Source organism: Periplaneta americana, chromosome 7 (genome assembly GCF_040183065.1).
Source record: "Periplaneta americana isolate PAMFEO1 chromosome 7, P.americana_PAMFEO1_priV1, whole genome shotgun sequence".
NCBI lineage: Eukaryota > Metazoa > Arthropoda > Insecta > Blattodea > Blattidae > Periplaneta > Periplaneta americana.
In genome coordinates this window covers 116218371-116290459 of record NC_091123.1, presented here as the reverse complement: position 1 = coordinate 116290459, position 72089 = coordinate 116218371, and positions in this window count along the sequence as shown.

The window sequence follows — 72089 nt, the reverse complement described above, 5'->3', positions numbered from 1 at the left end:
TACGTTCTTTCAGTGAAGTCATGGCGTGAAACATAGGCCTACTGTCTACACAATGTTAAAATTGAAATATTCCGTCTATACTTATCTAGTTTTTATATAATTGATTATAACATAAACGTTTTCGGCACTAATGTGCCATTTTCAAATGTATGAAAATTTGCCTATTTACATGTTCAAATAGATGCACATGAACTGTGTGAATGAAACATATAATGTGTACCCTTGATGATCTCATATCACATATAAAACAATCTATATGTAGATAATTAAATAATTAAAAATTAAAAACACACACTTATTACTAACATTTAAAATCTGTTTTGATTTTCTGCTGCAATTATCCATCATTTGGTGGAACACTGGGTTATCTTGACGTATTATGTAGTCAAATGCAGTTATTCAATTACTTAAAATGTTATAAACTTACACTGAGATACTAACTGTTAAAATATTAAAAATCCTTTATGTTAATTCATTGTTATTGCACCAAGGTTCCTTGTTTTTTGTTCACTTTCACATATTGGAGCACTTTACCATGATCGAATGTGGTGCGTAATATAAGTTACATTGATACCTGGCTATTATTTTCCTTCGGTTTGCCGTGGTTGGATTATTACATATTCATGGTTGTCACCGTCCGATTATCAGTCAAGCCTTTACACTGCGAACATAAAATATTGTTGTTACGTATTTGAATATGCTGATGGTTAAATGCATTGAATTGAGGTAGTGACTTACGTACAATGGCTGGACATGTTGCGTGCTCGACGTTGGCCAGGCTACGACTGAGAGTCGTTCGATGCTCACAATGGTTCTCTTAATGAACATCTGGCGGAATCGGAAGTAATGTGGGGATGGGGGGATGTGATGTAATAAGCTGAGATGATGTAGTCTGATTTTTCGAAACTAATTTAAATAAATTGAATAGTGGGTTCTTGGGATTAACTATTTGCTCGTTTAAAAGTTGGTTCCCTTTATTAAAACTCTTAGCGATGTAATATTGTTCTGCCGTGTCTATTATGGGGCTGTTAGTGACTTTAATAATTTTATAATTTAATAATTTTAATAGTTTTAATTCACAATGGAAGTCTGTATCCTTCACTTCCTGTTGGTTACTCCATTCAGTTGAAGAAAGGACTGTGAGAATGTGAGGCTAATGTTAGAGAAAATAAACTGTGCTGGTTAATAATGCGATATTTGTGGGGACTTTAAGATTCTGGTTTCTCTTAGCACTACAAGGTGCTTTCACAAAGTATTCATGTTTTTTTTGCATTTCCAGGTGGTGTTAGTGGAATACATCTCGTCTTCAACTTAGACTCCAACCAGCCTCCTGTCAAATTTGTACCGGATTTCACCCTGGAGTAAAAGGCAGTCGGAGCGCGGTACAGACTAGTGTCTTGTAATGTTCGAACATGAGAGAGGGAACCAAGACATTAAAAATTTCACCTTATGTTATATGAAAAACTAATCGCAAGATATGCACTAAAATCTTGATTTATGCCGAAGTTTTTATCTTTAGTATTTTGGCAATAATTTCCTTTTTTTTAATTAACCCTTTTTTCTTGTCTTTGTGTCAGGATACTAGAATAGCTCATTGTCCCTTGGTTAATAAAAATTATGCTGAGTGACACTGTTATGTTATTTTTTTACTTTAGTAGGTTATTTTACGACGCTTTATCAACATCTTAGGTTATTTAGCGTCTGAATGATATGAAAGTAATAATGCCTGTGAAATGAGTCCGGGGTCCAGCACCGAAAGTTACCCAGTATTTGCTCATATTGGGTTGAGGGAAAACCCTGAAAAAAACCTCAACCACACTGTTATTTTGTATCTGTATTTATTGCATATGTTTTCACTTTTTGTATGTTCCTTTTTTGTTGCATCATTTAATATGTTACACTAATTTTTATTATTTTCAATTTGTATTTGTATGTTCAGTTGTATTCTTTGTCATATCCATTCTGTAACTCGTTATTATTGTAGATTAATTGCATTGATGTATAATTTTTCTTGTAGGCCTATTTGTATTGTATTTCTGGTGGTGTGGAAGAGAAGGCCTGATGGCCTTAACTCCACCAGAGTAAATAAATAAATAATAAATAAATAAATAAATAAACAAATAAATAAAATCCTTCAGTGGTTAAACATGAGTGGAGAACAGCGAATATTTTTATAACAAGGTGAAACAAACACGACAAACTACTTCTGCAGAGCGAACATCGGCAAATATCAAACTTCGCCGTACTCGACAAACTTGAACCGAACATAGCGCCTGTAATCCACGACGCTAATACAGACTATACCATCTCATTCTAGTGCCGAGTTAAGACAGCATGGGGCTCTATCTCCATGCCCCCATACTCTTTCACGACATCTAATGAAGAAACATTTACATTTTTACTATTAGTAGACTCCAGAAGAAAAAGAATCCTGTGTTTGATAAAGAGGAAGAAATATAGGAGTATAAACAGAGGCTATGTAATACTGAAGAAGCTATTTATATCTAGTATAAGTTATATGGCTTTCAAAATTAATCACTAGGGAAAATCTGCATAAAATAAAATAATTTTAAGCATTCATTGATATATAACAAATACTTTTTTCCATTTTCTAATACGACTTTGTACGCTTCGTATGCGGTATACAGACATCGTAGTTAAATAAACATGTCGTCACTCTAAGTTATGTATCTTAAAAGTCTGGAACTATTGTAGCCAAATATCTTAACGAAGGTTCGTAATAACAGTCACATTCAAAGGTTATGTACTACAAATTAAAATAACGACCACACAATTTTATGAGAGCAGCAGGAAACCGAGGCAGTACGGGTAGGAACTACATGATCAACTGAAATGATTCCTGAGCCCCCAGGTGGTAATCAGATCTGAAAAATATTTTAGACCTTTCGAAATCATTAAGAACTCTATATATTGCCTAAATCCTTCCTACATAACATATGCACACATTTTTGGCCTTAAGTATCATTACGTCTACTTTCTACTAAAACTTGCTAGATACTATTAAAAGTTTCTTGTTAAAATCTTACGAATAAAGAAATATTAGTTTCTTTATTAATCCCTGTTTAGAATATGACAACTTTATTAACACTTTATTTGGATGTGGCACAGTGCCGCGCCGCGAGTTTGAGAGAATAAATGATAAACTAGCTGCAGTAATTGAAAAAAAAAAAAAAAAAAAGGAAGAAAGAAAGAAAGAAAAGAAACATCGTATAATGGTTTAACATTTTAACTCATGTGGCAGTAGTAAAACTTCAAGGCACTACATTTATCGCGTGTTAGCTTTTGCGAAATTGTAGGCTAATGGAATCATACTGTGTGTTTAATGTTCGTAATTTAAAGAATTGAGGTTCGGAAAAGGAATAGCTGGTAGTGGAGTAATGGTAGTAGTGGTGGTAGTATTAGCAGTAATGGTAGTGGTAGTAGTTGTAATCATAGTAGTGGCTTTTTTGGTAGGTTATTTTACGATGCTTTATCAACATCTTAGGTTATTTAGCGTCTGGATGAGATGAAGGTGATAATGCCGGTGAAATGAGTCCAGGGTCCACCACCGATAGTTAACCAACATTTGCTCATATTAGGTTGAGGGAAAATCCCGGAAAAACCTCAACCAGGTAACTTGCCCCGACCGGGAATCGAACCCGGACCACCTGGTTTCGCGACCAGACGCGCTAACCGTTATTCCACAGGTGTGGACCGTAGTAATAGTAGTAGTTATACTGGAACTTGTAGCAGTGATAATTGTGGTAGTAGTAGTGCTAGCAATAGTGATAGTGACAGTGGTAGTAGTTGCAATGGTAATAGTGGTCGCAGTAGTATTAATAGCAACCAGAGTGCTGCACTGGAGTTAAATCGCTCGCTTGAACTCGGTCGAGTGTCGCACCCTCCAGAGAGATACGATCGGTCGTGATACGCTCGTAATACAGTACAAGGTCATCTCACCGACATGTCTTATCTTGTATGGAAGGCGACAGATAAGATACACATATGTTTTGGTCACACGGTAAAAATAAGGCTTTATTTTCTGCGTTTATGTCAAACATTTAATGGAACAGTCAATGGAACGTACCAAAACAGTAACATGAAGTTATAAATAAATAGTATGAAAAACTTCGATATACAGTTATTATTGCTAATTAATAATTATTCAATATTTGATTTACTACATATATACACTAATTATTATAGATTATTATTATTATTATTATTATTATTATTATTATTATTATTATTATTATTACTAGAAAACTTGATACAGTTGTTGCATTATCGTGATTGTGTTCTCCGTTTATAATAATTACATTTACATCCATTAACATCTATCAGATGTGGCAAAAACAAAATCATTCCTGTGTGTGGGGGAAAAAAAAAACATTTACCTACAACATTTATATTACATTTTAAAGCACGTTTTGTAGTTGTACTATGGAGAGGTTTGTTAAACACTGCAAATTTTTTAAATGATAAACATCTATGATGTTACTACACAGTTCATCGCTGTAACAAGAACGAATGTCTAACGCTCGGCTTATACCGTTCGAGGATTTATAGCTCGTGACAATTTTACCCATCATGCATGTGCGCTACCTATCAGATTATGCTATGAACTACTTGGCGCTCGAGCGAAAACGTCCGATGCATACTTCTGACTAGCAGTGGTGGTAGTAGCAGTAGAATGTTATATTTAAAATAAAATACAGCTAATACAAACTTAATTACTATGTTAAGCTACATTTAGTGTTTCGTTTTAAAGTGTTATTTAAATGAGTACAAAGCATTTCGTTCTTCTCTTGATTGAAAGAAAAGAGACAGTGTTTTTATCCGTATTTTCGCATTTTCAGACAACATCAATCTCCTCTGCAATTCTCACTCCATTACTTCGCTATCTCTACATCAGCAACTCAATATGGAATATTCTCTGCTTTACAAATGGATCGTAAAATAAATAACCGTGTTGTTTAAATGCCAACTCTCGAGAGTTGTAAAATTACTATAACTCTTATGGCGAATAGATTTGGAGATTCGAAACGCTCATTATAAATAATGACAATATTTCTCACTGGTAATTTCTTATATACTTGTGACACACCGAAACAAATTGTATTATATGCGTCAATAAAAAGAAAGCATTCCGAATATAAACAACTATGGGAAGATGATTTCAATTAGGCCTAACAGTAAATATCACAAGCAGCATTGTTAACTTTTGATTGCGCTAACATGGTCATCTAAATGAAGCGACGCTTTGACATTACAAAGAAAAAAATGGAATGTGTCTAAAATAGCTCCCGAGTCCTGAGAGTATAGTATACTATACCATACTTCATACATGATTATGATATAAGATGTATGTACAGAGACCCGAAGTATAGTATAATATACCTGCATTTGTGCCCTAACTGTAACCTGAAGAATTTTTTCAGAATTTTTCTCATGTCAGTGACATTTTTTTTAAGTGTAGAATTATTTTGAAATTTAAAAATAAAACAACAAAATATGTCTCAGGACTTAGAAGGTTAAGAATACCTTCACGAATAAAATTGCTTTCATAATAAAGGGGCTAACAAAACGTAACAACAATAAAATAATTGCGACCACAGTAACCATAACCATAGTGATTCTGCAAAAAACAAATGCAATATTATATTTAAAAAATATGCTCTTTAAGATGCTATTAAAAAACTATAGGATGTCATTTAAAAACATTCCCGATAACGTCATAACTCACACAAGAGTAGTCCAAAAATACTTAGCTTCCTTCCTAAATAGAGGTTCACCATTTCTAAGCTTCCTATCCAAAATCCACTCTTTTAATTTTTAACTTCAGTTATGCGTTACTTAAAAAAAAAACCTGTATATAAATGTGTGTGTGATACCTACTCACTTCTCTTGCGTGATTCGGGTTCCATATATTGCGGATAGATGGCAGGACTGTGACTTATTTTTCAAGTTGCACACCACTTCGGCGAGCTACGTTATGCATGATGTGTATTTGTGAAGAGTTATGTCGTGTACTAGGATGAGTGTATGTGTAAGTGTTCGTGTAAGTGTAGTGTAGGGAATGGTGAGGATGATGAAGGTAAGAAAGGGAGAATGAGAAACCCGGTGCCAGCACGTAGTCTACTCCTGTCGAATAGCACTAAGGGCCGCCAGGATTTACGTCCCCATCCGACGGACGAATCACTATCAACAGTGACATAACCCTTCTCTTCATATGCAATGTAGAGATATTTGGGATTTAACCCAGGCATATTGGTACTCAATTTAGTGATTAGAAGTTATGCACCGTCATCTCTCCTAGCCTCGAGGTAGAAATTTTAAATGAAAATTTCTGACCCGCTGGGAATCGAATCCGGGCTGGGTAGTCTCGAGGCAGACACACTACAACAGAGCTAACTCGGCGGACGCCTGTACATAACTAATTTGGTAAATGTCTGGTTTGTTTGCTATGCTTTCGTCTACGGCTGTGGCACAGTAAACGGTGTACACGCTTCGGTCTCTGGTTTGTTTTCCGGCATGAATATTGGAAATTTATTATCTGTCCACGGGACTGGATGTTTGTTCCTTTGTCGTGTGTTGTCCTGGGCGGCCATATGCTATGCTTACCACATTGTCAGCGAGGCACGCATTGCGGATATACCCTGCCCTACACTACCATGACAGACAGATAGACAGACAGACAGACAGACAGACAGACAGACAGACAGACAGACAGATAGATAGATAGATAGATAGATAGATAGATAGATAGATAGATAGATAGATAGATAGATAGATAGATAGATAGATAGATAGATAGATTTATTGAGCAATGTTATACATACAGATGTACTATATTATCATAATTTTCTCTTAAATCCAGTGCATGGTTCTTCTGAAGTGCAATGTAATACAATTTATACTCTGTAGGTTCATCCCCCTCACCTATGATTAGATCCAACCACTCTCCAAAAGAACACACAGATTAAAATGAAAATGGCACAAATAAAACGCACTCTATAATATACTCTAACCTAAAGCAGACATAAAAGTGTATAATTGAGTAGTTACCATTATCCCTTCGTCATTTCGTATCACAAACTTCAACAGCTGAAGTTATAATCTGTCTCGCCTTCAAGAGGAACAATTCAATCTTTTGTTCGCATTATCTATTCCTCATGAGGTCAAGACATGCAAGCGAACTCCTATTCTGACTTAGCATCGAGGGTGGTAGATAATTTTTCCGGATATGTTCCATCTCGACACATTGCAATAAAATATGTCTACAAGAGTCCTTTTCCCGTAAGAAGGAAGTAAAACACGATAAAGAAAGAAAGATAGGAAGAATGAAAGATAGAAAGACAAAGAAGAAAAGGAGCAAACAACAAACAAACAAATGAAGAAAGAGTTCCTTTTACTCAAGTGGTCTTTCAGAGATTATGAAATAATGATTCGGTGATAAAGGAGTTATGCTGGAATGATGGTGGTTGAAGAAACCGAAGTTCCCGAATAAAACTGCCAACGCTTGTTCTCCGCGAATCTTAGAGAATCTCTTTATGTTCTCTATCTGAGAGAAACCATGTCGGTCCCTTTCAAATAATGGAGATCACACACTCTTTCATATGTGTTAGGATCTTATACATATTTATACAGGCGTAAGAAGAGTGACTTCGGTATTTCTTTTATAAAAGACTCTTCAAAGTTATGGCAGCGCCTCAAGTGCTCCTCTTCGACGTCTTGAGCACACATTATATGCAGTAAAAGCGTCAACAAGATCAATGCGTTGGGTATAGCACAGCCAAGACCCTGCAGCTAGTCGTGTCACGATGAGACGCGAGTCCAGAATTTTAACACATAACTTCCGTAGACAGATGCTAACAACTGAATAGTGTTTGGCACTTGAGAAGAGGCACATGCTACTACACGTAAACATTACTACTGCCTGGTGCCTTCCATAATTATTAGCATTCCAGACATACAGGATGGAAACGATATAAACTGCCTAAAATACTGGTGATAGAGCATAAATTAATAATAATAATAATAATAATAATAATAATAATAATAATAATAATAATAATAATTATTATTATTATTATAATCCCTGGCGCTACAGCCCACGAAGGGCAAAGACCGACCACATGCCGGAGACGTGGACGATCATCCAACCAGAATGGAGGTATCGTGTGGTTAGAACGATGATCTCCCAGCTATTATAGCTGGTTTGCGTAACCGGATTTCGCTACCTATCGTCCCATACACTGGCTGAAATTTCATGAGAAAATTTCTTCTCCCACGAGGACTAGAACCAGCGCGCATTCCGTAACACGAGTTCTAGGCAGGATGCCTTAGACCACCACGCCACGTCGTGGGACTAGAGCATAAATTACTGTACAAAAAATCTAATAAAATTTGTCTGTAACTTTTGTGGTTTTACTAAAAAAAAAAAACGTTATCTGTAGGTCTAATGTTTTTGGAAATGATAGTAGACAGTCATTATTTACTTCTGTTCGCGACCAAGGCGGGAACCGTTTTGTTTGGTGGCGCTGCGATTCGCTTCACAACACAGGCAGTGCTGTAAAGTCCGCATCAGATGCAAAATGAAGCACATGCTGAACTCTTCTCTTGTTTCGTTATTATTAATACTCTTTATATGTTATATGTTCGTACAAGATTACTGTATATTGTTTAGTTTTATTTTATCGTAAAAAAATAACATGAATCGTGAGACGGTTCCTCGTATAGGATAAGGAGGTTGTCATTAGATTAGTATTTCGTGTTAATATTCTTATATGGATAGCAAGTGTGGGACGTGTAAGAAGTTTCAGAGTGTGAGACGGAAGTAACAGGTGGGCAGGAAGACCGAAGCCAAGCTAGGCGGACAGGAAACATGTGTCCAGGCGTGGAGTTGACTGATGAGGGAATGTATGCACTTTGCCTGCGGGTGGTCAGTAAGATGACGCCAAGCCAGGTTCCTAAAGAGATGATCTGGTATAGTCAGAGAATTGTCAGGACGCCGGAAGTAAGGAGATGTTCTAGTTAACGAACAATTTTTGAAGAACGCGTCTTAAGTGACGTAAGTGTAATCGTGGCCAATCAGGATTCTTAATAGAGACACGTGATTAATAGATAGGAGGGCGAAATTGTAAGTTTGGTGGTTGAAAGTAGAGGATAGTTTTGGCAGAGACACAGAAGGCATATAGTACGCGTACGGAGAGGTTGCACTCCACATATTCTCGGCAAACCTAACTCGGAAGTATAACAATTTACGGACTTAGAATTTTTTAGTGGGTGTAGTAAGAAGTCGTGTGTTGCATTATTATTATTATAAGTCTGAATTCTTTCCTCTCATCACGTTATCAACTGTCCGTTATATTACTGGTGTTTTATAGTACAAAATATATAATTAGGTGAAGTCAGAAATTAGTATACCAACTTGCGGGAAGTGAGAGCGAGATATTATACACTTGGACGCGCATTTCTGCTAATATGAAACGAACACTTAATAATAATAATAATAATAATAATAATAATAATAATAATAATAATAATAATAATAATAATAATAATAATAAACGTTCTCATAGTTCTTACCAACAACTTCGGGTGTGCGCCTACATCATTTCAACCTACGAGCACGTCTCCCAAACCCCATGTCCCGACCGTTTTTGCAGCTGACCTGGGAACCTCATCCTCTACCGGAGTAATCTCGAGGAGGCTGGCGCCCAAATTAATCAGTGTACACAGTTAATTATTGACATCGACGTGCCATCCTTGAGATACTTTCCATATACGACTGAGCTGGCAGCCGAGGGCAAGGAAAGGCGTCGTGGGCAACGACGACGACAGACGACCGTCGCAGATATGGCGACCACAACGACGAAGACCACCGCTGCATATTTCGGCGCCCCAACGAAGCCAACCGCTTCATATTTGGCGCCCCAACGTCGGGCTCGAGATGAACAACGTCGGGCTCGAGATGAACAACGTCGGGCTCGTGATGAACAACGTCGGGCTCGAGAGGGCAACAGTGAACACGGCGGGGATCGACGCGAGAGCCGACAGCCGATGCAGGGTTAATGCGGCTGATGGCAACACTGATCGCAGTGGGGATCGACGCGAGGGCCGACAGCTGACGCAGTGTTAGTAGAGCAGCTTGCAGCATCATGCAGTGTCAACGACCGACGGCCACAACACCATGCAGACCCCAAACAGCTGAGAACAACGTTGGACGGTGGGGGAGACGATCAACCAGGCGTAACCTAGAAGACGTCGATACGTAAGCATAAAGGGTTTCATTTCAATTGTTGTGTCCATATATATGTACATGTGTGTAATTCATTTTGGTAGGGTTTATTCTGTTTTTGATTTTAAGGGGAATTGTTGAAGATATATTGTATATTACATATTACTAAGGAGCCAGACTAGAAGTGGGGACGAGTACTAGCCAAGATAAAGAAAGTTCGCGAGGTTTGGACAATGTCATGTCGAATAGTGTGTTAGAGCGGATATTGGAACAGATGAATCAGATGAGGAACGAAATGATAGTAACTAATAATAAATTGAAGAGTGAGATGGCTGAGAATAGTAGCAGGCTAGAGAGCCAGTTCGTTAATTTGAGAAATGAAGTAGCCGAGAATTATAGGAAATTGGAATCTATGCTGGTCTGGAATTGTAGTGAATTGGATAATAAGGTAGCCGAGAATAGTAATGAAGTGGAAAGTAAATTAATTGTGGATATTATTGAAGTAGATAATAAGATAGCCGAGAATAGTAATGAAGTGAAAAGTAAATTAATTGGGGATATTGGTGAATTGGATAATAAGATAGCCCAGAATAATAAAGAAGTGGAAAGTAAATTAATTGAGGATATTAGTGAATTGAATAATAAGATAGCCGAGAATCTAATGAAGTGAAAAGTAAATTAATTGTGGATATTAGTGCATTGGATAATAAGATAGCCGAGAATAGTAATGAAGTGGAAAGTAAATTAATTGAGGATACTAGTGAATTGGATAATAAGATAGCCGAGAATAGTAATGAAATGGAAAGTAAATTAATTGATAATATTAATGGATTGAATAATAAGATAGCCGAGAATAGTAATGAAGTGGAAAGTAAATTAATTGAGGATATTAGTGAATTGGATAATAAGGTAGCCGAGAATAGTAATGAAGTGGAAAGTAAATTAATTGAGGATACTAGTGAATTGGATAATATGATAGCCGAGAATAGTAATGAAATTGAAAGTAAATTAATTGAGAATATTAATGGATTGAACAATAAGATAGCCGAGAATAGTAATGAAGTGGAAATTAAATTAGCTGTGAATTGTAATGAGTTGAATGAGAAACTAGATGAAAATAGTACTGAACTGAAAGATAAGTTAGCCGAGAATGTCAATGAATTGAGTAATGAACTAGTTGAGAATTGTAATGAAGTGGAAATTAAATTAGCTGTGAATATTAATGAGTTGAAAGAGAAACTAGATGAAAATAGTACTGAACTGAAAGATAAGGTAGCTGAGAATTGTAATGAAGTGGAAATTAAATTAGCTGTGAATATTAATGAGTTGAAAGAGAAACTAGATGAAAATAGTACTGAACTGAAAGATAAGTTAGCTGAGAATATTAATGGATTGAATAATACGATAGCAGGAAATAGTAATGAAGTGGAGAGTAAATTAGCTAAGGATATTAATGAGAATACTGAGGAATTGAATATTAAGGTAGCCGAAAATAATAATGAGCTGGAAAGTAAAATAACTACGGATATTAATGAATTGGGAGATAAATTAGATGGTTATAGTCATGAATTGGAGAATAAAGTAGATAAGGATATTAATCAATTGAATAGTAAGGTATCTGGAAATAATAATGAGGTGGAAAGTAAAATAACCATGGATATTAATGGATTGGACGATAGTCTCGATGAGAATAATAATGAATTGGAGTATAGACTAGCCGAGGACAGTATCAGGTTAGAGAGCCAGGTGTTAGAAAGTTATGGAGCATTCAAGGAGCAAGTAAATAGAGTAATCGAGAAGTTTGATGAGTTTGGGAGCGATAGTGGACTTGGGAAAGAGAATGCTAAAACCATCACAAACATGGGGCGGAGGGCAGAAGAAGCCTTCCCACCCCGCAGAGGGTACAATAGCAATAACCATAATGACGGTTGGAGCAGGGATCGGCCACACAGTGCTGGCGGTCATGGTTTACAACCCTACAATAATGACCGATTTTCTAACAATGGTACAAAGCGGTACTGCGACGATCAAAGGAGTGAATATAGGAAGGGCTATTGGAGGCCTCATTTTTCTGCACGAGGAGAAAAAGTTATGTGGAAGCATGCTGGTAGATTTAATGTGAGGAGAAGTGTGTCTCCACGTGTAAATTGTCAATTTAAGAATGGCACAATGACCTATGAGGAAGGCCGCAGACGATCCCATTCGGAGAATGACGATCCGATTCATGATAGACATCCAGGCGACGTACCAGGTTAATAGACGAGAATTTGTGTAAAGTTGAAAATAATATGATTTTAATTATATAAAAAAAATAAGAAGAAGAATGTGTTTGTTTTGTGCATGTAGTATTTGAGCGGTATAAGCAACTAGAACCAAGAACTAATTTCAGTGCTGCAAATGTTTCCTTGTGAAAATTTTTGTTACTTTTGTTTTCTTTTTGCCACCTTCAGAATTAGTTGTTTTTGTGTGTTTTCTTATAAGATCATGCGATAAGTAGTATTCCCTGTGGAAAAATTTAAAGATGATATTAATAAGAATTAATAATGATTAATAATAATGATAGAATATTTTTTTAACTTCATTTATGTTCATTTATTCGTAGAGGTTGAATGATTCGATTTAAATATGTATCCATTTTTTTAGAATCAATATTAAGTGCCAGACCATCATTTTTAGTTCGAGACATAAAGTTGTCCTCTATATTGAGGGGACGTTATTCGAGATGTGTATTCAAGGTTGCAGCTCATGTATGAGATATGATAAATAGAGTCAGTTAGTATTTCAGAAGTATTGTGTCGGTTTTATGGACGTAAATGTGTTGTCAAGGTTTCAGCTAATGTATGAAGTATGATATAAAGGGTTAATTGGTATTTTAAAATGTATTGTGTATTGTTTAGTGTATTTTTTTTTGTGGTTCATAATTCTTATTTCTATGTTATAAGTATAAGTATGTATCAAGGAACCGATCATGAATGTGAGTGAGAGAGCGCCATTGTATTCGGATGTGCCCTGAATGTTACGATTGGATGCTGTATATAGTCAGGTTGAGGTCAGTTAAACTGGCGTGTGAGGTGTAAGCAGGCGTGAGGTGTGTATATAGATTCATACATGTGAATAGTTGTAAATATGTAATATTTGTAAGTGTAAATTTGTACATTGTTTATAAGCTTAGCAAAAGGTGTATCCAAGTGTGACTAATTAGGGGACACCGGAGACTAGTAGCGAAGGTATTTTATGGGGCGTCTCGTAACAACAAATATTCCCTTGGGAATATTCTTTGTTATGAGAGGGCATTTGAGACGGTTCCTCGTATAGGATAAGGAGGTTGTCATTAGATTAGTATTTCGTGTTAATATTCTTATATGGATAGTAAGTGTGGGACGTGTAAGAAGTTCCAGAATCTGAGACGGAAGTAACAGGTGGGCAGGAAGACCGAAGCCAAGCTAGGCGGACAGGAAACATGTGTCCAGGCGTGGAGTTGAATGATGAGGGAATGTATGGACTTTGCCTGCGGGTGGTCAGTAAGATGACGCCAAGCCAGGTTCCTAAAGAGATGATCTGGTATATGTCAGAGAATTGTCAGGACGCCGGAAGTAAGGAGATGTTCTAGTTAACGAACAATTTTTGAAGAACGCGTCTTAAGTGACGTAAGTGTAATCGTGGCCAATCAGGATTCTTAATAGAGACACGTGATTAATAGATAGGAGGGCGAAATTGTAAGTTTGGTGGTTGAAAGTAGAGGATAGTTTTGGCAGAGACACAGAAGGCATATAGTACGCGTACGGAGAGGTTGCACTCCACATATTCTCGGCAAACCTAACTCGGAAGTATAACAATTTACGGACTTAGAATTTTTTAGTGGGTGTAGTAAGAAGTCGTGTGTTGCATTATTATTATTATAAGTCTGAATTCTTTCCTCTCATCACGTTATCAACTGTCCGTTATATTACTGGTGTTTTATAGTACAAAATATATAATTAGGTGAAGTCAGAAATTAGTATACCAACTTGCGGGAAGTGAGAGCGTGATATTATACACTTGGACGCGCATTTCTGCTAATCTGAAACGAACACTTAATAATAATAATAATAAACGTTCTCATAGTTCTTACCAACAACTTCGGGTGTGCGCCTACATCATTTCAACCTACGAGCACGTCTCCCAAACCCCATGTCCCGACCGTTTTTGCAGCTGTCCTGGGAACCTCATCCTCTACCGGAGTAATCTCGAGGAGGCTGGCGCCCAAATTAATCAGTGTACACAGTTAATTATTGACATCGACGTGCCATCCTTGAGATACTTTCCATATACGACTGAGCTGGCAGCCGAGGGCAAGGAAAGGCGTCGTGGGCAACGACGACGACAGACGACCGTCGCAGATATGGCGACCACAACGACGAAGACCACCGCTGCATATTTCGGCGCCCCAACGAAGCCAACCGCTTCAATCGAAAGTAACGTAAAGTAAAGTAGTTACCGTATTGTACACAATATTGCATTTGATATACATTTCTTATCTTAGCATTTCTCATTATTTACCTTCTTTTCTAATCCTAACTGTTTTTAGTATGTTATTTTACGACGCTTTATCAACATCTTAGGTTATTTAGCGTCTGAATGAGATGAAGGTGATAATGCAGGTGAAATCAGTCAGGGGTCCAGCACCGAAAGTTACCCAGCATTTGCTTATATTGGGTTGAGGGAAAACCCCCACCGGGAATCGAACCCGGGCCACTTGGATTCGCGGCCAGACGCGCTAACCGTTACTCCACAGGTGTGGACTACTAATTGTTTCCTTATTTGCCTTCACAATAGCTGCAGCACGCTGCAGCACACCAGAATAAATAAATAAATAAATAAATAAATAAATAAAAAATTAGACTACTATGAATCCTAAAAATATGATTTTAGGAATTAAAAACAAAAATAGAAGAAAAAATAAAATTTCACTACACGTCACGTTTAGTAGACCGAGACGTACAGTCTATATAATTCTGGAAGTTTTTATCGTTTACATCCTGTATTTTAGGCGCGTCTCTGAAAAGTTCCCATAATGTAATAATCAGGGAAAGGATTTATATGTAAATACATATTTACTTATAAAGCTAATATAATTTATATTTTGCATTATCTTTATGTTTCACAATGTGTAGGGTTGAAAAATCCTACTTTTATTTTCCATATTTTTCCATATTTTAGAGTTTAGTACATATTTTCGTTAATTTCCATATATTTTCCATATTTCATATAAAACAGTCCATATTATATTAGGTTTAACAATAAAACAAAACAAAATTCCATTAACTTTTAAAAATACATTTCAACAATAGAGATTTAAACACATGTTCAGTAATCCCTTTAACATCAGAGTTATTTGAAAATTAGCAGTCCTATCAACAATGGGAAAGTAAGTTACAAAACTGTATTAATTTAATTTAAAATTTTTAACAGACTTCAGTTGTGCAGCTCAACAGTTAAATGCCAGTCAGAGTACACATAGGTTCAGTTTTGTAAATCATACTATAAAGACGGTAAATATGCCAAAAGTACGTCATTCAGTCAATTTAAAATCAAAACTAACAAGTTACATTTCAGAATTTAAAGAAGATGGTTTATCAACTGACAATAAAATATTATTTTGTAATTTGTGTCAGTGTGCAGTATCATCTACACAAAAGTTCCTGGTGCAACAACACATTACAACTAGTAAACATCAGGCCAACAAACAACTAAATTCCAAGCAGAGACAATTGTTTTTAACACAACCAACAACATCGAATGTAAGATCTGAGTTTAACATCGACCTGTGCCGTTCTCTCATCTCTGCTGATATTCCTCTCTACAAACTAAAGAATAAGGTCTTCAGGGAATTCCTTGAAAAATATACTCAACATACAATCCCGGATGAGTCAACACTTAGGAAAACGTATGCTCCATCCATCTACGATGAGACAATACAGAAGATAAGAGATGAAATTAAAGATAGTTCAATTTGGGTTTCCATTGATGAGACTCCCGACAAAGAAGGTAGACTTGTTGGTAATGTAGTTATCGGTTTGTTAAGTGAACAATATTCTGAACGAATTCTTTTACATTGTGATGTTCTAGAAAAGTGCAATAACAAAACTATAGTTAAACTGTTCAACGAAGCTATGGGTATCCTGTGGCCAAAGGGTATTATGTACGATAATGTGTTATTCTTTATTAGCGATGCTGCCCCTTATATGGTCAAAGCTGGACAAGCATTATCTGTTGTATATCCTAAATTGACTCATTTTACTTGTGTGGCGCATGCATTTCATCGTGTGGCAGAAGTGGTCAGAGACAATTTCCCTAAAGTAGATTTGTTGATTTCATCAGTGAAAAAAGTATTTCTCAAAGCTCCCAGTAGAGTTAACGTGTTGAAAGAAATGTACCCTGAAATTCCATTGCCACCAAAGCCAATTTTAACTAGATGGGGTACATGGCTAGAAGCAGTTGAATATTATGCCGAACATATAGACTCTATTAACAATGTTCTCCTTGCATTGGACTCTGAAGATGCAGTCTCAATTGATACTGCGAAAACAGTTACCTGTGACATAAGTGTGAAGAATGACTTAGCTCACATTCAGCATACATTTTCATGCATCATAAAAACGCTCAAAAGTCTCCAAAATAGGCACCTTTCACTATCTGAAAGTTTTGAAATTATAAATAGTACTGTGGAACAACTGAATCGTGGTAGAGGTAAAGTTGCAGATGCAGTAAGAGCTAAGGTGGACACTGTACTTTCAAAAAACCCTGGATATGAAGAACTACAAAAGGTTGTTGCTGTGATGAGTGGTGAATCAACAGTGAAAATTAACTTGGACTTATCCCCAGCAGACATTGTGAAATTGAATTATGTACCAGTTACTTCTTGTGACGTCGAACGCTCTTTCAGTCAGTATAAATCTATCCTCAGAGACAATAGAAGAAGATTCACTTTTCAGCACTTGAAAGAAATGTTTGTAACCTATTGTTATGGTAACAGACAATAAAAATTGTGTTTTGTTGAAACTACATTGGAAGATAAGGTACGTCCATTATATTTTTTGTTTAGTTTGATTAAAATGTACCAATATTTAACGTACATAGTCATTTTTTTATAATTTTAAGTCCATATTTAATTCCATATTTTGGTAAAAATCCATATTTAATTCCATATTTTGGTAAAAATAACTACATATATATTTACATATTTCATATATTTTTAGTCCATATAAATCCGTTCCCTGGTAATAATGATCCTTACAACGTACTGTAAAGATCGAGAGCATTGTAAAAAGAAATGAAAAAAAAAATATTAAAATTATCATTTAAGCTATTAAGCTTGATCCGTTTCGAGCGAAGACTCGCAAGAGATCTGCAGATATATTGAGCTATTAAATCCTTCAGTGTAGTCTCAGACGTCAATTAATTTAGTCACGCCCATTATGAAGCACTAAAACGGGCTCAGACTTATCACTCATCGCTTTTAAAACACCTACCGCTGCATCACAGTCTTTGATGTGGCCCTGCAACACTCAAGAGAAAATAATGGTTTAATGCTTTATCCGTGTACACGTGATGGCCATCGAGTAACAGAGACAAATGCCCTGCATCTATCATGGGAGCGGCTAGCAACTGTTTCCGGCACGTAGGTAGAGATACAGTAAAACCTCTCAGCACGCTCCCGGTTATAACGTTATCCTGTTCATTACACTCTTTTTATACGGTCCCTGGACATTTCAGACATAATCTTGCATAATACTATTCCCATATAAAGCTTCGAAATCCCCTTGCAACTTTTTTTAGAATCGGAAAGGAGTAAAAAATCCGTATAAACTGCGAACCTTGTAATGTTTTAAAAGCATGCTAAAAATGTATTGCTGTGACTGTACTGAGGGTCAATGCGCCACGAATTCAAGAAAGAGATTTCACCCTTTACCTAAAAAAGCCCTCGGTGCGCACTGTCGGAAATTGCACTTACCTGTACTTTCCTTTGTATTAAACGATTTAACACTCAAAAGTCTTTCTGTCATTTCTGTAAAATTTAGTTATCCTTTAAGGGAAGAGCATACTGAAATTTTACTTTTTTTTTTCGCATTTTCTGAAAAAAAAAATTCCCTTAAAATAATGTTTTGTCTGTAGGTAATAGCCTACAAATAAAATGTAAGCCCTAACTCAATGCTATGATACTGTATTTAATTATGCCATTTTTAAAACTCAGTTAGCCCACTTCATTTTCAAATCTCATTTGTTTCAAATTTACAGCATTCTCAATCTGATTTCGATTGTTTATTTTATATAATTTCATTTTTCATTAGTGTGGCAGTCCTATCTCCAATAATTTTTCGTTTTGTTCATTAGTAGAGGGCGGAAAAATGTGCGTTACCACTCGATACAGGTTAGTTTGATCTGAAGTATGGATGACGACACAGGTACAAACACAATAATATAAGTGCACTACGAGAGGGCGGCAGTACAAGTAGGAACCAATAAATGACCTTCAGGTCAACTTCAAGTCGTATGGGGAAGGAAGCCAGGTATTGCCTTTGTGCAGGTGGTAGTGTTGTGTAAAAGTGATTTAAAATATCTAAGTCGAAGGATTTGGAATTAAATAGTCTAAGTAATAAATAGGCTACTATAGAGAAATTTTGATTCCGCGAGGTGAAATTATTTTCTGTACCGTGCGCATATGTGAAATTAAAATATGTAGGAAATACCCCGTTAATGCGTTCAATCCTGGAAGTTGGACACTCTTTATAGTTCTAACTTGGACTATTCCCTTATTCTATTGTGTATTTCTGTTACCTGTTTAGAGTTAAGTTTTATTGAACCCATTAGCATAGTGGAATGTACAGTACAGCAACATAGAGGATATATTGAACATCTAAAAGCATAGAAATTTGTCCGATTTTAAGGAAATATGTCCAATATAATGAGGTATCTAACATACAGAGATGTCCAAATTCAGAGGTTTCACTGTATTATGAATGATAACATTTCTATGCGGTTCTAGGAACTACAGATAACTTCACTTGATACACCGCTAGGAACAACACTAATGTATTTTCGAAACACATTTACTACTCCGAGAGCTTCGTTTGGTGTGGGAACACTTTGACCTTCAAGAGTAATAAGCGGGAAAATAAAAATGTTAAATTTATGTAGAAGTATATTGCCTCTCCGAAGAGGGAAGCAACAGACGCATCAACATATTTGTAATCAATTTTTTAATTTGTTATTTTACGACATTTGATCAACTGCTATGATCATCTAGTATTTGAATGATATGAACGTAATAATGCAGCGAAATGAGTTCAGGATCCAGCGCCGAAAGTTACCCAGAATTTGTTCTCAATAGCTTCAGGGAAAACCTCGGAAACAACCTCAACCAGGTAACTTGTTCCAACCGGCTCGTTTCACGGTCAGGCATACTAACCATTACTCTGCAGCGGTGGAGTTGGTCATCAATAAATACAATACAATATAATATTGATATTAGCCCCAACAGTCCGTTTTGAACAAGATCCCCAACATGGAATAGAATGAAAGTTACGAGAGGGGGCACTATGGCCCAGGACTGCAACCTCTTATGGTCTACTACGCTAATCCTCAAGCTAGGCGCATTCCCAAACCCACAACGCCTGACTATGATAAGGTTCGCTACTTACCCAGGTTTCGATCAGGCAATCCTCCTCGTGCCTCGTGCGTCGCTAGCAGGCGATCTGGGAATGCTATGGAGTGATGACCAAATGGAGAAATGGTGACGGAATGATGTAGATGTCTAATATGGGGAAAAACCGGAAAATCCCGAGAAAAACTCCAACTGGGACCCTGTCTGCCAAAAATGTCACTATGAATTTTTCAATGAAAAATCCCAGACCTGATCGGGACTCGAATCCGGGCCGTCTGCGTGACAGGTCGAAAGTCTGACCACTCAGCTACCGCAGGGGTTCCAACAAACAAAGTATGTGAATAGGCCTGCCCAAAACCAACGATTGTATCTTACATATATTCCTGACGTAAGTGAGAGTTAAAAAGCAATTGATTTTACATGGGAGGTGCGAGATCTGCTTTTTAGAAAACATGGATCTTGTTACAAAATAATTATATGCTAATCTCCTGCAACATTTTGGTGTCACTTGTCAGCATATACACCAGATATACTTACAGATTTTAAAAGACTACACAGAAATATTACAAAATCATTTGTATATGTGTTTTAAGCTCTATGTAATCCTTGGACTTTGTTTTTTATATTTTCAAATATTGTAATTAACTAATTATCTTTTAAACTATCGCACAATTGTTTCTAAATGTATCAGAAATTTTGCGGATCTCTGCTGTCAGTTGAAAGCCCAGACGGACGTCTTGCTTACCAAGTCATAATAAAATCAATTAATTACAAGGTTGACAGAATTTCAAATAGATAAAATTGCTTTGCAGAACCAACCAAGAGGATGACGATATATGGGTCGTCTTAGAAACATGTAGGAAAATGATGATAGTGAATAGTGAGTAAAACGGTGTCAGAGTGGAACCAAATGGTGTTGATGATGATGATGATGTCGATGAAATTATTTACCAGAGCATTCCAAAAGTAATGGTAGTATAGTTACTGTTTCACACTAGATTAATTTCGGTAATTTTTGGCATTACACATTTCAAATATAGTCCCTTTCATGTCAACAATAGTCCACACCAGTGGAGTAACGGTCAGCGCGTCTGGCCGCGAAACCAGGTAGCCCGGGTTCGAATCCCGGTCGGGGCAAGTTACCTGGTTGAGGTTTATTCCGGGGTTTTCCCTCAACCCAATAAGAGCAAATGCTAGGTAACTTTCGGTGCTGGACCCCGGACTCATTTCACCGGCATTATCACCACCGATCTAAAACTCTTTGGATGTCAACTCTTGATTGAAAGCGAATCCTCGTCTCCACCCATCTTGCAATAGTTCGTTATGGTTGGACTTCTCTCCCACAATCTTCTTGAAACTTCTTGTAATGCCGTAAAGGACTGGGTTGCATTTGTCTTCTTGTAACTTGTATTTTTATGAAGCATCTTTGTTCCTAACTACTGAACATTTTTAGGGCGGTATTACTTAATACAAATCAGAAACAGTCTCTGTACTCACAAAATATGGTTACTTAAAACCTTTCAATATTCCACTTTTATGCAATAATCGCTCCTCTATTACATACTAAAATATCCCGATGCTCACCGATAGGAGCGCTTATTTACAGTATTGGTTGCCATTACTTATTAAATGCCCTAGTAATTGCCTTATTTTCATTAACTCTGATTAATCCTAGCAATTCCTGTCCATAGAACATCCCACTATTCATCCTTTTTACTGTGTCAGTCCCCCGTGAATGGAATTCTCTACCTCAGAAGATTAGGGGCTGCCAGACAATAACCACTTTCAAGAAAAGGCTAAACGATTTCTTACTGGCGCAGTCAAATCGAAGTTATAATTGTGATTGAGTTTAATAATTTATTTTAATTTAGGTATGACTATTATTATTATTATTATTATTATTATTATTAGTATTATTATTATTATTATATTATTACATAATTATTTTATTGGTGTTGTGAAGATAAGAATTGTCATTGTATTATATTAACTATGTATTATATCGTCTTGTATTGTAGTATTGTATTGCTTTGAATTGTATTGTATTGTATTAATTGTGTTATATTCATAGCAATGTAGTAATTTTCTATCATACTGGTTGAGTGGAAGAGAAGGCCGAATGGTCTTAGGTCTGCCAGTTAAAATAAACCATTATTATTATTATTATTATTATTATTATTATTATTATTATTATAATTATTATTATTATTATTAATATATTATCAAGTACTTTAGTTTTAATTTTGGCAGGGAAATAAGGTTTCTCATTATTTTTTAAACATTTTAATTCTTCAACGCAGAAATATAGTTATCGAAGTAACACAATAACAAAGACTTTATTTCAAAATCGATAAATGTTGAGAAGTATGATCTATCAGATTAGATATCTGAATTGAAGCTTATATTACGAACCATAGGCTGTGCATTACCTCAGAGAAAACATGTCTGAACACTCAGAATATGAGATAAACGTTAATTTTACGACTGTACTTCAACGAAGGTAAACCTGATATGTAATATGTTATCTCGATCGATGGCTGAAAGTGGTTAGCAGTCATAATGCGCGGGGTTGCCCAACAAGCCGTCCTAGAACGAGTTCTCCACCGATCACAGTGTAATCGCCTGAATTGTGGTGTTTTATTCACTCCTCTAATGGTTTTATAAGGTTGGCCGCAGTCTAAGTAGAGTGCAATGATCTGCAGCTGCCAGAGTGTTCAATGTGGAAGCAATTGTGTGCAGGAACCGAGAATCTGTGTTTCTTACTCTTACTACATTTACTTTACTTAACACATAACCTACAACCATTAGTGTCAAGGTGTAGACGAAATAGTGGCAATTTGATCAGGAGAATACTTTGATTGAAAAGGTCGTGGCATAATTGTTTTTTTTTTTTTTTTTACTTTGCAATTAATGGAAAATATATCAACAGTCACCTAATATTTTCATAATTATCAGCATAATAATCATCATAATGATATCACAATCTGCTTCGACTTGTTACGTTGCTCAAACTGTTCGCTTTCAGCATTATCTCTCCCTAGTCAGCGTATTATCACAGTCTAGTATATACAATCACGAAGCTCAATATGTAATAAATATGCATCCATAGATAGTTGCTAACCACTAGGATCGCTACTAACGCCTCATTACAGACAATGCGAAATAGTACCTACACAGTCTATTGTTCCTAGCAACCTCAACAACTCAAGCTTCGTGACTGTATATACTAGACTATGGTACTACTATAATCTTGGTTCATGCAGTGCAATTTTGCTACGTAATATATTTATTTCATCCACTTTTTTTTCGAGGTTCTCTCCTATTCTGAGTACAAAATAGATAATTTCATGGCGAATTCTCGGTTTCGTCTCCCCAAAATATCATATTACAATGGTCAATTTCAAGCCACCGGGGTGGCTCAGTCGGTCAAGGCGCTTGCCTGCCGGTCTGAAGTTGTACTCGGGCGCGGGTTCGATCCCCGCTCGGGCTGATTCCCTGGTTGGGTTTTTTCCTATGTTTTCCCCAAGCGTAAGATGAATGCCATGTAATCTATGACGAATCCTCGGTGTCATCTCACTATCACCAATGTCATCGACGCTAAATAACCTCGTAGTTGATACAGCGTCGTTAAATAACCAACTAAAAGAAAAGATCAATTTCGACGAACACCGGAGCTGAAGTGTTAAGGGGAGTTTGTATCTACTATGTCCGCCATGTTAAATTCACGAACTTTATGCACATTTTTTTCAGGAACTACTTGAGCTAGAAGGATGCAACTTTTCACACAACTTTATAGGGTTATTCTTTTTTTTTATTGTTGGTTTTTGCAGACTGTTAATCTTAAACAAACTATACTTTTTTTTATTTTTCTCGAAGGAAAATTTTTTAAACATTTTTTCACAGAAAATATTTTTTTAATATTGTTGATTTTAGGATAAGAAGCATGAAAAAAACAGGAATTATTTAGTTTCATAACATGAATTAGTGTTTAAAATTTCAGGTTGCTATTCATAGTAATTTTTTTTTAGAGAAAGGTATATTTATACAGAAACAAAGAAATATGAGAAAATGCCACCTAAACTTATCCATAAATTTAATGTGTACCTGATCCATACTCTGGATCATCAGAGTCTTTTTCACCAACTCTGGCCCTTTTAAGACCTATTTTATTCTTTCTCTCTATTCTGCCTCACAATCCATATCTCCTTTTTCATTCGGAGATTGTCAATATAATTTGCACGCCTTCTACCTTGTTTGGTTCTGATTCAATGTCCAATCTCTTTAAAACTTAAGTCCTAATAATATTTCCCTCACTAAATATTAATACAGCATCATGTACACCAACTTACATTTTTTTTGTATCCACAAAGACTTTTTCACACCCTACATCAAATAATATTATTGAAGGACTCATTTGTATTTTCGGTTTTCCCATGCAGACACTTACGAAGAAGTTCTAGATGGGTCAAAAAGAGTAATATAGTGGCGAAATACTGGCGGAATCAATGCAGACAACCCACTTTATTCTCTTACTTGTAGCATGATATCCCCAGGACCCGCAAATTTCAAACTATGATTTACTTTTTCTTGACAGAAATTTCTACTGGAAATGGAGCATGCCTCTAGTAGCGCTGAATATTAAATGACATTTTAAGAGTCTTTTAGGACGTTCTGACACAAAATAAGAATGAAAGATGATTAAGCAAGCTTCACACAATAAAAGTAGAAAAAAACAGAAAATCGATATTTTTTATCAAAAATACAAACAACTTCCCCTTAAACGACATATTAAGAGTAGATCGAGAAGAACTGCATTTGTCCACGTGTGAAACATGGCGTTTTTTAAATTTAGTGCATTAACAATATATCTAGTAATCAATCATTCAATAGCAGTTTATTATTATTCTTCCATATAACAGGGATTGGGTAATAATGCCTCTTCCGTCTTCGCATGTTTAGCTCCAGCTCTTCTTAGGACGTCCAACATCACTCTTGTCTGCAGGTTAATATTTGTTTACTAAGTTATTTCTGGTATTCTTTCACTGTCCAGCCTATTTAGATATTCTTTCCAATTGTCTATATATTCCTCTGTTTTGTTGGTTATACTGTAAATAAATAATGAGTTTTTTTTTGCAAATTGCTCCATTTTAAATTTGATTTAGCCTTGTGCGGCCTTTAACTTTACGCAGAAATCTCATTTCTGCTGCTTGCAGCTATTCAGCTTTATAACATGATTACTGACCTTGTTCGCCGATCGCCGATATTAATACAAATAATAATAAAAATAGTAATAATATACGGATATCGATCATTATTTCATAACATGCCTGTTAATAAGTTAGAGTAGGACACATGTTGCTATACTGTGTTTTATAACTACCACTTACATATTACTTTATGTGTTATGGGGAGTGGTTAGAAACTAATTTTAGGTAAAGGAGGCGCAATGTACCAAGTAAGGTCTGTCGGGCAAAGCACGTACTGTCTAAAAGAACCATGCAATGGATTTAAGGGTAAATTCGGTATGTTCGAGTAAAGGAGGTTGTCATGTTTTGTACCAATAGAGTTTTGATTCACAGAGAAATACACAAGTTAAGTTCTACGAGTCGGTGTGCGAGAAACAAAAGAAAACTAGCATTTGAGTGTTTTATTTGTGTAAGTATAAAATTACTTGCAATAGGAATCCGTTGTCTAATTTTCATTTAACTCAAAACTCAGTTTTATGACTTATCTCCCTTTATCCAAACACCATTGAATTGTATAAATATGAGCAAGGATTCTCTTCAAATATTACATCATCATCTCTATTTCAATTAATCAACTTATATTTGCCTTCAACAATTAACTTTCTTTTTTTTTTTAATGTATCACATCACATTATACTGTACAGCTGTCAAAAAAAAAAAAAGTGGCCGCACTCGTGAACAGCGAATATTTTCAAAGTCCACTTCGGGTCGCGGCGATGTTACACGATGCAAGTTCTTGTACAAGCAGTTCCGGAACTATGAAAGTGTTCCATATCTGCACCTCGTAGACCAGCGGTAGAGTGCTTGTTTAATGATTCAAAGGTTGTGGGTTCGGGCCTTCTTCAAGTTTTCATTTTATTTTTTAATCGTTCTTTAGCGATGTAAATGATATTCAAATTATTATTTATATCCAGTTGTCGTTCTTTATGGATATCACGTTATTTATATTTTGTTATCGTTCTTTAGAGATATGAATAAAATTCAAGTCATCATTTGTATTCTGTTATCGTTATGTAACGATATGAATAAGAATTATTATTGTATCTCCAATGGGGGTTAGCCCTATTTTACATATGTATGTTAGGGCTACAGTTTTATACACAAAAAAGATAAGCATAAAGAGAAATGGAAAAGAAAATTAAATTAGCTTACGCGATGTAAGCAAAACATAAACAATCCGTAAATTAGACATTGCGATTGCAAAACAAATATCAGTTATCAATTTGAAACATACAAAAACATTAACAACACACATACGTAACACTTCTATAACACAAATATGCAGCTTTCCATACCATACATCATAAATTAATACACAATAGTCACACAAACACAATCAAACTATAATTACGACATTGCGACGACATCAAGCATCCCATAACTGACTCATATACATAACAAATCAAGCATCCGTTGCAACACATACACTTCAACATAGTAACTACACTTTTAAAAGTTACAAATTTGGCTCCAAGAAGAATAAATAGGACACTGTTACTAATTACTATTCTTCTACAATTTCTTAAATACATCTGTAATAAATCTGGGAAATTCCGATATGAATAATATTCACGTTTTTTATATTGTTATCGTTCTTTAGCGATATAGATAATATTCAAGTTATCATTTATATTCTGTTTTCCTTCATTAGCATTATAAAATAATATTCAAGTTATTTATATTGTTATTTTTCTATCACAATATAAATAATCTGTATTTTATGTAAGTAATTATTATAACACAAATAACCATCTTTCTTTGTAAAACAGGTTATTTCATTTAGATAATTATATACGTATTATATAATATCTTATATTAATTAAACAAACCGATATTTATCATTTATATTCTGTTATCGTTCTTTTTATATTGTAATCGTTCTTTAGCGATATAAATAACATAAATTTAATATTAGGTTTGGAAAAATCCAGTTGCATAATACTGGTATTAGTTTTTCTTTTTGTATTATTACATTATACTATCTTGAACCACAATAAAATGAAAAGGAGTAATGAGTAATTGAAGCTGAGACGTTGACATCTAAATTCCGACGTTCGTCCGCTGAGCTACGAGGGCAAAATTGTGGAAACATTTTCGGAAAAATTGGCCCAATCACACTCTAAGATTTTCTGATGATTCGTAGAAGCTAGTCCAGGATGCGGGGGGCAAAGGCTAATTGAGATTTCCCGGTCTCTGATCGGGTCAGACATCCTGATAGAATTAATATTTAACCCTTGCCGTGACTTTCGGTGAAGTCCGGAGGGCCCAATTAGTCAAATCCACTCTCCTCATCTCCACGCTTGGGCCCCCTGGAATTTAATAAGATGCGAAAGAGATAGTGGTGTGCGGAAAGCAACGGGATATTACCGCATTTAGATCTATCCTTACCAAGAAAAACTGCAAACATGAACAAAGGAAGCTTTTAATAGAAGAAGAAGGATCTTCTGCGGACCTCTGGAAAAAGAACTAAGGAAGAGACTAATGAAGTGCTTTGTGTGGAGTGTGGCATTGTATGGGGAAGGAACATGGACATTATGATGAAATGAAGAGAAACGAATTGAAGCATTTGAAATGTGGATGTGGAGAAGAACGGTGCGTGTGAAGTGGACAGACAGAATAAAAAATAAAATTGTGTTTGAAAAAGTGAGTGAAGAAAGAATGATGCTGAAACTGATTAGAAAGATAAAAAGTAATTGGTTGGGTCTCTGGTTGAAAAGAATAATAGACGACATTAGGATATGTGGATCATATGCGGAGACTAAGAGGAAGGCAGGAAATAGGAAAGATTGGAGATTGCTGGGTTTGCAATGAAAGACCTGCCATGGACAGAACACTTATGTATGTGGGTATGTTCAGAATGTCTGGAATATCGTGTCTAAGAACAGTCGCTATTTGCAAAGACTGGTCAATTCCATGCCCACTCGACTGCAAGATGATCGAGATAAGAGGAAGATTGACTAAATATTGAATTATGGCTTTTTGTTTTGTTTTTTGAACGCTTAATTGTTTGAATGTTTTAAGGCCGACGCCAGTAAATTTGTTTTGTTTATGCCACGGAGGATATTTTTATTGAGAATAAAATCTTTTTTCTTTCCATTTGCAGCCACAATATCATAATGATAAAGTCATGGCATAATATAGTAATGAACCTGATGTTAATTACTAAAATAATTGTAAAAGAGAAAGGAGCCATTATGTATAGTTTGTCTCTCTTAAAAACAGAACAAAAAAAAACATAAAAAGCACGAGGTTGTAGTCGAACGCAGGACCTCATGAATAAGAGGCGTGAACGGTACCATTACGCTATCGAATCACACAGCGAACACTTCAATTATAACTGTAGATATCAGGTAAGTGGTCCAACAACATTTAACATCGCCTGTCTCCGAATTGTAGCGAAGATACCCGAAGGGAACTTTGTTTCAGGAGAGCGGCCACTTTTTCTTTTGACAGCTGTACAATTTTATTGTATTCAGGACCCTTGTGGTCATTCAGAATTCTTTGAGCTGATGTCTATAATTTAGAAATTTATTATGTGTTACAATTGTGTTAAATAAATCCATATCTGTGTGTCTGTCTGTCCGTTCGTACACCCGTCCACCTTTCCGTCCTCGTCCGTCCGCCCGTCCACATATCCGTCCAACCGTCCGTCCGTCCATCCATCCATCCATTCACCCACCAACCCAACTTGATTTTTGTATCCTTTTCACTTTGTTTTAGCGCTATATTTGTCCCACTTACTTACTTACTTACTTACTTACTTACTTACTTACTTACTTACTTACTTACTTACTGGCTTTTAAGGAACCCGGAGGTTCATTGCCGCCCTCACTTAAGCCCGCCATTGGTCCCTATCCTGAGCAAGATTAATCCATTCCCTATCATCATATCCCACCTCCCTCAAATCCATTTTAATATTATCTTTCCATCTACGTCTCGCCTCCCTAAAGGCCTTTTTCCTTCCGGCCTCCCAACTAACACTCTACATGCATTTCTGGATTCGCCCATACGTGCTACATGCCCTGCCCATCTCAAACGTCTGAATTTAATGTTCCCACATATTAATCGAAACTTATTCTCTATATTTTGTCTCTATCATAACTTATATTACAACCAGTCACAGTGAGACACCTGGTATCTGTTTCATAAAAGTTAAAAAGCTACAAGCAACAAGTTAATAGTGTAATGCAGCGGTTGTCATCCTGTGGTACGTGTCCCACTTGTGGTACATGAACCACTGCTGCTGGTACTTAAAGGAAGTGTGAAATAAAAATATGAATTATCATAAAATATAAAAATATATAGCTGTTTTCAAACTTCAAACAATGAAAAAATAAGTAAATGATTTCAATAATGTGTATTTTAATATAAAGTGAGTTCATTAATGTGTGTTTTAATATTTCCAATTTATTGTTGACCAATTTCACCAAACGTGGATATGTTAATTCAATAATATTCCGTAAAACTAGACAAGATAACAAGTCAAACAATAGTATTACAAGACTATTAGCTTTTGCGAAACAGGGACCTGGTCTACAGATTCACCCTCTATGACTGTTTTTGAATACAAGGCCAACAGGAATCTTTCTGCGGTGAGCACTTTTCAATAATATTTCCATATTAATAATCCGTGGCACTACGGCCCTTTAAGGGTCCAGACCGACCAGCCGGCTGCTGACTTCACGTGCACGCAGATGTGCATGATCATCCAACCAGAATTGAGAAATCGTGTGGTTAGTACCATGATCCCCCCCCCCCCCCAAACCGTTATAGCTGGCTTTCGTTATCGGATTTCGCTACCTATCATACCTCCCCAAGTGCATCACGACGCTGAGTGCGCACCGGTCCCATTATACTAGTTGAAATTTAATGAGAAAATTTCTTCCACTATGAGGACTGGAACAAGCACACTTACCATAACGTGAGTCCTAAACAGGATGCTTTAGACCAAGACGCCATGTTGCGACACATTTTCATATTAAGTCTATATTATTGTTTTCCTAATTACTCATGAGCACTTTATAGACAGAATGTTGATTATTATTATTATTATTATTATTATTATTATTATTATTATTATTATTATTATTATTATTATCATCCTCATCCTGAGACAGAACATGAAGTCTTAGCGTTACGTCCATTACCGTTACAAAGTGACGTGAAGGCCATTCGTTATTTCGTGAAACCTAGCTGTGCTTGAAAAGAAACAGAAAGTGGACTGAGGAGCTTCCCTCCCTCGCTACGCTTCCACTTGCAGCTAGCTATCTCACATACCCCACCGTCAACCAGGCGAGGAAACAAGATTATGTAAACTAGGACTAAGGTTCTTACTAGTGTCCTGCAATGTTCGAACATGAGAGCCAACCGAAACATTTCAAAGTGGGAGTGAAAGACAACTTTTTATAACAAGGTGCTAAAACACGACAAGTTTCCTTCTGCAAAACGAATATCAACGAATATCGAACTTCATCATACCTGACAAACTTTAACCGAGCATAGCGCCTGTAATGCACGACGCTAGTTCTTACTATAAGCTACCCGCACACATGTATTTGGTTCCACGAAATAATGAATGTCCTATATTATGCTAATTCCCGGCTATGTACACGCAATTTCATCCACAACACCCTAATGCAGTGATGTCAAAGCAAGCGCATTTTTTTTACCTTGACGTCGTGCGCGGGCATTAAGCGCTAGGTATGCTAGGAGGAATAAGCAGCCTGTTGGATTAAGAAAACAGTGGTGCACAAACTTCAAACGGAACGTGAAATTTTATGTCGTTATTTTATATGGCTTCTTTCTGTGTGTTATTCTCTATATTGTCTGTAAAACAAAAATACTAACACCTATTTCTTAGCCTATTGCAGTTGTGTTTTAAACGTTAATAACATAATAAAGCGTAAAGAAGGAATATTCACACAAATTTCATAATAACTACAACTATACTGTACTAAGTGAATTAAACACATCATTCATAAAGAAAGTGTTATCCCAAAGAAAGACACTGAATATGACATGATAAGTTGAAATTGATATTGATGGTATCTTTAGCCTTATAAAAGTAATCAAAACAATATTATAGTACAAAGCAAAGCTGTCTAGGTATATGTTTTAACTGTAACTAATATTACATAATAAAACTTTTATCGCATTATGCTTTTAGGCGATATTGGTGCGCAACTTTCTGTTATCAGAATATTAAATTATCTCGAAATCTGCTGAAGCTATAGAGCTGACGTTTTACCAACACATAGGCACATATCTTTTGTTTGTGATGTAACAGTATTTGCTTTGTTAATTCATTTCCTTATAAATATTTTCCATGCAAATATTTTCAAATATTTTAATACGCTATCTTCAGTAATATGCCTACGTATTTACAGTATATTAGATTTACGAAAACATTGTTTTAGTTCCTGTAAGGCTACTAAATAAACATATCTGAAAATTTTACTTTTCTGTAAAAAAAAGTTGAGAAAATATTCCTTTTGAATAAAAAGCAAACTTGTGAAAAATGAACATTAAAATTAAAAATTACATTCTTACAATGCACTTATACTTCTCAGACAAATCTAAAAATTAACATGGATACAGTTTTAATAAGTTCTCTTCCCTTTATCCATTGAATCAGTGCTGGCCATCCCAGTATTTAGCTCGACCAAGCGGTATATACTATCTCCTTCGTCTGTCTCTTTCCTTTCCGCTGTAAAGCGCTCAGGCTCTCCTGGGCTCTAAAGCGAGCGCTTACTCCTATGGGCATCAGTTGACATCACTGCCCTAATGTATTAAGATGCAATGCAGAACGAAGGTTTTTCATGTTTCTAGAGTAGTCCCCTTTCCAGAAAGATGCTTTGAAGAGGATGGAATGCATATCGTACAGAAAAATGAGACCTATAAATGGGGAAATGGGAGAACCAAACTAAAACCCAACTACGACCTTGTATCCCACAATTGTCACTATAGATTATTCAAATGAAAATCTCCGTCCTAATCGGGACTCCAATCCCGAACAGTCTGCATAAGAGGCAGATACTACAGCCACCATCTTCATAGCACTTACGGAAACGTTCCATGTCTGCGCTTAGGCGTACCTGGCACCTACTTGTACACTTCGAATTTACATAGAGTTCTTGGAAGCTTATGAAAGAAATTTCTCTCTCGATATTGCGTTTAAGTTCTTTCAATGTACACAGGTATAAGTAACACGGTGTGAGGTAGGGAGAGGAATACTGTATCTAATACCATTCATCTCTTCTGTTAGCACAAGACGTCACCGTACCCGACTTCTTGTCTGTAGCAGATCCGTTACTTTTTTTTTTATATAATTGCTCTCCTGGATGTCGCGTACCTGTTGGAAACAGCGATGCCAGGGATCTTCTTGTGGAATACTCTTCTTTTGTCCCCAATGACTCAGTTTCCGCACAAGAATCGTACATAAATAATCGTTCCCATAGAGAGTATCTCACTCCAAGCATGATTAAACTCAACAAGTGATAGTCAACTTGTTTTTCAGGATAATTGTAAAATTGAGAAGCATAAAGTGTAATAACGAAAGTACAGCCTTAAATGAGAACTGAGTGAGTTTTTATTATTGTAATGTGCTTTTCTCTAATTGAGGTTCTGGCTGATATTAGTATATCTAGTGCTAAAAGGAATGCGGTTCCAGCTAGTCTAGCGCGGTACTGGAGTGGGAGGGAACAGTGACAGCGGCAGTCTGGAAGGAAGTACAATCATACTGAAAACATTCGCCGAATTTACGAGAGTTTCTAACGTGTTCAGAGAAGGAAAGTATTGTAGAAAATTTCATTAATTAATTACTTTATTAATTAATTTATTTAGTCTATTATTTATTTATTCTGGTGAAGTTAAGGCCATCACACTACCAGTAATACAAACACAATAAAATAAATAAAAAGAAAAATCATAATAAAACTACAATAATATAAATGAAAAGAAGAATCATGAATAATTTCAAGGGAAAAATTGTTCAAATCTGCTTTACAGGAAGCTTTACCTGAAAGACTAGATTTGAAGAAGAATCATATTATAAAATTTAGTGATTAGTAGAATTGAATTAAATTTGTAAAGTAATCATTTTAAATATACTGTACTGCTGAACTTGAGAAGTAAAACTACTTGATTTATATTTTAAGATATCACCAACAAATGATTTTCTCATGACATTATAGGAACCTGTTTTTCACGATACCAATCACACATATTCTAAAATTCCAGTAGAATAAGACCAAAAACTTTTCTACAGCATGTTTCCTTAAAAATGACTTGTAACGGTGAAATATTTAATATGAGTAATTCATATAATATTAACATAGCTAACATCAGGGAGATGTTTGAGCAAAAATTGCAACAATATATTTAATATATTAATAACAAAACCATATAGACCTAGGTAAACAATATGTATATGAAATATTCACACATTACTACAAACTGAAGACTGCATATTTTTGGACGATTAATACTTCCCACTCCGCTCGGCTTGTATGTAGCAACAAAAGAATCTACCTGCAACCCCCCGCACCGATGGCAAGAATACCTCAGTTCCCAGCGCTAAACTCGTCGGAGGAAGACAGTATGTACTTGGTTCGAGATCGTTAGTAGCCGATTGGACCTTACCTGCAGGGTCTAGGATGGATGGCCCGCCTGTCAGCGTCGAATTAACGAATGCTACCTGGGCCATTTGTAGGACATAGATAATCATCGCATATAGGACATACAAAGCGCCTAAATGATCTAAGGATAAGGATCTATCTTGAATCTAGTCCTCGTAAATCAATCAATCAATCAATCAATCAATCAATAGTATTCAGAGCCACCGGGGTAGCTCAGGCAGTAGCACGTTTGCCCGCTGATCCGGAGCTGCGCTCAGCTGAGGATTACGATTTACTCTTGGGCTGATTACATGATTGGGATATTTTCTAGCTTTCCCCCAACCGTAAGGCGAATGTCAGGATGGCGAGTCCTCGGCCTCATCTCGCTAAATACCAGCTCACTATCACCAATCCCATCGACACTAAATAGACTATTAATTCTATTCTATTTTTAATATATATTAATGACTTATTAAAAATTGACTTACAAGAATACAATGGTGTTCACTATTCTTATGCAGATGACACAGTTTTACTTTTTGGTGGAAAAACCTGGTATGATGCATATAATAATTCAAATAATGGACTTAAATTAATGAAAAATTGGTTTGACATAAATTATCTTTCTACCAACGAAAATAAAACCATAATATTATTCCATTCTCATTATCTGAAAAATGTAACAAACCTCCTACATCTATATTAAGTATTAAATTACATAATTCTGATTGTTTTCTTATACAATGTAAATGTCCGATTATTATTAAAGAGTCCTCTGAAGTTAAGTATTTAGGCATAATTTTCGATAATCATTTAAAATGGAACCAACACATTAATTACCTTTGTAATAAATTACGTGAACTAGTATATTATTTTGTTTTATTGAGGAATTACTTGTCAATAAGTTTATTACGCACAATATATTTAACTTTATTTCAATAGGTAATTATGTATGGAATTATAGGATGGCCTAGCTCATTTAAATCCAATTTTAATCCACTTTATTTGTTACAGAAGAAAATAATTAAAATATGTCTTCATAAACCTATTGATTTTACATCTCAAAATTTGTTTTTAGACTTTAATGTACTTAACGTAAGACAAATTTATTATATTTCATTAATAAAATTCATACATAAAAATCGAAATAATTTTGAATTGTATTCTCATAGTTATGAAACAAAAGGTATGAATTTTTTAAGATTGTTTGAACCAAAATGCAACACTGTATGATTAATTTAGGCCCAAGAATATATAACAAATTTATATTTAAATATCCTAATTTTGTCAATTTTAATAGTTCTAGTATTAAATTTAAAAAGTTATGTATGGATTTCATAAAAATTGAAAAATTGTAAATTTAAATTTATATAGTATAATTGCATAGTAGACATAAGACAAATTGTATTGTATAATTATTAATTTCAATTCAGGAATCCGCCCCTGAGCATGAGTTCTACTCTTTCAGGAGCGAGCTAAAGTTTTTTCTGTATATATTATGTTACAATCATTGTCGTTAAATGATGGACTAGAAGGAATGTAAATTTTGGAATTTGAAAGTATAGGCTCCTAGGTAACCCTGCGCATAAGTTGCTATGTCCAATTCAAGACACCTTAAGGTTTTTAAAGTTAAGCAATGCATTCTTTTTTATAAGTAAAACAAAACTATAAATTATTTCTATGAAAGAATACAGAAATGGATTATAATTTTTAAATCATAATACTCGGGAAAACTGCAATACGCATGAAAGCATAAATCCAAACTCAGAATTCATTACTGTAAAATCAAGGTTTCTACACTACCGTGGTGTAAGGTTGTTGGATCCAATTAATTCAAGGCATATTATAATAGTTCAAACAGCTAATGTGAGAGGATAATATTTATATCTGGAACATACACATCAAATTACTTGGCATAATCACTGATGCAGAACATTCCTGTCAAAAACACGCCGTGTCTACTAATGAACATGTAGCTTATTTCGCCTTTATTACAGCTAATAACTCATGATAACCCCCTCACTTAGAGGAAGTAATTGCTTAATTTAGCGTGACCTTCAGATTCGTGATACAAAAATTACAGTAGGATTACACGTATTTTATAAACTCTATGAACTCCTGACTTTTAAGATTTATCATTCTTATACAGAGGACTTGTTCTGAACAATGACACATGTGGGAAAAAATTAGTCGTCGTCATCATCCACGTCATAGGTCAATTGATTTTTTCTGGTTCACAAAATGTCCCCCCATTCCCTTCATGTACGTCGAATTATCTCAATAAGTTGTCTGGAATACAGAATTATTTAAAAATAAAGAAAGATTAGAAAGTTTATTAAGAAGTATAAGTCAGCCGTTATCTCGTGAAACCTACCTGCGCATGAGGGGAAGCAGAAAGTAGACTGCGAAACTTCCCTTTCTTCTTACGATTCTACGATTTACTTACCCTCACCGTAAGGTTTTTTACTGTATGCTACGGTTCGCGCTTGTATTTGGTTTCACAAGATAACGAATGACCTATAAGTTTATCAAAGAAATATTAAGGTTTTATTCATAAAACAAAAAGGTTTATTCAAAAGTCAGGAAAGATTAGAAAATCCTCTAAAACTGTTAAGAAGTAAGATTATGAGTACAGAAAAATAATAATATTGTTTTGTTCATAAAAGAGTGGCTTTATTGAGGTATAATTCAATATTAAATCAGAACTTTGGCAACATTCACATCGTTCTCCACAGAACTTGGTCTACCAAAACGTTCTTTAGCTGTCACTGTACCGGTCTCTTCAAATTTTTACAAGTTTCCACAATGAAAACAAATTGTAGGGTTCATAGTTCAAATCCATTTATAGTTTTGAATGTTCTCAATGCAATGCAACAATCTCTAGGCCTATTATATTCATAACCACACTGAATAAGGCCAATTCGCATTTGTATAGGCAAAACCATTATTTTCTCGTAAGAATTTGAACTCACTCAAAAATAGCTTGAACTGTTGTTTATTTAATTTGTCATAGCAACACTAGTGAAACATTTACACAGAAGTCTCTGATAAAATAATAGTTACTTACGATATGAGAATCGCAACGTTTCATATTACAATGCGAGATTGTTAACGGTTCGGTTGAAATAAAATCCTGAAGAGCTTTTAGCGGTTCAATTGAAATAAAATCCTAATTTGTTTTGCTCTATTGAAATAAAATTCTTAAGATTTTTCCTGCCTATTAGTTTTAAATAAATTCCTGATAATGTTTCGCGAGCAATAGGGTAAATTAGGGTCTGTTGGACAGTCAGGCATGTTGGACACTTTGTACTTTAACGTGTTACCTCGCCACTTGTGGGTACCACATTCTGCTAGAAGTCAATGACCATGGGTGGGCATCTCGTGCTCTCTAAGTGTGAACACAACCTCAGTGCAGGTAGAACGGACTCTGTGCTGTAGTGTCTGTGTATAAGTCTGCTCGCGTCTGCAGTAAGTGGCGGCTCGTTTTAAGTGAAAAACAATATAATCCCCAGATCATTTCCCTTCAGTGATGAGTCGAAAGGGAAAGATTTTTTATTAAGAAGGGAGGTAAAGCTTGTATTATGTTCTATTAACTTTCTTACGTATAACATTTTATGTTACAAATAAACACAGTGAAGGTTTTAGTAAAGAAATACTGTCTAGATCTGCTTTAGAATAGCTAAAGGTAAAAATGGGATCTCAACAAGGTGAAACTGATATCAAATATCGTTAGCAGGTTGTGCGAGCGAGTTACAGAATTGCACGACATATGATCGATTAGCTAAGAGCATTTATGGATAAATTTGAAATGTGGCAGTCTCATGTAGAACATAAAGAACTTCACTTTCTTTGACTATAAACTATCTTGAAGAGTGATAAGAAAATCTTCTTATCAAATATAAGACCCCACTCCAAGACTTAAGCAGAATTCACTGGTAAGTTTGGAGAAATAGTGACAATTGACAAGGAATCGAGATTTTTCTGAAATCCTTTTGGCTTACAGCCGATAGAAGATCCTGAAAGATTATAGCTTGAATTGATAAATCAACAGAACAGCACGCCACTCAGATTCCAGCGAAATCAGGAATCGAACTGTTCGTAATGTTACCTAAGTCAGAATTTCCAAATATACTCTTTGTCTTTTCTTCCATATAATATACTATATATACTTGAGTCAGTGTTTAATATAAGAAAGAAGTGTAAAAAGTCTCAATGTACAGAAAGAGTTTAGAAGTAAGTTTATTTCATCTGCCGTGACATTTAAAAAATGCTTCCTTGAATTTGTGTTTGTTTGCGAATACAGATTTTTACATTTCTGTGAACAGAGGTATTCTCTTTAATGTATAAAGACTTGTAAATTCTCGCGTTCTATGTTTCAAATAAGACATATAATAATACATATTAACAAATAGTGTAACAATAAATAAGTGTTGCATCTATGTTTGTTGTCTCTTGAAAAAGTGTATTCAGTTTGTGTTTCCAGTACTAAACTAATTTACAAAGCTAGGAAATAATATAATAAATTTTGTTGTGTGTGTTTAGGTACAGTCTGTCTAAAATTACTATAATTATTGTACCATGCGTCATTCTGAAATTCAAATCATGGAGTGGAATCACGACCACCTGTATCAGCCGCCAGAGCGCACCGCGGCAGTGAACTGCTTTCACAAACAACTTGTAACTGCTGCGGCTGGCTCCGTCTGTCTTTCTCTCTTTCAAGGTTTTTTAGCACTTAGGAGCACGAGTTGCCCATCCCAGTCAATGACGGAAGTAGCCACGAGTGAGACTACTTCCGTCATTGACTTCTAGCAGAATGTGGTGGCCACAAGTGGTGAGGTAACACGTTAAAGTACAAAGTGTCCAACATGCCCGACTGTCCAACAGACCCTAATTTACCCTATACTTGAAACGAAATTATTGACCAGCTGTTGTTGGCGGTGGGCTTCAAATAGATTTCATTATGATTTCCTGCTAATTTTGCAGTTGAAAATATGTTTCTTTATCAATGTTTATGAATGGTCTATTCTTAAATTAATATATTTTTTACACAATGCTATATAGAAGCTAGTCAGAAAAGATCAGATAACGAATCTGAAATTATGAAGCAATGTGAAATGAGGACAGCGAAGGAAATTGAAATACTTAGATAAAACTTACTGCATAGTCTCTCTGCCTACAACAGATCTCAAAGGAAACCGCCAGATGTCAAATTTCGTCCCCATTGATGAGAAGCCTGAAATGACCGCCGAAGACTGAGTGTGAACGAAGGGAACAGCTTGCATGAAGCAAGAAAACATTAATACTTATTTTTAAATGACTATTGCACTTTTACTACGTCATACTACTTTTGACCAATAAAACGGTACGAAAGGACGGTCTTTCAACCAATCATGGCCACTTATCGCACAATTTTATCGCGTCCCTAGCATTTGTTTAATTTTATGGCTTCCCTATCATTTGTTTATTTTTAACCTAGCATTTGTTTCTTTGTTTACCAACATTTCAAACTACACTGATCTGGACGTCAAAATAAAAAAAAAAAAAAAACAAAAAACAAAAAATTGCAAACCACTCCAGTCGATGCATAGCAGTTTCAAATATGACTCGCATTTTCATTCGAGAACAAGAATTAATAAAGATCACTGCTCATAGATATGCATCTTCCCTGAAACCTTATTTAAAAAAAATGAAGAGCACCATTCAGAAATCCTGAATAAGTCGAGGAGTACACCATGTACATCAACGAGTTACACTTCTTTTACGCAAACGTCCAATATAACATCAACTGAACCACCAACCACTAAAAAAATTCATCATCATGCTTGTATGTATTGGGCCTAGGTGCCCATTACGGTCTCTTGCCAACTCTTGAATGGTCTGCCCAAGGATCTCTTGCCCACAGGATCTCATTTAAAATTTGACGTGGAATTAAAACATTCAAATTTGAAAATTGTACTTTCAAAAATAATTGTTCCTTTTAAAATTATTCGTATTTATTTTTTATGTCATCATTGTTAATTAAAACTTATCTTGCTTATTTCACCATCCCTAATTAAAACTTTTCTAACACTTGTTTATATTATTTAGGTTATGTTATAGCTTCTGCTATATGATATTATGGATAGCCACGTTAGAGTCGGGCAGACTGCCACATATTATCGCCCGTTCTCGGTTGCGCAATCATCGTAGTCTCGCTCGGTGCGCGAGTACCTAACGTAGCCAAATGACTCATTGATAGAGAACACGAGATTCTCTTGGTCCCGGGATTACCGATACTAGGTCATTCCCGACAGTCTCGGAGTCTAGGCGGGACTGTAGTACTGATAAGCAAGCGATATCGCTCGGGCCGTGCTCCTATAGGAAGCATTGGCTTATACACTTCCCGGTTCTTTAAATATATATCATGTCGTAGCTCCTATAATACTTAATCAATCGCGCTGTAATTTTTTGGATTGATAGCTCAATGTCTAAGGAAAACATAGGAAAAAAATCGAACTGAAAATATTTTTTGGAAAGCGAGAAAAAAAATATTAACTTCGATGGAGATTGATGTGTTCAGAATAGACATTTGCAACTTCACCTTTGTAGGCTGAAAACTTTTTTGTTTTTCAAGTCAGATGGGGGGTCAAAGCGAGAGAAATGTTGAGAAAGGATGGGAATTAATTTTAAAAGTGATGGCCACTCAAAATCTTTACTGGTTCTCGAATAACGGCGAGTTAACCAAAGAGCTGTTTGCGAAAGACTCATGACTCAAACGTTTGTTCCGTAAAATTTGTACGGAACCCTTCAACGCATGAAAACCCGTTATTATACGGATAGTATTAAATGATATTTTAATACAGGTAGTTGAAAATGAGGCTATATAGTCCAAGATGGTTTACACTTTACAGTAATTAGGCTATCTTTTATAGCAACTAAATAAAAAAATAGTTTGTAACACAATGATGTGAAACATGAAAATATTAAAAGCTGGTTCACAATAAACCGGGAACGAAAACGGCAACGAGAACTAGAACGGAAATATTGTTAAAATAAATGTATTTAAATGTAAGCATTCACAATTAACTATTCTGAATGCTCACATTTAAATACTGTAGGCTACATTTATTTTAACGTTATTTCCGTTCTCCTTTCTGTTCCCGGTTTATTGTGAACCAGCCTATACTACAGAAAACTACACTTTCTACTGGTGTGCACGTTATAAAGTATTGTTACAGAACAATCCTTATTGTATTGCAGCCATGTTGCAATATAAAATGACATAGGCCTATATGGTTTATAATAATTATCCTATATGTTATAGGAACGAGAATAACAAATTAAGAATTAATAAGATTTCTAATTCGTTGTACCTAATGGTAACTTACAAGACAATAATAAATAATAACCATCATAATAATCCTGATAATCATAATCTTGGTCATCCTAATGATTACGATAATGATAATGATGATAACAGTGATACTAATAATAATAATAATAATAATAATAATAATAATATAATAATAATAATAATATAATTAATAACAATAAGAAGAATAATAATAATCCATCGCTGTAGAGTAACGGTTAGCACACCTGACTGTGAAACGATCGGGTTCCGGTTCGAATCTTGGTTGGGACAAGTTAACACTGGTTCACAATAAACCGGGAACGGAGACGACAACGATAACGGAAATATTCTTAAAATAAATGCATTTAAATGTGAGCATTCACAATTAACTTTCACGTTCCCGTTCCCGGGCTCCGGCAATCTTCTCGTTAGTTGTGAATGCTCACATTTAAATGCATTTATTTTAACATTATTTCTCGTTGTCGTTTCCGTTCCCGGTTTATTGTGAACCAGCCTTTACCTGGCTGAGTCTTCTCGCCTCAACCATTAAGAGCAAATGCTGGGTAACTTTCGGCGCTGGACCCTGGACTCATTTCACTGGCATTACCATCATCTCATTCAGATGCTAGATAGCGATAGCAGTTGATAAAGCGTCGTAAAGTAACTAATTTAATTTTAATAATAATAATAATAATAATAATAATAATAATAATAATAATAATAATAATAACCGTTCCCTCTTTTATTCTCTGTTATGATATAGCAAATATAAATGACACTCGGGAGGAAACGCAGAATAAATATGGGGAGAAATGCCTGTTATTATTCGGTCGAGAAGCTTTTGTCATCCACCCTGCTCTCAAAAAACTTGAAAGTTAGAATTTATAAAACAGTTATATTACCGATTGTTCTGTATGGTTGTGAAATTTGGACTCTCACTTTGAGAGAGGAACAGACCTTAAGGCTGTTCGAGAATAAGATCCTTAGGAAGATATTTGGGGCTAAGAGGGATAGAGAATGGATGAAGTTGCACAACGTAGAACTACACGCATTGTACTCCTCACTTGACATTATTAGGAATATGAAATTCAGAGGTATGAGATGGGCAGAACATCTAGCAGGTATGGGCGAATCCAGAAATGCATATAGAGTGTTAGTTGGATAGTCGGAGGGAAAAGACGTTTGGAGAGGCAGAGACGTAGATGGAAAGATAATATAAAAATGGATATGATGGTAGAGATTGGATTAATCTTGCTCAGGGTAGAGACCGATGGAAGGCTTATGTGAGAGCGGCAATGAACCTCCGAGTTCCTTAAAACGCGTTTGTAAGTAATTATGATCAATTTGTGAAAGGATCTACTCTATTTCGTAATTCTGTCCTTCCCCTTGCAAAAGTGTTTCCATTTCACATTCAGCATTTTATCAGTTGGGAAACAAAAATATCTTTTGTCAGAGTCTTTAGTCCCTTATAATAATATAAATAAGTATTAATTAATTTATTTCGTCCTTACACAGCGCAATAACAACGAAACGTCCAGATGTGAACGCGCAATATAATAATACAGTCGTGTGATATCCATTACTTTAGCGTATACAAAACACTATCGAATGATTAAATATGGAATGTCAACGAAATGCTGATAGCGAGAAAATATATCATAGCTCCAACCATAACTTGTTGTTGTTTTAGATTAGCTTAGGATTAGGTAACGACTGAAAGTGCTGCATTATTTTGCTTCTCCAGAAAGGCAATAAATAGTTCATTAAAATAGTGTGACTTCTGTAAGAATGTCGACAATCATAATGTGCTGTATTATTGCATACCACACTGCTGTGCCTTCTTAAATTACTTTATGAACATTAATATTTCAGAAAGAGTCACGAATTGCAGTGATGAGCGGCAATTAAGCCGGCAGTCAGTGTACGCATTTCATAACGATAAGTCGGCCTGCGATAACAGGCCGGGACCCGGTATTCCTCGTTCCCGAGAGTGCCAATCTCGAGAATACGATTCTCGGAACTGGCATTATCGGCCAGCTAGTCTCGCCTACGAGAACGAGCGGGAGTAAGAGGCTGTTTGCCCGACTCTAAGCCACGTATCAAAGATTGTTTAATACTAAGATTTATTGAAAATCATCTGTCAAGTGACGTTGATTACTGGGATCCAGATAATTGAAGTGGAATGCAACTGTTGTAATAAAAATGAAATTGAATCAACAAAGCCTTCTTGACTAGTAACCGTCTACATTGTTCAATGAAGATTCCATAGTTGGCACAACTGATAACAAGAAAACAGCTAATCATAACACACTACTGCCATCTAGCATGCATCTAGCGCAATATTTGTAATGTTGAGATGGTACAATAATACATTTGAAGACAGTTGTATTATCGTAAGTTAATTAATATTTTATTATATTGGAGTACTTCGTTACTTCTAATCTTTATATACTTTCTTATAATCGTGTAATAGTCAATTAAACCCCACTCGAGTTTTGATTTTCTCTAGATAAATCAAAACCTCTACTGAGATTACTGTTGAAAAATACTGATGTTCTAGAGATTCCAGAAACAACTGTCATTACATAGGTACAATAGAGAATAGAAGTTTATGAAATTAGATGCAGATTATAATCATCCAAATAAAATTATAGTTATCCGCTGAATCTCAACTTCTAGTTTCCTCCTATAAGTTAAGAAGATACCAATTCGCGTCGCATTAAATAAATATCGGTTCATTTCGACTTCATAAGAATTTCGTGTTCTCCACACGCTTTTCGTTTGCTGTCCAAACTAGTGGACTTGCTCATTGCTCAACACGTGACTAACGGTTATATTGCTTATAGACTAAATGCCTAACTTAAGTACAAAACGGTTGAAGGATCAAAATTTGACTGGGAATTATTATTATTATTATTATTATTATTATTATTATTATTATTATTATTATTATTATTAAAAAGAGGAAGAAGAATATGTAAAATCCTCCTCCACTTCGGTACAAGACAATCAATAATATGTAACTAAATTATAGCTTTAGAACATTAAAATCACTTCCTCACAATTTCAAAAGACGAAATACTGTAGAATAATGAAGTTATTCTGTAAGACAAAGCAGCTGGAACACATAAATTTTAACCAGTTAATGCACACGTTAGCAGCCGAGAAACAACCTTAAGGCAAAAGTTAACAAGATTTGTGCTCAGTTGGGGTCCCGTCTGAACATTTTCATCTCATTCACATGTCCTAGCCGGTGTCTAAAAGAATCGTTTATTGTAAAAGCCCCACATGTGTGAAAATTAAAATTTTACAGGAGAGATAAAAATGTTGTATTCTTGAAATATATTTTGATAAGCTAATTACCGGTTGTTCTGTATGGTTGTGAAACTTGGACTCTCACTTTGAGAGAGGAACAGAGATTAAGGGTGTTTGAGAATAAGGTTCTTAGGAAAATATTTGGGGCTAAGAGGGATGAAGTTACAGGAGAATGGAGAAAGTTACACAACGCAGAGGTGCACGCATTGTATTCTTCACCTGACATGATTAAGAACATTAAATCCAGACGTTTGAGATGGGCAGGGCATGTAGCACGTATGGGCGAATCCAGAAATTCATATAGAGTGTTAGTTGGGAGGCCGGTGGGAAAAAGACCTTTGGGGAGGCCGAGACGTAGATGGGAAGATAATATTAAAATGGATTTGAGGGAGGTGGGATATGATGGTAGAGACTGGATTAATCTTGCTGAGGATAGGGATCAATGGCGGGCTTATGTGAGGGCGGCAATGAACCTTCGGGGTCCTTAAAAGCCAGTAAGTAAGTAAGTAAGTAATGCCCTTTCACAAATGTCATCCATTAATGAAACCTGTGTTCTGTAGAATTTACACTTAACATGTATAAGCGTACGAGATGAAAGTATAAGTCATCGTCATCACTTATGGAATTTTTACAGCAAACCGTCATTGACGTTAGAAGTACAGGCTACTTAAGCATTTAAGTATGTAAAAATGAAGGAAAGTGCATTTTAAACAATATACTATATTAGAAGACCAATCTACAAATATGTCCAAAATATATTGGATTTTTCTTAGAATGTATTCTTTCCAGTCTTGTGATTCTTTCACATCTGTTAAGAATCTCCTTCTGTTTTTGGCCAGGATACTATTTCTGCATGAAAGCTGCTGAATTCATCAGAAACATACTGAAGAAAGAATTTTCTGTAATCACTGATATTTTTTACTTTAATGGGAACCTTGGATTTATAGCTGTCTCTGTAGGCATGGAGATTCACCTGACTGGGTGAGTGTTTTTTTTTTTCTGAATCCGTATTTTGAAGCTGTCTGGAGGCATTAAGTCTCCGAAACTGGTTTTACAAAACACCTATTCTCTCCAGTGTGTATAAACTCCGAAAATTGTGAAATTTTGAAATGTAGGGGAGACTCGGGCAAAACGAATAACCCGGGAAAAGAGAATAATGCATAGTTCTTAGAAACGCCAACAGGTAGCGCTTTCTGCTATGTTGGGGAAGAATCCCAACCAGATTTTGCTGCTGGAACTGACTTGTCATTCTAGATAGCGAAAGAAGAAGTCAGCGTGTGTTTGAAGAAAATTTACTCTTTTCTTAAAATATTTCAAGGTAAGAGAAACAAATGTACAACATACAATACTGCAGAAACTTTTTGTTATGTGATAGTAATATATAGGCCATATGATTACTTCTAAAGTGCCGTACTTACGAAGAAGATTATTGACGTTTATGTTTGCATAACCTTAAATGAAAAGCGAAATGGCGTCTGCGGGCAAAGTGAATAGGGCAAAGTGGATAACTTATCCGTTTTGCCCTGCCACTTTTATTTGACTATATAAGTGTTAGCTGTATTTTTGTATGTATTTTTCTATTGTAATAAAGCGTGTTAGATCATTTTACATAGTGGAGGTATTAAGTCACACAGATTAAATTATAAATCAGTAACACTGATCTTAATTTTTACTTAACAAGGTCGTAATGTGTTTTCAGATGGTTTAATTTTTCAAGAGGAAGATAGAACAAGCCAGATTGTCTGAAGAAGCCATGAAGAAAGCATTTGAAGAAATAAAATCTTCCAATCATTGGTTCTGCTATCTGGCCATACAACCATAAGGTATTTGTTGATGAAGAGTTTGCTCCAGATGAACTTACAGATAGCCCACTTGAGACAGAAATCAGCGAAACGACAGCTGGCTCAGATTTAACAAATTCTGCGGCGCCAGCTTCTTCAGCGGCTGAAGAAACAGTTAATGCTCACTCAGAATCAACCACCTCTGTGATGTCGTTATCTTCAGATATTGAAGGAATATTCAATACATCAATTACAATCAGATTTTCAATTCCGGTTACACCAAAACCCTCAGCATCTTCAGCAAGAGAATCCAAGTCAGTTCTTTTGATTTAGACCAGTGCCAGAAGTGGATGCTCGAAAGATACGAGTTCAACGAAGAAAATGTCAGCGCTCTGAAGTTCTTACATCTATGCCCCTTAAAAACGCTGAAAGAGAAGTAACTTATGAGCAGGAGCAAAAGCAGGAGAAATCCAAGTCTTCAGTGCTAGTGAAACGTCGATTTGTTCAAATTTGTATTTTGTACTAATCTAACGTGCTGTAACGGGCTGTAAATAATATTTCTTATCATGTAATATAACTCATTAACATCGTGTTTATGTGTTGATTTAATTATATTATCAGTGAATAACAATTAAATAGAAATGTGAAAATGTTAAAGGGATATTCATTTTGCCCGGGTTAATTATTCATTTTGCCCGTGTACCCGGGCAAAGCGAATAATTAACTATATTTTCTTTTTCAAATCATATCACTGTCCGTAGGTACGAGAAACGAATTGCTGTTTTTATATATATGTGGACAACATGTGTCACAACCAATGTCATGAAGATTTTATTTCGGGAGTACCAAAATATAGCCTGTGGCATTGTTTGTTCTTAGCTTATCCTTTGCCCGGGTTTCCCCTATTTTGTTTCTTTTTGTTACATTTTTACCATATGGTGCATCTGACATACAGCTCAGTTTATAAAATGAACGCTACCATTTTTTTTAATTCAGCACATCCTTTCTTCGAACCTTATGGACAATAAATTTCTTTGATGGATTTACAATGATTTCTGTCAGCTGATAAATGGTAGCCTGCTGATTCGGTCAATTCGGCTCCGTTTGGTGTAACAATCCCATAAATACAGTAGTTGAGGGCTTTTTTTTACAATAAACCAGATATTCAATACCTAATTCCTCAATATTTTGTGTGTTGCAGATGTGGGATTCTTGCACTAAACCATTCGTCCACAGGCAAAGTATAGCAATTTGCACAAAAATATTTTTTTTTTTGTAAAAATGTCAATTATAGGGTTTTTACAATAAACAATTCAAAAGAGATATAAGCAACACTACAAAATAAACATAAGGTGACATTCGATCCTCATTAAACAGGCCCTCATTTGATTCCATTCGAATAATTTATTTTTTTAATTTCGACGTATGTACAGAATCATACAAATAGTCAATAGCAGCCTAATAGTAATTGGCTATTATTCAGCGTTACTTTTGAACGATGAAAATTATTCGGAGACGATGGTAATGGTACAAAGTAGAAATTTAGACTCGAAACCGAAATAATCGGAGAATCTCACCTAATTCAAAGGATTTAATTTGCGAAATGGTTTCTCCAAGTAATTCATACATGCTCGTTATTATCTCATTATTCTTGGCACTTAGTGACGTAATACCTATCGAAACTATCACTGGATCTAAGACACAAGACTGTAATCTTGCTTGAAGTTTACAGATAATTATACGGCGGGGAAAAAAACTGTGGCTTCTATTGCATGGAGAGGTAAAACCTCTGGCTTGTCGTAATATACTTATTGGATGTTAAAGATGTATTCGTTCATGAATAAAGATTAAAAACTCCCATTATCAACAATTGACAGTTTTTCTCGACCGTCTAATGGTTCAATTCCAGCCATTGGATCCGATTATATAGAGATGGAATCCGGCCGAAGATGATGCAATTTAAAGGGCGATAAAATCCTTAGGATGGCTTTCTACTGGGAGAAGCAAAGCTGTCACTCCAGTGAAGTAGATTAACGGTACGTATAAAAACCTTTTCGGTCTCCAGACAAAAAATGTCGGTCATTTTCTGCCGACATTAAATTTCGACGCTAAGTAACCTCTGTAGTTGAAAGAATTAGTGGAATAATATACTGCTCTTACTAACACTCGGAAACCTAATATGTTACCATAATAATGATTATTTGGGTCTGTAGTAGAAAATGGTCACAATATTCCAAATAAAAATCTCACTTCTCCACAGTCTCCTATGTTTAACAATAGACCTACTAGCGGATAAAATAGGCCTAAAATTAAAAATGAATATACAGAGTGATCTGTTTGGGTATGGATAAAATAAAAACACCGTAAAACTCTATTTGTTGAAATTTTCTGCATACAACACCGAGAGATGGGAGATTCCTCACAGCTCAACATGACCCCCATTGCGCACTCTGCACAACTCATAACGGGTGCAATTCAGCTCATATCCATTGTAGCATAAGAGAGATGGTTTTTTGAAAAGTTTGAGTAATTTTTACTCTCAGATCATCAATGTTTCTGAGTTTCTGTTAATAGACAATGTCTTTAACAAAACCCTATACGAAGTCACGAGGGGTTAGATCTGGGAAGTTTGGGGACCAAGCCATGAGATAGCTGCTTCTCGTACTGGTTTCGTCTGCGGCCTCCTGCATGTTTTTTTTTAAACACAGAACCTGTTTCTACAAATGTTCGATACCATAAAATTATGGAATCGTATTTAAGTACATTATGCACACCCACCATACTCACGTCGAAATTCTCTTTGAACTCTTTTAACACTCTCAAATTTAGCAAACCAAAGAACACATTATGCCCGTTGTAGTAGCCATTTTAAACATCTACGATTATCATTTGTCCTTTCAGATTATGCATTGTTGATTGTCATACATGGAAATTCCCATCTTTTAATCATAATCTAACCAGGAAGAAATTTTTCCTACTATCATAATAGCTTTATAATAATAAATTAATATTATGCATACCCAAACGGATCAGACTATAGATTATTTACATAGATCGTCTCATAATATAAGTAGGTATAATGTCGGTTTTTCAATTTTGGTGTTTTGCAAGATTTTAATTATCGATACTTTATTTAGCTGGACTATGCAATTTACAGGACGGTATGATTATTACTGCGTATTATGAGCATTTGACAGTCGCCAATTGTTAACACAAAGAATATCAAATGGAGGTGATAAAGTGTGAGATTAGTGTGTTTCTCAAGTTGGAAACAAGATTATAAAGATTCTGCCGCGGCTCGAAAAATATGTGAAATCAAGGGTGACGGTATCATTGGTAAGCGTGCGGAACAACGTTGTTTCCAGGGTTTGAATAATGGAGAAGGAGACATTAAAGAATTACAACTTCCTGGAAGACATAGGGTATTGAATGTTAAGAATACACACAGAGTTTGGGAAAAAATCCACAAAAAATTACTCGTAGGTTGTCAGAACAACTCGGTGCTCCAAAAGATGGGTCAATACATCTCCACGTTAAGACGCTTAGAAAACCATACTGAAGTTGTAGATCGGTATCTTCTGAATTTACACCTGTACAGGTTCAACGCAGAGTGGATATGTTGCCATCTTATAGCTAATCCCATGGATAATACATTTACTGCTGACCTGGAGTTGCGCTCTGGTGCGGAGTCGATTCCCGTTTGTGCTGATTACCTGGTTGGGTTTTTTTCCGACAACCGTAAGGCAAATGTCAGATAATCTATGACGAATCCTTGGCCTCATCTCGCCAAACATCTTGTCACTATCACCAGTTCAATCGACGCTAAATAACCTCGTAGCTCATACAGCGTCGTTAAATAACCAAGTAAAAATGATATATTTATCAGGAGAATTGTTACATGTGACGAAAAATGGGTATATTACCGCAAAGCTTACACCTCAAAACAATGGCTCGATCGCGTCAGCTTGTCAAGGTCGTCGTTAAAATCGGTTCTGCCCCAAAGTAATGTTTTGTGTCCGATGGAATTTTGAAAGTGTGATTAACAGGGAGATTGTTCCAAACGGACGTGCAGTCGATGCGGATCTTTATTCTCAACAACTTTGAGAGAGACGTGGTTGGCATTAGTTTATCGAAATATAATTCCCCTCCAACGTGACAATGAGAGACCTCATACTGCTCGAACAATCATGGAAAAAATTCAGGAATTGGAAGGAATCTAACTGCTACCACATCTGGCATATACTCTGACCTTGAACCTCGAGATTACCATTTGTTCCCAATTTGTGTATGCAAGAAATTGTCAAAAGTTGAAAGTCGTTGAAATGGGTATCATATAATTCTTCGTATCAAAAATCAGAATCCGTTTTCGTCGCGGGATAACAAATCTTGCTGAAGACCATGTAATTCAACAGTCTTTACTTTGAAAATCAGATTAATTTCTTGTCACAACACACTTCAACTGAAAAGTTTGTTCCTAATCCGACATTAAGGGCTGATATTATAAACGCCGTTTAAACCTTACGTTCAGTTTAAACTGAAGTTTTTCATTCTGCTTCGTATTATAAGCCATAACTACAAGTTAATCTTGAGTTTAACTCGATCGGCAGTTTTCTGCCGTTGAAACTGCAGTTCAAGGCTCAGCAGTACAAGATGGCAGTTCCCATAATACACAGGATATTGCAGATGTTTTCCATGAACTTATGAGTGACGATAAGTAAGTGATCAATATTACTGAACGACCACGGCGGCCACGAATTTTTTGAAATAGAGTGCACCACTTTGAAATATACATAAATGAACAAAAGTTTTAAAACAGATTTAGGCTTTCGAAGCAGACACTCCTAACTTTCAGAATTAGGCTTATAGTCCTAACCTTGTTTCGAAAAATTGAAACTCGGACACAATAGGCAACAGAAAAAGACAAGGTGCAAAAATATGTGTCTTTAGGGTTTGGATTTAAAGATTATTTGAAAAGAAAAATAATTTCTTTTTTATTTTTTGGAAACATTCTGTTGAATCTCTGCATCAGTTACTAGTTTCGCTGCGCTATTTTTCCTCTGGGATACTGAAAACGATAGAAGATTTCGAAGGTGTCCATAAATCTACTATAAACCTATTGCGCATTGTATTGTGTGTGGCAGACAGTCTCCTGGTAATATTTACTATGGGGTCTGATTTATAAACACTAATAATATTACCTAATTTTACTAGACTCATAAAAATAATTTTTTTGTTTTACTGAATTATGTTTCATAAATATTCTAGACAACACATAAAATACGCACACTAATATTATTACTTCATTACTCAGTTGATTCTATATGGAGTTACGTCGCGGATGGCCATGCAAGGTTTAGTTTGGTTGCATTGTGTTTGGGAGTATAACGTTGGCAGCCAGCGTTAAGGAACTATTATTTGAGGTTAAGTCTGACAAGCATATTGAAGTACGCGGCATTGGTCCTCTTTAGATTTTATTATGATATTCTTTATAATATCGAAAAACAAAGATGTTTCTTACTGAAGATTCTCCACGAGCGTCGGCTATTTTACGTATTCAATATCGTATTCGTAAATCAATAATATAATTAAACAGTTGCGATCGTCTTCTTTTCTTTCCTAGCAGTAATACCAATCGTATTCCACTACGGTTTAACTTAACCGAGACTCTGTAATACGACACACTGAGTTAAACTCACAGTTAGGTTTAACATAATCTTTAGATTAACAGTAAGCTTATGTAAAAAACCGGGCATAAGTTACTTATGACAGAGTATCTGCAAACAGAGTTTAGTCAGAAAAGCTAATGGATTAGTTGTTAACAGCTTTCCATTGGAAACTATTTTATCGGCATGTAAAGATCTAACCTACGTTCAGCAGGTAATGTATACTGTTGTAGAGCGGTTATTGTTGACACTCTGCCCCAAATATTTCAACCAACAGATCAAAGTTTAACCTTCACATTTATAAACCTAATATTCAGTTAGTTACAAAGTGTGTTTTGACCCTCGAATATTTTAAAACCCAACCCCGAGGACAAGGGTGGAGGACAAATGTAGTCAAAATGATTGCGCAATCCTTGATTGCTGAAGAAACTAGGCAAACCACTCAGGCTGACATTTGCCGAATCACACACAATTAGCTTACGGACCTGAGCGGTGCGGTGGCAGGAGGAGAGAGCTGTTACAAATTACACCAGTTTATCATACGCGCATTACTGGACTCTTGTCATTGTGCAACTGAACGTACAACACTCTTCTGCTCGACTTTTCCAGCCTGACAGGTCGAGCCATAACTCAACTGACGGGCAACTTCTCACCTGAAGAACCGGCAGACAAACCCTCAATTCCTCTTATTACATCTACATCTGCAGTTATCCTCATGTCCTCCCTTCTGCTTCTCTTTCCCATTCCCATCATTCTGCTTCTCTGTGTGTTCTTACTCAAATATCGGCGTTTACTATTTACCTGCATACTATTTCAACCCATTTTCTTCTTCTCTTATATTCCCTTTTCCCCTCTGTTTCTTCTTTTTTGCTCTTTCTTCTCTTCTACACACATTTTTGCTTTCCTTTTCGAAATACAAAGACACAGACAACAGACGTAGATATGTATATATAGGTAATAGATAGGTATGTAGAAAGCCAGTTGGATGTATGGATGCAAGGGTGGATGGATGGGTAGTTAGATAGATGGGCAGGCGGATGAATGGATGGAGAAGAGACATACAGAAAGACATGGACAGACGGAGACAGACGCAGACAGAGACAGAGAAAGACGCGAACCGACAAAGACAGAGACGGACAGAGACAGGTGCGGACGGATATAGACAAACTTGGACGGATAGAAGCAAGAGAGAGACGCAGGAAGAGACAGAGAAAGACACGGACAGAGAGAAGAGGCAGATGCGGACAAAGACAAAAAGACGCCGACCGACAGAGACAAGAGAGAGACACGGAAAGAGACAAGAGACAAAAGCGGACGGAGACAAAAAAACACGGACAAAGACAGACACAGAAGAGCACAGAGACATAAAAAGTTGCGGTCAGAAAAAGACAGGCGCGTATCGACAGAGACAGAGACAGAGACAGAGACAGACGCAGGCAGATACAGAGGCAGACACAGGCAGATATAGACAGACGTGGACAGAAAGAAACAGACGCGGACAGAGACAAACGCAGGCAGACAGAAACAGACGCGAACAGACAGAAACAGACGTGGACAGAGACAGACGCAGGCTGATAGAAACAGACGCGAACAGACAGAAACGGACGCGGACAGAGACAGACGCAGGCAGACAGAAACAGACGCGAACAGACAGAAACAGACGTGGACAGAGACAGACGCCGACAGGCAGAGACAGACGCGACAGGCAGAGACAGACGGAGGCAGACAGAAACAGACGCGGACAGAGATAGACGCAGGCAGACAGAGACAGACAGACGCGTACAGACAGAGACAGACGCAGAGGCGGGCGGGCGAGGGGGAGGGAGAGCGAGAGGTCAGATAGACAGATAGACAGACAAAAATAATCAGGGAGACATAAAGAGCATTTTCTGCGGACCTCTGGGAAAAGAACTAAGGAAGGGACTGGTGAAGTGCTTTGTATGGAGTGTGGCATTGTATGGAGCAGAAACATGGATATCACGACGAAGCGAAAAGAAGCGAATAAAAGCATTTGAAATGTGGATATAGAGAAGAATGGAACGTGTGAAGTGGACAGAGAGTAAGAAATGAAGCCGTGTTGGAAAGAGTGGGTGAAGAAAGAACGATACTGAAACTGATCAAGAAGAGGAAAAGAAATTGGTTGGGTCACTGGCTGAGAAGAAACTGCCTACTGAAGGATGCATTGGAAGGAATGGTGAATGGGAGAAGAGTTCGGGGTAGGAGAAGATATCATATCATAGACGTAATTAAGATATATGGATCATATGGGGAAACAAAGAGGAAGGCAGAAAATAGGAAAGATTGGAGAACGCTAGGTTTGCAGTGAAAGACCTGCCTTTGAGCAGAAAACTAAATGAAATGAATATGGTATTAAATTTGTTTTATCTTATTTATGTAATCAAGTAACTCTGTCCCGACACAGTTATCAAAGAAAGACTGGAAAAGGAAGGTAAATAAGTAGATAGTTATTTAGAGAGTCGGAAATATGATTAATGGATCTGAGTAGTCCAACCTAATAAAAATTTAGCAACGCACCTCCTCTTACTGAAAGCAGTGAAAATCTAGATTGGCAGTAATCCCGTTCTGTCATCCCTGCATATGTGACAATTCGAATCTAACATACGTGTTTGATTAAAGAAAAATAAGTTGCATAAATTGTTAAAACGATTTCAAACGAAGTTGCCAATTCAATCTAGATTTTCAAGTTGTTTTTTAAATAGCAACAGTAGTTATATTAGTAGTTGTAGTAGTAGAAGTAGTAGCTAGTGGTAGTGACAGTAATAGCACAGCTGATAATAATAGTAGCAGTTCCTGCTATGGCTGAGTTAAACCTTGGTTTTTCTGAACCGACGCATGCGACGTGCGAGATGCGAGGTCTGCGTACCTCGCAGTTATAGAAACCACTCACTATCTCTCGTGTAGTCCGGATTTGTGCGAGGTGGGCGTCGCATGCGTCGGTTCAGAAAAACCAAGGCTTAAGCAGATATTCAGTCTGTCACTCCACCGGTCCGGGTTCGATTCCCGTTTAGGCCTGGGATTTTTCATTTAAAAAGGCACCTACTGAATTTCGTCATTAATCCATAACATTCGCCGAACGCGACGCATAGAGGAGCAGGCCTTCTGAATCACCGTATGCCACTTGGACGATATTTTAAAATTTAATTTGTTATTCTGAAGTTCCGCATCCTGGTAACATTTTGGACCAATTACTCGTACGTCTTAGTGCTGTAAATCTAAGTGAGCGTAAAATACCTTAACATTTCTTCCACTTAGTAAGTAAAATAAGACCATATATAACTAGATATGTACACAATGACCTTCAAAAGACGGATGTTGGTAATGAAGTGTTTTCACGTGCGATACATAGCTTTACGGAACAAATATAATTGAGAGTTAACACTGAGCTTCACTGGCCCGCTAGCTGCAGGCAGTGACCCAATATAAAACACCCAGAAACTAATTACAGAGAACGAGGAACAGATGATGGGCGACCTTGGTTGAGATTTGAACTCGGACCTCCTCGTCGTAAGTTACAATCGGCGGCTGCTCTGGTATTCCACTCCGGTTGCTCGGTCGGTCTGCGCTCATGCACTCAACTTTCACCTGACCATGAATGCCAGGCAGGACGAGGCCTTCAGGTGCCAGAGTTCAGCAAAAACAAGACTTGACGGTCCGCTGCATGCCCAGTCCGCCCTCTGCAGCAATTTCGTCAGTGGGCAGCAATCACTCAGCGCTGACTACCACACTGCAGCCCCGCTTCATCTGGAGCATATCGTCTGATTGCCAGATAAGAAAGACGCCGTCATTGTTCTCTTGAAATAATACCGGAAAAACGGAGTTTCGGGCAGAAATTAAGGTAACAAGCTGAATCACAAGTATTGTACGTTCTCTTTTATCCCCCTTCGTAGCTTTTGGTTATATCATCCGATTTACATTCGATTCCAATCAGGAAAGCGAAAACTGATTACTTCCTACAGAGACTCGCATGTGTATCCCTTGTCTTTGTGACACGTTGTCTTACCTAGTGGCCTAAGTAAATCTTGGCGGGTCACGTAGGCGGCTGGGATTTGCGTCCCGGTCAATGAAAAAAATCCACATGTTTATAGCTTTACTGTCGGACCATCGGATCTGTGCGCCCGTAAGATATGCGAACTGAACCCTAATTCCTTCTTAGCCTCGGTAATTCATTTCTCTCCCTGCATTCCTATCTCTCTCTTTTCTAGCTCTCTCCCTTTCTCTCTCCCACTACTCACAATTTTGAGCCTTTTTGCGGGACAGTTTATTTGCACTTGCAGTCCAGTGTTGTCAAGTTAACATGAACACTGTAGCACGGAGTGGTGAAAGAAATATTATTAAGCAAGTACGTAATAGCATTTTGCGATGAAGAGAAATAAACAGGTCAATATCTGTTTCCTATAAATCAGGCAACAAAAAGAGCAGCTGTGATCACAGGTGGGGCTTATTTTATTTCAATTGATTAGGTATTAAAATTACTTACTTAACTAATACTAATAATACAACATTTTATGTAATTTATATAGGCAGGTATTTCGATTATAATTTCAAGCCTTCAATCAAATTAATGTTTATTCACCGTATGTATCTACATACGTAAGTATGCATGTATGCATGTATGTGTGTATGTGTGTATATTAGCGAAGTGTCATAATATTATCTATAAGTGCAACATGCTATTCATGTTAAATTCTCTATGTTTTTCGACTGTAATTTCAAGGCATTAATCTAATTAATTTATATATGTTACACTCTTACAAGTGTATATTTATTGTATGGTAGTCTGTAAGTTTCAATTTGTTATGATTAGTTTAAAATATAACCCTAATATACTATATGTAAAAGAGGGTTTATAAATATGGAATAAATACTACTACTACTATATAGGCAGGTCAGAGCGCCTAACAAAGAAAATTAAGAGAGAGGGAGTCTGTGCAGGAGATGAAAAGCTAGAATCACCAGGGAAGAACAGACCAAGCGAACCTTTAATTCTTGTAGATGATATGAACCGATGTATTTTAAGAAGAAAGATACAAGAATTTTATACCGTGTAGAATGAAGTTCCGACATTGAAGAAATTACTGAAGATTGCGAGAGACAATATTTTCCAAGGTTGGAGAGAAACGCTGCGGAAAGTGATTCGAGACATGGGATTTAGGTTTAAAAAAATGTAGAAATATAAGATGTATTTTGATTGAAAGAAATGATATTGTAGCATGGAGGACCAGCTATTTATGATACCGTTTGACGGAAGTTTGGCAACATCCCTATTCGGCAAGATTCGTCGCTTGCGGTTTAACGTAGTGGGAGGAAAGCGGGTGGAATGGAGTGAGTACAGGCGTTAACTTTGTCAAGAACGACGACAGCGCTGAAGGGGCACAGATCCGATGGTCCGACAATACTATGCTGTATACATTTACTAGAACAGCGTGTAGGTTTGATCACTGTTGACAGGTGAATATCTTTACTGTTGTTGTTGTTTACTCAACTGTCTGAAGACAGGTCTGAACCTCACAAGTGATACCAAGAAGTACCACTTATGAGGCAACTAAGCTAGGAGATAAGGGATAAGGTGGACAGTTCCTTTTCCCCCTCCATTGCACACATCGCCAACTAGGTACATATTACACTAGTCAGACTTCAGATCCATACAAACAATTGCTCTTCCTCTGACACATATCGTCAAGTGAGATGTACTACCTGATAATAGATTTACATATCAGCCAGAACCTCAATCAGAGGATTATACATTTTATGCTCTATTTTTTTACGTAGAACTACATGTGGGTGCGATCAAAGCTTTATTTTCCTGTATATATTTACTATGCTGCATTCTTTACTTAGAACTACATGATAGTGCTATCATAGCTTTACTATTCTGTAAATCTTCACGTATAACTACGTATGTGTGTCAACAGTTGCATAGTTTTAGGCTACTATACTGCATATCTTTACGTAGAACTATGTGTGGATGCGATTACTTATCTACAGGTAGTATAGCTTTACTATACTGCATATCTTTACGTAGAACTACGTGTGGGTGCGGTGACTTATCTACAGGTGTATAGCTTTACTATGCTGCATATCTTTACGTAGAACTACGTGTGGGTGCGGTTACTTATCTATGCGTGTATAGCTTTACTATGATGCCTGTCTTTACGTAGAACTACGTGTGGGTGCGGTTACTTATCTACAGGTAGTATAGCTTTACTATGCTGCATATCTATGCTGCCCCTGGTAGAGGGGCAGAGAAGGCCTGAACGGCCTTATCTCTACCAGGTTAAATAAATGAATACTAAAATACTAAAAATCTTTACGTAGAACTACGTGTGGGTGCGGTTACTTATCTACAGGTAGTATAGCTTTACTATGCTGCATATCTATGCTGCCCCTGATAGAGGGGCAGAGAAGGCCTGAACGGCCTTATCTCTACCAGGTTAAATAAATGAATACTAAAATACTAAAAATCTTTACGTAAAACTACGTGTGGGTGCGGTTACTTATCTACAGTTAGTATAGCTTCACTATGCTGCATATCTTTACGTAGAACTACGTGTGGGTGCGATTACTTATCTACAGTTAGTATAGCTTCACTATGCTGCATATATTTACGTAGAACTACGTGTGGGTGCGGTTACTTATCTACAGGTAGTATAGCTTTACTATTCTGCATATCTTTTCGTAGAACTACGTGTTGGTGCGGTTACTTATCTACAGGTAATATAGCTTTACTATGCTGCATATCTATGCTGCCCCTGGTAGAGGGGCAGAGAAGACCTGAACGGCCTTATCTCTACCAGGTTAAATAAATGAATACTAAAATACTAAAAATCTTTACGTAGAACTACGTGTGGGTGCGGTTACTTATCTACAGGTAGTATAGCTTTACTATGCTGCATATCTATGCTGCCCCTGGTAGAGGGGCAGAGAAGGCCTGAACGGCCTTATCTCTACCAGGTTAAATAAATGAATACTAAAATACTAAAAATCTTTACGTAGAACTACGTGTGGGTGCGGTTACTTATCTACAGTTAGTATAGCTTCACTATGCTGCATATCTTTACGTAGAACTACGTGTGGGTGCGATTACTTATCTACAGTTAGTATAGCTTCACTATGCTGCATATATTTACGTAGAACTACGTGTGGGTGCGGTTACTTATCTACAGGTAGTATAGCTTTACTATTCTGCATATCTTTTCGTAGAACTACGTGTGGGTGCGGTTACTTATCTACAGGTAATATGGCTTTACTATGCTGCATATATTTACGTAGAATTACGTGTGGGTGCCGTTACTTATCTATACGTGTATAGCTTTACTATGCTGCATATTTTACGTAGAACTACGTGTGGGTGCGGTTACTTATCTACAGGTAGTACAGCTTTACTGTGCTGCATACCTTTACCTAGAACTACGTGTGGGTGGGATTACTTATCTACAGATGTATACCTTTACCATAATGCATATCTTTATGTAGAAATACGTGTAAGTGCTATAGGTTCTCGTAAGATGCGTAGCGTCATTATTGTACAACTTAGTAACATGTTTTACTTTGACAAGGACATAAAACAGACGCGTGCACAATACATGCGTAAATATAGGAAGCTAATACAACATTGGCATTACTCACTGACAAATGGATAAATAGAAGTAACTATTTACGGAACATTATCATTTGCATATACATAGGAGGCCTATACCAGTCATAGGCTATTCGTTATCTTGTGAAACCAAATGCAAGAGTGCGCCGTAGCTTGTAGCAAAAACCTTATGTTGGGCGTAAGTGAGCTAGCTAGCTACAGGTGGAAGCGAAGCAAGAAAAGGAAGCTTCCCAATTCACTTTCTTTTTTCCCTCACGCACAGGTAGGTTTTACGAGACAATGAATGGCCTACAATTGTTAATTTTTTGTGTCTCAAAATACTTCCTTTTTCTTATCCTCTTAATAGTCGAGGTTAACTTATTTTAACGTATTATTATTATTATTATTATTATTATTATTATTATTATTATTATTAAGTGTCTTGTTGGTATCTTTTGTGAGGTTCAGACTTGTCTCCGGACAGTTTATTAAACAACACTGGAGGACTGACTATTATTCATAGCTTATTTCGCTCCGTTTATTAGATACTTAAATATTACAGTTAAGACTATCACTGTCTACATTGTTACTCCTTCCTTTAGACATGCATCCTGATAGTGCTGTATTTTCGAAATTGTCTCATAATAATCTCTTTCTATTATCAAACATTATTTGAAATATATTAAAATTCTATGTATTTTAGCTTAATTCTGCTACATAGTTCGTATTTCAGTGTTTAATTAATAGTTCATAGTATTTTGTTGTTTAATTCGTAAATAACTCTTGTATACATGTAGCTCTTATCTCAATCAAATTGTTGAAATCTTTGTAAGTTCAAACATATGTATATATACGTTTTGCTGGTTGAGTGGAAGAGAAAGCCTTACGGCCTTAACACTGCCAGCTAAAATAAATCATTATTATTATTATTATTATTATTATTATTATTATTAACATGTTATTTATTTATTATAATTATATTATTCTAATTCATATACAGACGTTAAAGGCAATCATAAGGATTTGGTCAAATTCCCTGTTTTTAGAGCCCTCTATCAGAGGTAGAATTATTTTACCTGCCATGAATCAACAAGGGATACCAGAGTTACTTCCCTTACGGAAATGGCCACTTTAAGGGCAGTGGGTAGTGATGTCTGAGTGATTAAAGAATTTCAATACAAAAGTTTAGTTCAATAGGCTTTTATTGCTCACAGTGGGATAAAAATGTCTACGGTTATACAATAAATGATTCTGAATTTTGTGATGTAAAAGACAATTAATTAGTTTTTTATCCAAATACAAAAGAAAGACCGTAACTGATAACCTGTTTTCCCACTTTTCTGAATGTACCTCAATCTTCAGGTGGACATTACTTGCTACTATCTTCACTCATATATTTTGTATTTCTTTAAGTTATCAACTAATCCTATATTGTAAATTCTAAAGAAAAAATTAGTTAAATATTTCAATCTCAGTGAAACAATAGTACATTATGCAACGAGCGTATAATGCTAGTAATTAAGGCGCGAGTATGTTTATGAAACGAGCGACTTTTTATGCTCGACCATATTGATTTTCTCCGGCAATTGGTGAAATGAATTTGCGGGAATGTGCTTTGTGAAAGGCTGGAAGATGACGGTGAATTAATGTTAATTTGTGTGTTGTTTTTCTTCGACTGAGTTTAATATTGTCTAATCTCGCGCTAGTTGTCTTTCGATTGCATATCCGAGAATAATCGATACTTGCGCTTTCATATTGCTACAATGGTATTTTCTGATTAGTGGAACACCTGAACTTTAATGAGATCCATTAAAGGGCTGCTACCAGATGTATAATTACTACATTTCGGCATAGTCGAGCACAAAAGAATATTGAAGCTCGATTAAAAACTTTTTCACTTTTTTCAATGCATATACCATACATTTTTTCTTCACTTTACCTATATGATATTTATAAATCCGTAGGTTTGGTTTGTAGAACACACGCTGGAGCAAAAATTACAAAAATGTCATGTAAATAGACTGAGTAGTTTCAGAGAAAAATGCACTTGAAAAATATCAATTTACGGAAAACTGCATTGAAAAAAGAAGTATGTATGAATTACATGCGCTGCCAAATTTAAAGAGGCCATTTAAAGGGCTTATCTGAAGATATATATTGTTTTAAAGAGCAAGTTTTTACCTTTTTTTTTTTTGTTTTTGTTTTTTTTTTGTTTTTTTTTTTCAAACACAAAATAGAAAATTGGATTTTGATCCCTAATCACTACCCGGTCCTTTTAAAGGCATTATCGCCAGTAAATCGACAGATTTCGGCCGGGTTTGAACCCGCCAACTTCCGATTTAATAGCGAGCATGACAATCAGATAACCGAGGACAACACCCGGCGCGTAATATGAGAGGAACATAAATAATGTGGTCTGAATTGAAGGGTTCAGAGCCACAGTGGGCCAAGCACCATTTATTAAAAACGGAGAAAACAAGAGTTAAAATTAAGTAATTACCATAATTTAACGAAACATATAGCAAGTAAGATAAAGTATGCACATTAAAATTAAACGATATGTCAATCTTCATTAAATTATAGTATTTACTTAACTTTAACTTTGCTCTCTCCGTTTTTAATAAATGGCGCTTGGCCCACTATGGTTCTGAACCATTCAATTTGTAGACAGATACGCTACTAGATGAGTCACAGAAACGGACTAACCTTCATAACTTATTTTTTCTCCAAGTATCTGAAAACAAACACAAATATTCAGAATCCAACTGACTTCAGTTACTATTACAAAACAAACTGAAATCAGATGTTTATAGGAAAATGAAGATAACATCTAATTGGATAGGCTAAGTGAGCAATATTTTTTGTAGGGGTTATTTCACTTTCTTTTTATTGCGTAATAAAATTTCCAGCGATGAGAATTGCGCCACAAAGACCTACCTGTTCGGTGTGCGTGCTAGCCGAGTTAATTGCCTCCACGGAGCTCAGGAAGCGCATTAGGATACTGCGACATCAAACTACTGGTTAGGAGTCCTATTGCCATAAATTACATGTGTGTGTTTGACACATTTGAACAACTCTCCTATTGTAGTTTCGACGCAAAGCCAAAAGCTCACCTTAACCTTCGAATGCATATGAGTGGGAAACTAAAAGATTGTAACATTAGGCAATATATGGGTGGGTGATAAACTGAAGTACAACTTATTTTATTCAGGCCGTGGTATATAAATGTACTTCTTAAATTATTGAGCAAGTTTTAATTGACCTAGGTACTTAAAATTCACATTAAAATAAGGAAAAATAACCTTACACTTTGTCTAGAAATTGGATCATAAAATCTAATTGTACGTTACATTCATGATTCAACTATCTGAAACAAACGATCTCAGTCAATTAGAAGCTGCAGTTAAGCAGATCAGATAAGAGAAGAAATAAGGAAACGTGTTGTGAATTTTCTGTGTACAAAATGTATTAAAAGGTGTTCTCCACACGAAAGTCTTAATAATCACTTGATATAATGAACAAAGTCCGCATTTCTAAACAAGTGTAGAGATAGACTATGAGACTACAGACGAGACTTGCTTAGGTCAGCTGTTACGAGTACAATTTCCAAATGTTGCAGAAAAACCGTAATTTTTGTGTCGATAAATAGTGTCTGAATCATTTAAATTTATACTAGAGAAAGGTGTCCTAAAAATTAGACAGCCAAAACTTTTCAAAATATATGTTTTAAACTAAGACTGCACTGTAGAAATAACAAAAAAAAAAATAATTATGTTACTCTTATTTTCTGGTAATAAAATCTGTAAAATGTATTATATAATTTGACAGAATTATGAAAATTGACACTCTATATAAACCAAATTAATGTTACACATACAGAAAAGAATTCTATATCTATTGTAATTTTCATAACAGTCATAACTATAATACAAGATTATTGAGCAATTAATATTATATAAAATATGAAATATGAAAAGCCTGAAATCCCATAAGGACAACGGCCTGCTACAGTAGTGTAGAGTGAGCTGAAGGTCTATTACACTTGGGGAACCAGTCCAAGAGAGCTTACACTATACTTACAAACTAAACACATAAATTATACAAACTAAACACACACAAAAAGCTGTATAAACTGAACACATAAATTGCACAGTCTAAACACGCACACACAAGCTATACACACAAAAAATCATACAAACAGAACACATAAATTATACAGTCTTAACACACACACCAACTATCCAAATGAAACACACAAAAACTACTGTATACAAATTAAAAAGAAAAAATTATACAGTCTTAAAATCCAAAAAGTATACAAACTGAACACATAAATTATACAGTCTAAACACACAAACAAACTATTCAAACTAAACACACAAGAAACTAAACCAAATTAACACATAAACACACAAGCTATCCAAACTAAACACACAAACAAACTATCCAAACTAAACACACAAAACTATCCAAACTAAACACACAAAACCATACAACTAAACACACAAATTATACCCATTAAACACATAAATTATACTAACTAAACACGCAAACAAACTATCCAAACTAAACACACAAAACTATACAAGGAAACACACAAATTATACCCATTAAACACATAAATTATACCAACTAAACACACAAACAAAGTATCCAAACTAAACACACAAAACTATCCAAACTAAACACACAAATTATATCCATTAAACACATAAATTATACCAACTAAACACGCAAACAAACTATCCAAACTAAACACACAAAACTATACAACGAAACACAAATTATACCCATGAACACATAAATTATACCAACTAAATACGCAAAAAACTATCCAAACTAACAAACACAAAAATAACTGTATAAACAGTATAGACTACACACAGTTTACATAGTGTTCGTAATTTCTTCCAGTCTTTTCCATGCCTGCCTCTTCCTCGCTGTTCTCGCCCACTTCGCTCCAGCCTCTTTCCGGAAAGCGTCCGACCACCTTCTCCATGGACGTCTTCTGCTTCTTCTCCCAATGCGTGGGTCCCACATGGTTGAGGCATACGTCCACCTGCTGCAGTCATCCTACTCACGTGTCCGGTCCATTTCCATTTGAGACGTTGCGCCAGCATTACTACATCCTGCATACCACTTTTTATTCGGATGTCGGTGTTCCTTATCCTATCTTGCAGTCTCAGCTGTAGGACTTTCCTTTCTATTTTTCTCTGACACACACAAAACAGGTTTTTCTATTGCTCTGTCAGAGACCAAACTTGGCATCCGTGCAATATTACTGGCATTACGCAGGTTTCCAGAACTTCAAATTTTAGTTTGGTGCTGATGTTTTGGTTTTGCAGGATGAATTTCAAGCTTCAAAATTTTTCCCATGTCAAACATATTCTTCATCGTATCTTTTTCTCTCTCGTACAAGAGAGTGACACAATTTCTCCCAGGTATACATAGGCTACTCGGCGACGTATTCCAGGGACATGTTGTTAATCGTTATAGGGATGTTGTCTGCATTGGTCATTAGTTCATTTTTTTCCGGGTTCATTTGGAGCCCAACTTGTGTGCTTTTCTCGCTGAGTTCAGTTAGCATTTGTTGTAGTTCCTGTCTTGACTTGGGGAAAAGTATAATATCATCCGCAAAGCGTAAATTTTATAGTCTCCTAAAGTTGATATTCAATCCGTATCTCTTTTTGCTCCAGTCGACTTCTCTGAACAGTATTTTTAGCAGACAGGTGAATAATTTAAGTGAAATGGGGTGTCCTTGTGTCACTTCCCTTCCTAATTTAATGCTTCTCCCTCCACCTCTGTTCGGATTTTTGCGAAACTGTTGATGTAGATCTTGTCCAATAATCTTATAAATTTGTGTTCGACTCCCATTGGGTCTAGAGCTTCAAGAACTTTAAAAATACTCCACTGAGTCAAATGCCTTGCTGTAATCTACAAATACAACATATAATTTCACGTTAAACTCGTTGACTTTCTCTGTTATTTGACTTACTGTTTGCAGATGGTCGATGATACTGAAACTCCGTCGGAATCCTGCTTGTTCATGTGGTGGATTTTCGTCCAAAAGTTTTGTTAATCTGCCTGTCAATATTAATTAATATTATATGCCTTAAAAATGATACATCGTGTTTCAAAATATGACACAGGTCATTCCAAAAATGAAATACTTTCCTTCCACGCTAGAATACAGTTTCCATCTGAAATGTGCATTTTTTTGTGACCCATTGTCACAGGTAATTACATCAGAAGAGTATGGTAAATTGATAAGTGAAAAAGAAAAGACCTAAATAAAGTGGAAAAACAAGATCACAGTCAAAAGTAAGAAAAGAAAGAAAATCAAAGAGACAGATTCAGAATCTGATGTTATTTCTTTAAAAGGTGACGATATTCTCGAAGATATTGATTCCTTTGAAGAATGTATCCCAGATCCTGTTACTATGCTAGATGTGGTTGGAGGGGATTATATACTATCAAAATTTCAAGTAGGGAAGAGGAATTAATACTGTTGCAGATATATCTGTATGGTACAAAAAGTACTGGAAAGTGACTTGGAAGTTATGGCTTTAAAGTCTGTGGATGCAGACAAAATGATTTTGAAGTTGAGACAGACTTATAAGAAATAGTGATGTGGTGGGAAAACTGCCAATTCCTTATGTAGCTAGTGGTGCGGAAAATGCCAGACGTGGAATTTGTTTTGTATTTGATGATACCATTGATGTTCATAAAGAAAAATAAATTATGATTAGGATCTTTGTTTGTTTGTATGTATTTTTATGACCGGGAGACTTAAACAAAATTTTGAAAAGTTTCCAGCAATGTTACTTCTAATATTATGTTAAAAACAAGAGATACAAAATATGAACTTTCTTTAGGTGGTTGTAACCTATGTTTTGTTATAAATGTTCTGAAAATAAAAGCCGCAGAAAAAATCCAAACATGCATACGGATCACATTTTTAATCTTCTGTCTCATTTTTAAAACCTCAATTTGCTATCTATAGTATTTACATGGATATGGTACATGTATCATTTTTCGGAACAACTGTATCACTTTTTGAGATTTTCAGTTCAAAATATGATACAGTATTTTAATTTTTTGTATGCTTGCTATGCAACTATGACTAACTAATTAAAGTCCCATTAGTTAGAACATCATCTTGCCTAATTAAAATATTTTATAATAAAATACTACATTTTGCATCAAAATAACTTCAAACGTTGTGATTTTGTGTTATATTTAGGACACTTTACCTTATGTACATTTAAAAATCCAAATACTGCTAAAATACAGTATAAAATCATTAGTTTAAGTCATAGTGTTACCAATGAGGTTTCAAAAGTGGCAAGAAACAGCTGGCGTGGTACTTAAACAAGTGGACTACGCGTTTGCATTTCAGGTTAGTTGACTTCTACAAGAAAAATTCTGTCATAATATGCCGACTCAGCTATGTGATTCATTGCCGCAACTGATATCCCACACATTATCTCTATGGATAAAGTAAGAATCAACAAGTTAGAGACTGAAATATATACTTACTTACTTACTTACTGGCTTTTAAGGAACCCGGAGGTTCATTGCCGCCCTCACATAAGCCCTCCATCGGTCCCTATCCTGAGCAAGATTAATCCATTCTCTATCATCATATCCCACCTCCCTCAAATCCATTTTTATATTATCTTCCCATCTACGTCTCGGCCTCCCTAGAGGTCTTTTTCCCTCCGGCCTCCGAACTAACACTCTATATGAATTTCTGGATTCGCCCATACGTGCTACATGCCCTGCCCATCTCAAACGTCTGGATTTAATGTTCCTAATTATGTCAGGTGAAGAATACAATGCGTGCAGTTCTGTGTTGTGTAACTTCTCCATTCTCCTGTAACTTCATCCCTCTTAGCCTCAAATATTTTCCTGAGAACCTTATTCTCAAACACACTTAACCTATGTTCCTCTCTCAACGTGAGAGTCCAAGTTTCACAACCATAAAGAACAACCGGTAATATAATTTATATATATTACTCTTACATCGTATGATGACGCAGAATATCTGCATGGAAATATCATATGTACTTCGGTACATTAAAATAATATATATGATATGCGTAAATCACTTCGTGATTTAAAACGGCGCTTATTCCGTCGTATCCCGGCCAACTAGTCACTCATAATGAGTGCACCTCAGCACATGTGTGGACTTCGGTCCTACGTTCATAGACATCTATGACGTAGTGCAGAGGGCGGCCACTAGAGTGAACCCAAGAGTTGGAGCTTAATCTGAGACGATTCTGTCCGACGCCGGGGTGGTATCCGGTGTGGCTCAGTGGATAAAGCATCAGCATGTAGAGCTGAAAACCCGGGTTCAAATCCCAGCGCCGGAGAGAATTTTTCTCCGTTCCATTACTCTTACATCATATGATGACGCAGAATATCTGCATGGAAATATCATATGTACTTCGGTACATTAAAATAATAATATATATGGTATGCGTAAATCACTTCGTGATTTAAGACTATGCTTATTCCGTCGGATCCCGGCCAACTAGTCACTCATAACGAGTGCACCTCAGCACATGTGTGGACTTCGGTCCTACGTTCATAGACATCTATGACGTAGTGCAGAGGGCGGCCACTAGAGGGAACCCAAGAGTAGGAGCTTAATCTGAGACGATTCTGTCCGACGCCGGGGTGGTATCCGGTGTGGCTTAGCGGATAAAGCATCAGCAAGTAGAGCTGAAAACCCAGGTTCAAATCCCGGAGCCGGAGAGAATTTTTCTCCGTTCCATTACTCTTACATCGGTAATATAATTGTTTTATAAATTCTAACTTTCAGATTTTTTGACAGCAGACTGGATGATAAAAGCTTCTCAACCGAATAATAACAGGAATTTCCCATATTTATTCTGTATTTAATTTCCTCTCGAGTATCGTTTATATTTGTTACTGTTGCTCCAAGATATTTGAACTTCTCCACCTCTTCGAAAGATAAATTTCCAATTTTTATATTGCCATTTCGCACAATATTTCCGTCACGAGACATAATCATATACTTTGTCTTTTCAGGATTTACTTCCAAACCTATTTCTTTATTTGCTTCCAGTAAAATACTGAAATATATACGTAAATAAAATATTCCAGAAATGTACTGTACTGAAGGATTAAAACATGAATTTCAGTACAAGACAAACATAAAAATTAATCCACACATAGCATCCTACACTAACTGTAAGAGGTCTAAAATCACTGCTTGCAGCACATTTTCGAAGTCCCTCTCTTCTACTCGCATTAGAAAATAATATGTAGGGTATCACAAAGGAAAATTCCACAAAACCATTAGTCCCTTTACCTAAGCCTCAATTAAACGGAATTAGTTGACTACTACAGAGCTAAAGAGCAGTTCACAGGAATGCGGTTCTGAGAGTCATATTAGCGGAGTTCAGGAGTGCATTATTGTTTTCCAGCAGCACTTGATGCTGTCTTCCCGGTCGTTTCTCTTTAATTGCAGCCGCGAAGGATCTGAGTTACTGGCAATAAATGTCAGAAATTATGGCTACATTCCTGGCAAGCAATTCTTAGTACACGGATCCTTCTTCATCCCACCAGAGACACCTAATCATCTTCCGTGGACGGACACTAATTTTTGTACTGAGTGCTGTGTGTTGAAACAACAAAACCATTTTCATGCAGTGCTTTCTCCGATAACATTCTCCACATACACGGCACAAATGTTCCGAGCTAACTCCGCTGTCTTTGCTCGTCTATTAAACTAAAAAGAAGAGTATATCGGAAGTGTTTGTTTTTTTTTTTCAACTTGACATCTATATTCTTTAGCTCCCAAATAGCACAAACGTTCCTCAAATCCGCAAAATTCAAAGCGTATTTACAAGCGCAACGCTTAAAATAACAAATTGGAACTTACAAACGATAAACCATATACTAACAATGCAATGTTTTGATGACGAACAAAGACGCTACGAATTTATGCATCAACCTATTATTATGAATCGAAAATCAAAATTATCAGAAGAGGAAGATGGAACTGGCTCAAGACGCAAGTAACATGATATCCTTGTGCATTTCAATTAGTGACACTCTGTACCTCACGTGCCAGAATATAAAACTGAAGCCTGAACATTGCTCAAGGTGTTCAATCTTATTTTGTTAGCAGCCATGCATGTCGTATCCTGTTCTGCAATGTCCTTCCCATGTATGATAGGCGACTGTCTGGCACTGGTCATTAATAACTTGTATTACCGCAGTTAATTGAGCTCTACGGATCAATCCAAAATGTTTACAAATAAAAATTTACTAGAAAGAAAAATGTTCTCGTTGCATAGATACAATTAGAGACTTTTTTTTTGTGGAACCATGTTTACTCACTTATATAGTTACAGCTATTCTTTAATTTTTCGTTCAATTGCTCGTTTTACTCTGTCTTTTCCTCATGTTTGTACCTATATTCTATTATTTCTCTTTTATTAAGGTTTTTAATTACACTCCCTCAACATCTTCTGTTGTTTTTTTCCTCATTCATACTTTTTACTTAATCTACCGGCTATAGTTGCATTCTTTCTTTTCTTATGTTCTTTCCTTTATTTATTAATTCTTATTTCCTATCTCCCTTCTTTCCTTTCTTTAATTCTCATCATGTTTTCTTTTTATCTTCGCTCGTTTTCCTTCCATTTAATTGTATGATAAGCAAAGGCGGAACACACACACATAATTATAGTCAAATGTGATAGCTTATCGGTATACCTTCAATATGAAATCCAGTTAGAAGGCCTTACGGCTTTAACTCTACTAGCTAAAACAAATCATTATTATTAAATCATTATCATCTCACTTTCTCTTTTTTAATTTATTTTTTCTCCCCACTTTCTTTGTACTGTCCTCGCTTCACTTTTTTATTTCTTTCCTCCTCTCTTCACTTTCTTCCCCTTCTTCACTTCTTTTTTCTCTCTTCATTTCTTTACTTTTTCTCTCTTCACTTCCTTCTTTCTCTCTCTTCACTTCCTTCTTTCTCTCTCTTCACTTCTTTCTTTCTTCGCTTTCTTCTCTTTTTCTCTTCACTTCTTTCTTTCTCTCTTCGCTTCATTTTTCCTTTTTTCCGTTCGCTTCCTTCTTCCTACCTTTCTCTCTTCTCTTCCTTCTTCCTTTCTCTTAACTTTATAATTCCTTTCTCTCTTCTCTTACTTCTTCCTTCGTCTCTTCACTGTGTTCTTCATTTCTCTCGTCACGCCCTACATCCTTTCTCTTTCACTTTTTACTTCCTTTCGCTCTTCAGTTTCTATTTTTTTGTCTCTTCACTTTCTCCTTCCTTTTTCACCCTCTACTTCTTTTCTCTCTTCACTGCCTACTTCCTTTCTCTCTTCTCTTTCTACATTCCATCCTTTCTCTCTTCACTTTCTACTCTTCCTCTCCTCACTCTCTACTTCATTTCTCTCTTCACTCCCTACTTCCTTTATCTTTTCACTTCCTACTTCCTTTCCCTCTTCACTTCCTCCCTCCTTTCTCCCTTCACTTCCTACTTCCTTTCTCTCTTCACTTCCTTCTTTCTTTCTCTCTTCACTTTCTTCTTCCTTTCTCCCTTCACTTTCTACCTCCTTTCTCTCTTCACTTCCTACTTCCTTTCTCTCTTCACTTCCTACTTCCTTCCTCTCTTCACTTCCTTCTTCCTTTCTCTCTTCACTTTCTACCTCCTTTCTCTTCACTTCCTACCTCCTTTCTCTCTTCACTTCCTACTTTCTTTCTCTCTTCACTTCCTTCTTCCTTTCTCTCTTCACTTCCTTCTTCCTTTCTCTCTTCACCTTCTTCTTCCTTTCTTCCTTCACTTTCTACCTCCTTTCTTCCTTCACTTTCTACCTCCTTTCTCTCTTCACTTCCTACTTCTTTTCTCTCTTCTCTCTTCACTTCCTTCTTCCTTTCTCTCTTCACTTCCTTCTTTCTTTCTCTCTTCACCTTCTTCTTCCTTTCTCCCTTCACTTTCTACCTCCTTTCTCCCTTCACTTTCTACCTCCTTTCTTTCTTCACTTCCTACTTCCTTCCTCTCTCCACTTCCTTCTTCCTTTCTCTCTTCACTTCCTATTTCCTTTCTCTCTTCACTTTCTTCTTCCTTTCTCCCTTCACTATCTACCTCCTTTCTCTCTTCACTCCCTACTTCCTTCCTCTTTTGACTTTTTTTCTCTATGAACTCCTTTCTTTCTCTTTTCTCTGATTATTTCTTACTTCCTTTGTCTCCTCACTTCTTTCTTCCTCTCGTCATTTCTTTCTTTCCTTCTCTCTCCACTAATTTCTTCCCCCGTTAATTTATTTCTTCCTTCACTTATTTCTTTATTTTTCATTTATTTCCTTTTCCTTTCGCTCTTTCTTTGCTTCTTGAAATTTCCCTACATTTCTATCCTTTTACCTTTCTATCGTTTTCACTTCCTTACTTTCCTCTTAACTTATTACATTTCACTTTCTTCCAATTTTTTTAATTACTTCCTACAATCCTTTCTTCTTTCGGTTTTTTCTCCTTCACTTTCTTCTGCATTCATTTATCCGTCATTCTACCTTCTATCCTTTTACATAACTTATTTTCTTCTTCCTTTATATTTTCTGTCACTAAGACCGTTTTATAATCGCTTCCTAATTTATTTCTGACTCACTTTTAATAT